At 44.9% G+C, this 51721-nt stretch overlaps 3 protein-coding genes and 2 pseudogenes across 5 annotated transcripts in view; 2 read left to right on the top strand and 3 right to left on the bottom strand.

The window, feature by feature from the left end:
• Positions 1–6433, bottom strand: part of Wbp11 (WW domain binding protein 11) — a 14182-nt gene extending 7749 nt beyond the window's left edge. Inside the window, exons 1-7 of one of the 2 annotated variants that reach the window (XM_032905515.1) lie at positions 6280–6433; positions 4452–4557; positions 3940–3971; positions 2712–2805; positions 1613–1809; positions 513–646; positions 129–328 (exon numbers count right to left, since the gene is read on the bottom strand). In XM_032905515.1, coding sequence (XP_032761406.1) covers positions 129–328; positions 513–646; positions 1613–1809; positions 2712–2805; positions 3940–3971; positions 4452–4515 — 721 coding nt within the window. In that variant the 5' untranslated portion in view covers positions 4516–4557; positions 6280–6433. Of the gene's footprint in view, positions 1–128; positions 329–512; positions 647–1612; positions 1810–2711; positions 2806–3939; positions 3972–4451; positions 4561–6279 lie in introns of both variants that reach the window. The other variant, XM_032905516.1, reaches the window with a different exon arrangement.
• Positions 6434–8696: 2263 nt separating this feature from the next.
• LOC116903150 lies at positions 8697–12269 on the bottom strand (annotated as a pseudogene).
• Positions 12270–25839: 13570 nt separating this feature from the next.
• On the top strand, positions 25840–26940 carry LOC116903732 (annotated as a pseudogene).
• A 4192-nt stretch (positions 26941–31132) lies between these two features.
• Positions 31133–45495, top strand: C6H12orf60 (chromosome 6 C12orf60 homolog). Of its 2 annotated transcripts, none has more exons than XM_032907328.1 (2): positions 31133–31170; positions 44090–45495. In XM_032907328.1, exon 2 carries the CDS (start codon positions 44114–44116, stop codon positions 44843–44845), a length of 732 nt encoding a protein of 243 aa, XP_032763219.1. In that variant the 5' UTR covers positions 31133–31170; positions 44090–44113; the 3' UTR covers positions 44846–45495. The 2 variants fall into 2 exon arrangements, with proteins under 2 accessions (XP_032763219.1, XP_032763220.1); XM_032907329.1 differs by lacking the exon at positions 31133–31170 and adding an exon at positions 31269–31291 and having other exon boundaries at positions 44090–44926.
• Positions 32548–39947, bottom strand: Smco3 (single-pass membrane protein with coiled-coil domains 3). The gene is made up of 2 exons (XM_032907330.1): positions 39792–39947; positions 32548–33580 (listed from the first exon to the last, which is right to left on the bottom strand). The coding sequence occupies exon 2, from the start codon at positions 33564–33566 to the stop codon at positions 32889–32891; it is 678 nt and encodes a 225-aa protein (XP_032763221.1). The 5' UTR covers positions 33567–33580; positions 39792–39947; the 3' UTR covers positions 32548–32888.
• Positions 45496–51721: the final 6226 nt, after the last annotated feature.

Genomic DNA, 51721 nt, shown 5'->3' with positions numbered 1-51721 from the left:
TCCTTGGGGATGCACAGCAGGCAGTGAGGTGTCCTCACGCACTTCTCCATGTGCTGAACAGGTGAAATATGGCCAACAGGGAAACAACACTGAGAAACACCAGAGGAAAATCCCCTGCCCCATCATACCAAGTTCCGGACTGTACAGCATGTCTTCATCTCGCCTCCGAGGGGGAAGATCGAGAGCAAAGCCCACTTTACGGCCATACATCTGCAGAACTTGAGGAGGAGGTGGGCCAGGTGGAGGGCCAGGCGGTTTTCTGCCAGGGGGCAAACGTGGAACACCATGTCCCAGGAGAGGAAGGATAGAAACTGCCCGAGTTGGAGGCCTGTGAAGGAAAAGGACAGTGTTAGCGACCCCTGCAGTAGTAGTCAGAACTTTGGACTCTCCTTACAAAGCATTTTCAAGGCTCTCATGTCTGGTCTAACCACAGTCACAGCACCTCGTGTTTCTGCTGTACTAGCTAGCTGTGGTACATCAGTCCACCCTGCCATTGTGGAAGGCTTCCTTACCCATATGCCGAGGTTTTCTTCAGGATAGAGGGTGGCTGGGCACCAGGAAGAGGAATGTCCTGGATCAGGATGTTGGAAGGGGCATGCGGCATATCTGGCAGAGGGATGCTCTCTACTTCCACATGCTGGGCGTTCTGAAACACAGAAACCCAGCTGCACGGCACTGCTCCAAACTCAACTCCTACAACTTAAATCTTCTCTATTTGTTTTCCAATCAACACTAAGGCCATCAAAAATGGCTGTAAGCCTCAAGCCAACACCGGTGATTTGAAAGAATATTTTTTCCTTAAGAACTCAAATACAGCTCATCCTTTCTCCTACAATCCCTATCATCAGCTGAGTCTTTTTGAATATGATTTGAAACTGCTGCAGTTTTAAAGAAATCCAACTGTTCAAAGTAGTGGCAGGACCACCCTCTTCCTCCAGCTCTGGAGAGTGACACACACCAATTAACACACAATGCATGTCCTCTAACGCTCACCTGCCTTGCCCCAATTCTCTTCTGTGGTGTTGGAAACACCCCATCTACTTTAACAACACCATCTCATTTGGGTTTCTGATTTTCTGCCACAGTAAAGAAAAATTTACAACAAACTATAAAAGCTCTCACAAGCAGACAGATGCCCGTCCTTCTCAACTCCTGACACGGTACACGGCAGTCTGTGTTAACAGGCAGTTTGCCTGTTCTGGAAGTGTATCCCCATGAACAGTAACAGTAGACGAAGCAGCACTGGTTTGAGTCTCATCCGTGTTCTTGGACATAGTCTCCACCCCTAGGCCAGGATTAAGGGTATCCACCCCAAGTCTACCTCACACTCACACTAATTTTTACCATGTGTTGTTTCTATTGTCAACAGAATATTCTAAAAAACAAATAAAAGTTCCGAGTAGTGTCTGCTTGTGGAAATACACTGATGTGACTATCTGTGATCCTGCTAAGGACACCGGGGCTGTTGTCAGCCTTCGGCTTTCTTTTACTGGCTCAGACAATCTCTGTAAGTACGAAGGACTGAGCTTGTAGACTATCAGGTGCACACTTCACTTTGGAAACCACCGTGCAGAGCGGCCTGCGGCACACTCGGGCGGGCCCCAGGAGCTACCTTGACGGCATCGAAGTACTGGCTCAGCTGCGCCCTCTTCTGCTCGTACTCCACTTCCAGCTTCCTCAGCTCTTTGTAGATGTCTGGGTTTTCTTTCTCATAGAGCCGCAGAATTCGTTCAAAGGTCTCTCGCAGCTTTTTACGCTTGTCTTTCAGTACTTTTTCATTCAACTGCGGCTGTTGCACTGGGTTAAACTCTGGGAGAAAAGCAGATTTTAGAGTTGTGAATGAAGAGCCATCCATAAACCGTCCCTCCAGACCAGATCCAGGTCCCACACTCCATTTCTGAGTCCTAAGGGCTTCCCTCCCAGCCCTGCCCATCTTATCCCCGCATCCTTCCCAGAGGCAGTTCACAGGCTACTACTCTAGCTCACCCAAGCCTCTCTGGAACTGCCAATCAAGGGCAACGTTCCCAGAATCCTGCTGAGAGGCTAAGCAAGGCCTTGTCTCCCAGCTGCCACTAACTGCACACTCCTTCCAGTTTCTACCCCAAGCAGCTCACTAGTACTGTCTGGAGAGTACAGTAGTCTTCTGGAGAGTTCTAGCTTTCTCCTGGAGGCAGCTTTATTTAGGGGTATCTCTATTAAGGAAGCCAGGAAATACCTTTCTATTTCAATTAGTTTGAATGGAACTAACCCTAAATGGAGATTTAGGATTCTTTCTTCTTTTTCTAGAAGCATAAACTGAATTAAATTCTTCCCTAAATCTTCCTACTATCTTAATGATTTAGTCAAATCTAGACATTATTACTGCATCATTCCTAGTAATAAAAATTCTTGAGTGTATACCTCTTCTTATTCTAGTAACATAAATGTTAAAGGAAAATACTGTTAAACCTAAAGATGTATAAAGTGAGCTGGCCAGACAGGACCTTGGCTATCTAATTACTGTAATTAGCTCCAACGAAACCATGGTCCCCCGTCTAGAATAAGGGATCTCAAGCTCGCCCCAGATCTCTCTCTCCATGGCAGTAGAACGACTCATGGCACCCAAGGCAGCCATGGAGGCCGTTCCACTTTTCTAGGGCTGCGCTGCCTGCCTCTGTGTACTGCAGACAATGACAGCCTGTGTTGCGTCTGGCCCTATCCTATACTCTTACCCATTTCATCCAATTTCTCCATGTCCCGGATAATCTGCTTGGGGTCTTTCATCTTCAAAACTGCAGCTCGGACCATCATGCGCTGTTTTTTGTTCTTAAAAAACAAGAGAGGAAGACGACTGAGGAAGGCTGGGCGCTCCACACATTTACTGAGGAAGAGCTGGGCGCTCCACACATTTACTGAGGAAGAGCTGGGCGCTCCACACATTCTACCTTCACTTTGCCTCAAGAGTCAAAGAAAACTTTCAAATTTCTCTTTTGTTTCTAATCACGTTTAAAACACCATAAACAGCTATGAGAATTATTTCTCAATAATGTTTAAACTTTAGTGAAAATGATGCGCTTTAAGTATTTTTTTTTCTACCCAGTTACACTGTTAGCAACTACTTCACAGAAAACCTTTAAAAAGGGGGAAGGGGCTGCATTTAATAAAATACTATGCTGGACAGGGAAAATGTGAAAGATTAAGACCAAACAATAAAACAAAAGCAAACCAACAGAGATTATAAAAGATCCTCAAAGCATCACAAATTATACCAAATGTTCAATGCGTGAGCACTCAGCCAAAACTTAATAGTTAAGTACACATACTAAGCTATCCAGCTACACAATTATTGGCATTCACTCTGTAGCTCTTTAGAAAGCAGTTACATTTTGATAAATGTAAAAATAATTACTTTCTCAAGGCAGGGTCTGACGTACCCCAGGCTAGCCTACAACTAAGGATTCTTTAGCCCTGATCTCTATATCCCAAGTGCTAGGGTTACAGGTGAACTACCACACTCAGCTTAAGAGTCATTTGCCAAAAGCCATTCTAAAAATATTATACTTATCAGTGTGTATTTGTGAGAATGGATGGGCATGTGTTTGTGTGTTCCTGTGGAGATCAGAGGGGGGTGTTGGTTCCTGAGAGACGGACATACAGATGGATGAGCCACCCAACATGGATGCCAGGCAGAGAACTCAGGTCCTCTGTAAGACAGTATGTCCTGCTAACTGCAGAGCCATCTCTCCAGACCCCAGAGCATTGTTAACTTATGAGGAAAGAGAATCAAATAGACAATGTCATACAAACCCCCTTGAATCTAATCTCCAGAGTTATATCAGTTTTTAAACATAGTCAATTTTCTGGTTTCATCAGTAGTATAGTATAAAGTGTCTTTCCTGGCACATAATTTGAAATTTTACAAATCTCAAAACAATGCACAGAATGCTTCTAAATCCATACCTTTTTCAACTCTCTTTTCCGGGCTTCTTTTCCTAAGGAGAGAGGAAAAGATGACATAACTCAAATTTCCATCGTTAACATTGCTACAAGCTAACACAATTCTCTCTTTCCTAGGTTCCCCTATGGAGTACATGGATATGTAACAGCCTTGGTGGCTTTGACCCACTAGGAAACTGTACTGCTTATAACCCTCAACCCAAAATGCCAATATTTTGTTTTTACAGAAATAACTAAACCACAAGGAGGAAAAGAGAGTCTCAAATCACACACTTAACTCATTTGTTTAAAATTTCTAACACAAAAAAACTTAATTTTATCCCACTAACCAATCAAGTTTGAGAGAAAACATATGTTAAGTAACTTACTTTCTGAACATTCTAACCATGAATTAATTTTAACTATAAGAGTTCTACATGACCTCCCACAACCCACGCTACCGATGCTGAGCTTAGGCCACAATGAAATCATCTGCCACGTTTAACTCTTCTTCATTGCACACTAAGGGCACTTACGGGCTTGGTCTGTGGGGTTCATAAACTTCCCACTCTTGGTGGAGGATGTTGATCTTCGTCCCATGTTGACAGTTTATATGGTTTACTTCTTCATTAAAAAAAAAAAAAACTGCAATAAAAAAATAAAGAACTCATCTTTTCTGTTATGTGTAAAATGTCTTTAAGAATTTACATCAATTTCTGGAAAGAAATATCGCTTTGATTCTCTAACTTATAAGAACTTCCCTTTAATTTTGAATGAAGCATCTAAGAAATATGACATTACCTTTCTTGACCACAGAAAACCCCCTATATCCCTACTAGTCTAGGCAGTGAGACTTCCATTAAATACTCGAACCGTAACACTTTCCTATGGGTTATACAGTACTGCTAACTGAAGAAAAATCAACTAGTGCTTTGCATTTACAATGCCATTGCTTGGAATACAGACTGAGCCATATGAACTATCTCAAAACAAACCCAAACCAATTTAGAAAATCTTCTAACAATGTGAAGAAAACCATGAGGATCGCCTCCCTTTATACATAAGGTGAAATGAAACACCAGTGGGGAGAATGAATCTAGCTTCAAAAACAAACACTCGCCCTCTCCTTTTTCCCATTAGATGTGTACTGTTCACTCCACATCCCAGAGGGCACAAAGCAATCTATTCAAACATATTTATCTTGATTTAATACCAAGTCAAATGATTCATGACTTGCAAGCAAAACAAATAAAAACTATATTAGAACTCCTCAAACTTAACGTTAAGATATATATTGTTTCTTACTAGCACAAATGACTCCTGATTTATATATTTTAGGGGAATTAAAGTGGTAGTCACGGTAGGAAAACATTTTAAGGTCAGGCTTTCATTAGTATCACTTCTTTCTCTTCCATTTCAAATGAATGAAACTTTCAAAATTTAACCTTGCCTATAGTAAAAAGAGAACAAATGTTTCCCGTTGAACGTGTGTGACATTTTCCTACAGGCTACCCCTCTTGTCGCTCACCTTTGAACATTAAATAAATCGGCTTTCTTTGTAGGTTGGGAAAGGGAATAAATTTAAGACTCTACAACTGTTTAATTCCCTTGGTTGAGACTTTGTAAGTTGTTTTAGTTAATGTTTCTTTCATAAAGCGTTCAACTGCCTGACTCCCTGCTATTTCCCTGATGTTTCAGAACTGACCGGAGTCGATTATTTCATTATAAATGTTTCTTTTATCAGAAAACAGACAGGTCAGGAGTTTGGGTGGAAGGCAAGAGATGGGTACTGATTACAAAGAACTACAAAAAGGCATGGATACAACCTTTCTTTTTTTGATCGTATTTTTAGTGTTTTCCTTTTTTAAAATCAGCCTCAGGCTCACCTTTTCACGCCACCCCAACTTCACACACACAACTAAAAACAAATCAGGTACCAGTCAAAGAAAACTTTTTACAAGACCACGGTCCCTTCGCCTACAAAAGTCGGGACAGACAAGGTCAAAAGACCATGGAACCCAGACAGCACAAATGCAACCCGAGTGGTCCATGCCCACTGAAGGAGGCCTCAAGCGCAACTGCCGAAACCATAGCGACGGTTGATACTGACTCGAGCGGCTACACGTCAACTCACGGCCACCGGTCGACGCACTCTGGAGGTGGATCTGACCCGGCAGGCGGGATCGCCCCAGGGCCCGTCGGACGCATCGCACGGCCAGCCCTGGAGCCCCGAAACCCCTGCTTCCCGCTACCCGGGCCCAGCGGAGGAAGAGCGCGGCCCCTGGGCCTTGTATTTCAGAGAAGGCTTAACGGGTTCCCGGGCGGGTAGCGGGAAACGGAGCACCTAGTCCGCACGTACTCACACGACTGAGAGTCTCCCGGGACGGCGAGAGCGACTAGCGAGCGGTTCCCGAGTACTTTCTCCGAAGGGGCCTTCACCTCTGGGTCTCGGTCAACCACACAGGCACCGCCATCTTGAAACCTCGCGCCCCTCCGCCAGCTTCCGTCACTTCCTGTACCCGGGACCAGCGCTCTCAACGCGTTGCCAAGTACTGGGACCATAGAGAGAATATAACTCTAGAGCCAGAGTGACTTCCACTCGCATTCAATATCCGATTGGATAACTATAGGCCAACAGACCCGCCTCATTCCGGAGCATGCTAGATTGACACTAATATAGACCAATCAGAATAAAAAGTAAGGAAGCTGCTATTTGATTGGCCGATTGATCAAGAAATTCTGACGCATTTCCGGAAGTATCTTCTCTCCAGATGCAAGGTAGTGGTTCGCTTAACGTTCTGAGGCGTCCATTGATTCTGTGTTAGTTGTTGGGTGTAAATGGATGCTGTCCTTCAGAATGGTTCATTGATAATGTGTTAGTTGTCGGGTGTAAATCGACGCTGTCCTTCATGTGTACATCCATTGAGAACAAGTTAGGAAATAACACTGGGCACGAAATCTAAAGTTCTCAGCAAACATATTTCCTCTAAGCACACAGCATATGATGAACTGAATAAATAGTGCCTGGGCGAGACTCACAAAGTGATAATCTACACGAAAATGTATATTTCAAAAAAGAAAAAGGGTACATTATTTAAGTTTTTCCAGAGGAGAGGTTGATCCATAATGCTTCAAATGGTCTTTTCATCAACCCAAATCCTTTATGATTTATCTGAATTCTTCTTTCAGGGTTTTCTAGAGCCACAGAACTTATGGATAGTCTGTATATAGTAAGGGAATTTATTATGCTGACTTACCTTCTGTAGTCCAACCCCCCAACGATGGTCAGCTATGAATGGGAGTCCAAGGATCTAGTACTTGCTCAGTCCCACGAAGCTAGTAAACTGATATACGGGCGAGCAAATGAAAGAAGGCAAAGAGGAGCTAACCCTCCTCCTTCTAATGCTATGTTTAGGTATGGCCCCATACACTTACATTAGAACAAGTCTATGTGTGCCAGGGAATTGAATGTTATGGTTTGTATATGCTCGACCCATGGCTACACCACTATTAGACAGTGTAACCCTGTTGGTGTAGGCATGACCTTGTTGGAGTAGGGGTGTAACTGTGGGTGAGTTCCTACCTCTAGCTGCCTGGAAGCCAGTCTTCTGCTAGCAGCCTTCCGATGAAGATGTAGAACTCTCAGCTCCTCCTGATCCATACCTGGCATGTTCCGTCATCATACCTGCCTGGATGCTGCCATGTTCCTTCCATGGTGATAATGGACTGGACCTATGAGCCTGTAAGCCATATGAGCCTGTAAGCCAGCTCCAATTAAATGTTTGTCTTTATAAGAGCTCCCTTGGTCACGGTGTCTGTTCACAGCAGTAAAATCCTAGCTAATACAGAAGTAGACCCTAAAAATATCTCACAAAGAACACTTAGATGAAGGGTGTAGAAAACAAATGCTGTATCTACAGAAATTATGTGAGATCAATATGCTTCCATAGTTTCTGGCTTTTTCTGATTTCAGGTGGCAAATAACATAGGTCTAATGCTTTATGGGGCAAAGGGAGCCGACTCTTTCTGCTGATAGTGAAAATGAAATTATTTCTCCCGAAAATTCCTAAACGGGGTGAGTCTTTTTTCTTACTCTAATGTATTTTATGTAGGGATCATTAGGGTTTGTTTCTTGTGTTTTATAATGTTCCACAATGTTCGACCACTGAAGTGATAGATGACCAACAAGGGGTCCAAATTAATTGCACTATAGAAACAAATTTTATTATCTCATCCTTTCCCAAATCCACCCAGACAGATTTTGTGATGAGTAGAACCTCACAGATACATTGCTTCCTTTCATTTCTGAAGAAATGTTCTTTTTGTGGTTTTGCTGCTGTTTCCAGTATACAGACAATTGAATTTAATCTGGTGGTAAAAATAACGGAAGGATGTCTATTTTACTTGAAGATCACAGGTCTGTGTCTAGTCCAATGTTATTAAGTATGACTTATTAGACATAAGTGATGTTTGAAACAGGGAATGGAAACGGCCTCTCCATTTAGCAGGAATGTTTGGCAATGAGGAAGCAATAGGCAGTGCCTTGCTTTTCTATGATGCCTTTACACCCCAGTGGTTCTGACAGCAGGATAGGAACCGGATAGAGTGTTATCCCATGATGGTCCAACACAGCTGATTTGATCAATCAGTGTCCCTAACACCCAAAACACGCCACATTGTTTATCTGTGTCCACATTGCTGGAGACATCTGGAAAATTAAAGACATTAGCATGGTGCCAGAGAGAGGCACAGGACCATCCCAGTGTATAGACACCTGGTGTTCACCTTAACTGGCGCTTCACAGCATCGGTGACCTCAGCGATATGCATGATACTTTTTCTGAGGCAGCCTTGAACTCAGTCAGATGCTTCTCGTAACTTTGGATGGCTGATTGAAGCTGCGTCCTCTCTCTGCTCCCAAGATGGCTTGAGCGCCATGTCTATCCGAGGCTGAGCCAGCTACTCCGATGCTCCGAGGATAGAATCGATGTGAAGTCAGCACAGAGGCCAACTTAATTATACCCGTTGTGACATTTAGGCCCACCAGTTTGACAGCCACTGCACTGGCTGCAGCTGTAGCTTCTCCCAGGATGACAGAGATGACCTTCTGCACGATGGCTATCTTCTCTGTTTCCCTTTCCTTAATATCCTGAAGCTTCCTATAAAGGGTTGGCTCGGTTTGTCTTTCAGTGCCTCATCAACCTTTTTGCAGCTCCTTCTGGATTTTTGTCACGGCTTGGATGATGATGTCACAGTTTCTTTTTTGATGGTTGCGTCACTTCTCATTTCAATGAAGGCCAGCCTGCAGCAGGTGGGCATTCAAGAAGGCCTGTGAGCTTGTTGGTGACCTGGAAGCAGTCAGACAAGCAGTCCAGCAACTGCTGGTGAAAGTTCACTTCCTGTCGCCTCCTTGGGTTTTGTGGGAAGAGGAAGTCACTCTGAGCCATATTTCAGCAAGTCTCTGAAAAATCAAACAGGAAATCAGCTCAGAGTACCTGCAGGACTCTAACCAGTCAGCCAGGAAAGCGGCCATAGCTAAGGATGGTCTCGGAGGTGTCAGCAGGTGAGATGTGCTGGCTCGTTTGAGACAGGATCGCCTGTAGCCCAAGTTAGGTGTGAATTTCTGGTCCCTCAGCATCTGGTTCCCATGAGCTGTGACTTCAGGGCCGCACCCTCTCCTGCTCTATGCCGGGGGCACACTCAGCAGTCCATGAATGCCAGAAAAGCATCCACAGACTCCATGACTTGGAATGCTAATCCTAAATTTTAATATAAATAAACAATTTAAAGCAGGACACACAAGACCAGGTGTGGGGGGTCACGCCTTTAATCCTAACTCTTGCGATGCAGAGGCAGGAGGATTTCTGTGAGTTTAAAGACAGCCTGGTTTACAACGAGAGTTCTGTGCCATCCAGGGTAACAACATCAACAGCAATGATAATAGTTGACAGTCAGTGCCCTTTCTCAGGTAGTGTGCTTCACTCAGGTGTAGAAAAACTACATCACCTACATAGTACCATGAAATTAACCTTAACTTTTAGAGGTACTTATCCTTTCCTTTCTTTTATCTTCCTCTTGAGACAGAGCCTCAGGAAACCCAGGTTAGCCTTTAAGCCGCTGTGTAGTTGAGCTGACCTTGCATTTCTGGTCCTTCTGCCTTTACATCTCAAGTTCTAGGACTACAGCTAATCATGCAAGAGTACTCTTGGTCTCAAACCCTGTTTAACAACCAAACACTTACATCAAACACAATTGTACCCACTAGAGCCCAGATGTAGACCAACTAGGCAAAGCACAATTGCTTCCCCAAGGCTGGAGTGAGATGGACCCTGGGAGCCAGGAGCCCCACCTACTGGGTAGCAGCAACACCAGCAGGTGGCTGCAAGGCTCCATAGATCCCAAGGAAGAGCAAAGATGCTGGAGAACAAGAGAGCAATGCCCCGAACAGAACTACTTCACTGACAGGAAGCACTGGATGTGATTTCTAACTTGTGAAAGCTCAAATAAGGCATACATAGTAGTTAATCAGAGCAGTGTTAAACTCACTCCGAGGCCCCTGGTAATGCCACAATCTCCCACCGTCCCCAGGCAGGTAGCTGTCAAAATGTAATAAAATGGAAGATACGCCCAGAAGGCCTCTTGGGATAGCATTGTGTCATTGGCCTGTGAGCTTTAAGAGGGCTGGCTAATTGCAGGGCTTCCATTCCATTGAGTGAAGCGGTCAGATTGAGATGCACAAGCAAGTTTGTTGAAATCCAAAATGGACACATCACTGCGCCTACTCTTAACCATGAAGTACACATTTAAAGGTATCAATTCAAAAGCCTACAAGTTGAGAACCTTCCCAGGTGACCGGGTGTCTCCACCTAGTGGCAGTATCAATATATAGTAACAAAAGATGTAAATTGTTTAAAATTTGAATCTGCACAAGTCAAATCTTGCATATCCAAGTTTTTTTTCCAGCTTGACATCATAGTTATCAATGTCTTAATTTGCTAATTGATTGGAAATGCCAAGAAAGAGGCATGCCACTGTGTCTTCTTTGTGTCACAGAGTCAAGGAAAGGCGCTCCATCAGATTGTGCTGAACACAAACTACAAACAAGAGTAGTTCCAAGATATTAACCGGCTACAGGTTCAGTGCTGGGCAGACAACGTCGCAATCTTATAAACCTGCTCTGATGCACAGAGCACAGGAAGAATGACTCTTTAAACAGACAGGATGGAAGAGGAAAGACTAGAACACAGGTTGGTCAAGCCAGTTACAAGCCCTGTAAGACAGAAACAGGAAGACAGACTTACAACACAGACAACAGAAAAATGATTTGTGTTAAGACTCGTGTGTGTGTGTGTGTGTGTGTGTGTGTGTGTGTGTGTGTGTGTTCTGTTACACACACAGTGCAGAGGACCGGCTGAGGTGGTAATGTTGTTACTAGTGTTCTGTCAGCTCATGCACTGCTCTCTCACTCCTCGCTGTGCACTTGTGAGTGAATACAAACAAGGCCAGAAGCTTTGCAGAAGGAAAGACTGGCTGCTGTCTAACTCTGCGCTTCACTGAATTCAAATCAAAGCCATGGTGTTCAGTTTTTGAGTTAAGTGTGAGGTAATGGTACATTTTCTGATACAAATTCCTCTAAATTTCCTCTAAAATTTTGAGCAGAGTGATCTCGTAATTCTGAGCAGAATGAGGCCTGTGAAGGCTATCCCTTAGCCCTTATCAAAGGAATCTGTTGTCCACTGGAGACATTGCTGAGGAAAACAGTGTGCTTCCCCCTCAAGGGCTGCTTAGAGGCTCAGAATGTATCAAAGTTCGAGCAACTTCATGGAGTACAGGCAAGTGCTGTACGCATCGGCTAACGTAGGAGTTGCCGTCGTTTGTTCACACACTTTGAGTCTCATCGGGACACAGAAGACACAGCTTCCTCCAGACAAGCATTACCTCACACATGGCCGTGGCTTCCATCTCCAGACTCCCTGAAAGGAATGTCTTCGTTACTTCTCTCCCTCAGTGACTTAGTCTAACCTCTCTCAACAAATTTCTTCCTCCCCTGGTGTCTACAAGAGGGAATCTCCAAAGTATGCCCCAGAGCCCCTCACACTAAGCTGGCACAGGACATGGCCGCCCACACCTGGCCTTATTCCAAAGTCACAGGCTGGTCCTTCAGGGTCCTCACGCTCCTTGAGTCTCCACAGCACTTACCTTGTTGGGGTTCCAAGTGTGCGTCCCCTCCGTTGCTTGGGAGTGTTGTTGAAGGGTGCTCATGTGGGCTCCTCTGGAAGCTTCTGGTGGAATGTGATGACCACAGGGTTTGCTGGTCTCTGCTGGGTCCCTCTGCCCATCTGGTTTAGAGCCACTCCTGCCTGGCTTAGTTTTCAGAATCCTTCTGTTTCCTTAATACAGCCTGCTGATGTCCTAAGCAGTGTTAACTTGAGTGATTATAAACCTGGTCAAAATGCCATAAAACTGCACAAATCCGGTTCAGTGTGAGCTCTGTCTGGTTGGAGCTCTGAGGTCCATCTTCTCAATCCTTCCAGATACGTTTTCTTCAGATCTGCTGCAGTTGGGCCTCATCTGCGGGTGGTTCTCTTTACGTTCTCAGGAAATACAAACCAGATACAGAAGGGTCCCCATCCAGAATGGGGGCTCTGCTCTTTGTCACTTACTGCCTTCCCAACAGGACACAGGTCCAGAGGACTCTGTGCCTGGATGTCCTCTCCCTCCCTTGCACTTCCCCTTGTTCTCCTGTGAAATCATGCTTCTTTCTCTTTTGTTGTAATTGTTACACACACACACACACACACACACACACACACACACACAATATATAGTACAGCCTGTTCACATCACAGTGTTGCTTGTATGGAGATGGTTTGTAAGCGCTGACTGGGGATTGGATAATCCAATAGTCTGCTCATCGGCCTCTTCTCCTGGAAGACTCTTTCTCCGTGGCTCAGTTCTCAGCATTCCTTTGCTGCCTGGCTATGGGTAAAGACCCTCAGTTTTCCCATTTCCATGTTTGCGTGTCTATGTAAACAATACATATTTGAATTTTTATTTTGTGTGTTTTTGTGAGTCTGGATGCACATGAGTAGGAGATGTGCTGGCGCCTGCAGAAGTCCAAAGAGGGCATTGGATCCCTTGCAGTGGAGTTCCAGACAACTGTGAACTGCTATGGAGGTGCTCGTGACTGAACAAGGTCATCTGGACGAGCATTCAGTGCTCCTAACCTCCGAGTGATCTCTCCAGCCCAGCATGTCTGTCTGTCTCCAGTGCCCAGTGGGGCTCCAGGAAGGAGGAGGGAGAAGGGAAGAAGTGAGGAAGGAAAGGGAGGAGGATGGGTGAGCAGAGGATGTCTGTGCAGGAAAGTATGGAGTACAGTGGTCCTAGAGTCAGGGGCTGCAAGAAGTACAGCTCTGAGGTGCCTCTTAGTGGCATTATCTTTATCAGCACCACCAAGGCCATGCCATGTGAATACCACCATCTTGTTTTCCTACAGAAAAACTACCTGATATGAGCCTAATTACCACTGAGGTATGAATTCCCAGCAGGCATACAGATTCATCCATCTCCTAGACTTGTCATGGAGTTGGCCCAACAGCTGTAGATCCTCCCAGGCCTTCCAGTTTAAATGCAGCTGCCTCTGGCCCGAAGTGCAGAGTTTAACTGGGAGTTACCTCGTTGTAGGACTTACTGGAATATGTGCTGCTTTGTCCTGGCATGAGCACAGCCCTGTTGTTCCAGTATGGCAGGGAGCGGTTCTAGGCACACTACCAAGCCCCAGACACCAGGCATCATAGGAATGAAGAAGAAAGAGGTAGGTTAGATGTCTAGTCTTTGTTAGGGTCCTGGCTCTCATCTCCAAGTGATTGTATATTTAGGATCATACATAATATTTGATCATGTATGTTACCAAGGAGCATGGTAAAACCCTTTTGTGGGTTATTGACCTCAGAGCTAAAATAATTTAAAAACAAACCCAGATAGAAAGTGAATTCACGACCATTTTAATGGAGTTCATGAAAAAGGGGGCAATGTGAGTGCAGACACATTGTAAATCTTGTCAGCTTCCAGAAGAAGGGATGTGGTGTTTATTGTTGTCAACTTGGCAGAATCTAGAATTGCCTGAGAGATGGGCCCCTGGACATATCTGTGGGGGATTATCCTGATTATATTGATTAGGGTGGGAAGACCCACCCACTGTGGGTGGCACCATTCCCTTGGGTGCAGATCCTGGACTTTAAGAGTGGAGTGAGTGAGCTGAGTCCCAGCAGGTATTCCTTGCCCTCTGCTTCGTGATTATGGAGACAACCTGACCAGGTGTGTGGAGCTCCTACTTCTGTAACATCTCCACACTGAACTGTGAGCTAAAATCAGCAGCAGCAGTGGGGTGGATCAACCTGAGCTAAGAATGCTACAGAGGCCAGAGCTGGAGAAGTGACGCCAGCCCTTTGGAGGAGCCCAGAAGATCATGTGTGGAGAAGCTGTAACATTGAAGTTGCCTTGGAGACACCAAGATGTTCAAGATGCCAGAGCCATGGGCTGTCTGCTGAGGAAAGCTGCTAACAGGGAGTGGAACCAGTGTAGTCAACAGAGGTGAAAAAGGAGTTGGAGATCTGAGGAGCACTTTGACGTTAGACATGGAGATGCAGAATTTGGAGTTTGTCTTGCTTTGGGAATTACAGTTAAGTGATTGGATGAGTTTCAGAAGAGACCTTGTAGTTTCTACTTTATATTGTTGAGACTGCTATAGACTATGGCAGCTTTGGAAATTGGACTAAATGTTTATTTTATTATGCTGTTTTGGTATGGCCCCCATAGACTCATATGTTTGGAGAAGCCTATGGGGGCCAGGGAGTGGAATGTCATGGTTTGTATATGCTCGGCCTGGGGAGTGGCACTGTTAGAAGGTGTGGCCCTATTGGAGTAGGTTTGGCCTTGTTGGAGTAGGTGTGTCGCTGTGTGTGGGCTTTGAGGCCCTTATCCTAGCTGCCTGGAAGTCAGTCTTCTACTAGCGGCCTTCAGATGAAGGTGTGGAACTCCCAGCTCCTCCTGCACCATGCCTGCCTGGATGCTGCCATGCTCCTGTCTTGATCATAATGGACTGAATCTCTGAACCTGTAAGCCAGCTCCAGTTAAATGTTCTTATAAGAGGTGCCTTGGTCATGGTGTCTGTTCACTGCAGTAAAACCTTAACTAAGACACCATGCTACCAGGTTAAATTAGCTTTTCCTTCCTGTTCATCTTTAGAATATTCCCTAGGAAAAAGTGGGCACTGAAAATGTGGTAGAGCTTCTCTTTCCGTGTCTGTCTCTGACCTCTCTGTCAGCCTCACTAAAGCACATGCTTATACTATTAAGTCATTAGCCGTCCTTCATATGCAAAGGCCTTCCCAGTTTCTTGCTTCTGTTTGAGCAGGTAAAGCTGCTGACCCTGACTCCACCATTCACTCACTTTTAACTCAGGTCAGATTCAATCACTGGTTCTTTCAGACTGGGCCTCAGCCTAGAGTTCACTATGTACTCCAGGCTGGCCTTGGACTTGCAGCAATCCTCCTGCCTCAGCCTCTCCTAGTGTCAAGATTACAATCATAAGACAGTATAAACAGCTCTATCCCTCCCCTCAAGACAGTCACTCTGCTTCAGGGTCAGTGGTGCACCACATGTTAAGAGAAGATATTTCGGAGCACTGAAGTCCAGGCTACGATGAAACAGGAGAGAACTGTAATGAAGGTAGAGGTCTGAGTCCTTTGGCATGCTGAGGGCCAGTTATGAGCCTTTCCACATGCTAAGTCATTTTCTTCTCACTGGAATCTCCAGTATATGTTCAGTATATGTTTCCTTTCCATGGGTAGCAACAGGCACAGAGGCCACAACACCATGGTTTGTCACTGGCAAAGGTCACAGGTAAAATTAAGCTGCCCCAAGTTTTTCTAGAACGCATGCCAAGAATGTTGATCATCTGAAACATTTTGACATAAAATCCTTCTTTGTAAATCCAGCAATAAAGAGCAGATTGTGTGTGTGTGTGTGTGTGTGTGTGTGTGTGCGTGTGTGTGTGTGTGTGTGTGTGTGTGTGTGTGTGTGTGTGTGTGTTTGGCACACATTGTTTTGCTGAAAGAAACCATTTAAGGGAGAAAAACAAACTAACATTAGTTGGTATACTTTGATCTTTTAAGAAAGATGAAAACATGTTACTGTGGTAACCAGTATAGGTCGTGTGAGGGACAACAGAACAATTACGGGGGAGACAAGGCAGTGTAGAATAATTTTTCTGTTTCATGTTTCCTCCTTTGAATCTTCTTTTGCTACCAGTTTGAGCTCTTGTCTTACTTCTGAATGGTCAGCTCCTTGGTACTTGGAACTTGGCCTGCAAGTTTGCAAGACCAACTTTGACATAAAGTAAAGGACTGAGCAAGTTATGTTTTGAAGTATACTATTTCTCACTGAGACAAAGACAGCCGGGTAACTGATTAATTCTAAATCTGATCTCTTACTCGCTTGCTCTCGCTCTTGCTCTCAGTAGGGTCTCATGTATCCCAGGCTAGCCTCAAACTCCCCCTATAAACTAAGAATGTCCTTGAAAGCCCAATTCTGTCTGTCTCTTCTTCTCCAGTGGGGCTACAGGCATGGGCCACCATGTCTGGCTGTACGTAGTCTTCTCAAGAGTCCGTGTTGAGTTATACAGAAAAATACTCACCTGGCTCATAAGAACTTTGGGGATATACAATAGAGTATGGCTTTGTCAATGGAAAGATGAGGAAAGAACAAGAAACAGTCTCGGGGGAGGATTTGAGAGTCCTGAGGGAGGCATTAGGTGTCTGCGCCAGTACCATGTCCAGGAGTTCCCTAGACTGACTTCAGTGGAGAAGTGAGCTGGAGCGGCTGTCTAGAACAATCCGGTATGGGAAGGGTGCACTGGCCCCACGTAGGAGAGCGAATGCAATGGAGACCTCTGCAGCGTCAAGCTGGTGTGGCGGTGCAGACACCTGCAGTCCCAGCATGTTGGCAGCAGAAACAGGAGGCTCAGGAGCTTGAGGAGGTAGAAAGTTTTAGAACGGCCTGAGATATAGTCTACCAAGGAAAAGCAAGTAACTGCTAGCTGCCTTCTCCTTCCGGGGTTCCCCTGTGCATCGATCTGAGACAGTTCCGGGAAGCCAGGTAGTGAGAACATTGTCAGTGAACACAAATGGCTCAAAGGGGTTTGTCAAGAAATCAAGAGCGTCCTCGGGCACCCTGGTGGAAGAAAACAGCACAGTGACCGATTAACTTTTTTCATTAATCGAGATTTGCAGGTGCTAGTTATGTCTAATCCGAGATCATACAGCCATGCAGTGCTTGGCTTAAGTGAAGTTTAGCCTCCAGCCTGGCAGATGAGGTATAAGAGAGGTGTCTCAGAACCACCAGGGGCCAGTCCCTCCACTGTCCTTCAGATTCCGTGCTCAAAGGAAGAAAGATGCCCTCCCTTCACCAAGGGCTTACCTCTCTCCTTTCTCCCTTCCAGACATCCTAATGGTTGGGCAGCTGCAAGGAGACCTGATGGTAGTCCCAGCTCTTGGCTGACATGCCTTTTTCCTTTTCAGTTTCGGAGAAACAATGTCACCTAGCATGCAGTAGTACCCACACCCCAAACCCCAGCCATTTATAAGTTGATACTTCTGGAGGCTTCACAGGTTGTAATTAACACACTTTTGGGGGTGGGGAGGAAGTGGTTCCATACTGCAGGAGAGCACACTGTACACGTTCATGCTTGACTCCAGCTCCTTTCTCTGGACACAGGATCAGACCCCCATCACAGTCTTCTTTAGGTCTTCAGATATCACAAGTCCATCTAGTCTAGTGACTGATCCGGTGACCAGGAGATACAGAATAGGCTTCATCCGTATACGCCCCTGTGGCAGAGGACTAATGTTAACGTAACACTGATTTACCATTTCCTATCTACTAAGGAACAGGGAAGTCATTTAGCATCTTAGTTTACTTCTCTCCATAAAGGCCATGTGAAGCTGGGTTACACTGTTCATTGTGTAGTTTCTCTTTCTGTTTACTTGAGAGCTGGGGGCTTGTACTTGGGGCCTCTCCTCAGCCACTCTAGCCTAGGTACTCCTCGAGTAGAAGACAAACTTAAAGAGCTTAAGCAACTTGACCAAGGACATGTAGCTAGTGAGTCATACAAACGGCTATAGCACAAACAGGGTGCATCTGGGGTCAAGCTAGCCAATCCCCACCTTGCATGTCTGCACTCCGGGACCTGTCTGCAAAGAGCTTGTCTGGCAGGCAGCACAAGGCCATTGATTTTCATAAGTATTTATGGTTTCAAATATTCACTGATAACCAACCAGACAGCCAATGTCTGATAATACATGTGGCCATCTTAGTATTAACTCAGTGCTGAGTTACGGTTGTGTTAAAGTGGTTTTGTTATAGGAGAGCAGTTTCTGTGCGCGACTCCGTTTTAGGAGAACTGATTCCAAGAATCTTTTTCCCTCTTTCTCTGTCCCACTTATTTTTTGCAGCACTGGGTGTCAGACATAGGGCCTGTGCATGCTAAGCGAGTAGTCTCCCACTGAGCAGCGTCCCCCGCTTTGCTCTGCAGTGTTTTTCTTTGAAGTCGACAAAATGGCAATTTTTATTCCCCCAGTCTCCCATTTGTGTTTTAAGTTGTTGTTTTTCTTCTCCTCTCCGCCCTTCTTTTTAAGTCAAGGTCTCATGTATCCCAGGCTAGCCTTGAATTTGACTTATAGTTGAGGGTGATGGCTAGGCACCCTGGCAACACACAATGAATCAAAATAAAAACATCCTGGGAAGATGTCAGTCTAATGAACAATGAAAGCAGAAATGAGATTATGCATTTGAACATCCCTAAGTGCTACAGCATGTGTACTGTCACAGCTGCTCCATGCAGGGATAGCCTCTGCTTCCGGGAAAGTAACGTGGGCTTCCCCAACGAGGGCTGTGGGGCTGGAAATGGGCATGGGGATAGAAGCCCTGGGTGGCTGCAGAGCAGGGTGTAGGAATCCTTCTGATTCTCCTGCTTCTGTTCTTAGGCAGGTGTATTTTAGGAATCATGGATCCTGGCTAGGTGTGTCCTTTTAATTATCAAAGTATCATTCTTTTCTTCACAGTCTACTGCAGGTTTTTATCCTCAGACAAGCACTACTGTCTTGGATCTGTGGGGTCTGTATTCAGGTCATTTGTGTTGCTGCAAGGGGAAGAGGGAAGAGATGAAAACCATTCCCAGGTCACCTTGGCCTAGTCTGTCGGTACAGAGTGAGAGGTAGGACCTCAGCATGAGGGAGCCTGGTACATGGCTATGGGTGTGGAACTGAGAAGTGTGTCTGAGGTACAAACAGCAGTGTTGATGGTGGAGTGACAGAGACTGGAAATAACTCAATGGTAGATGACGCAGCTGGCCTACAAGTGACTATGCTTGCATTCATATGTGGAGGACCATTGTCTTGCATAGGATGACACAGAACTGGCTACAGGACTATCCCCTGGCAGAGCAACTGGTTGTCAACAGCAAAGGGTGACATGACGCCTGAGGTGTTTTTATCTAAAAGGAATGTTCTTTTGTTCATCGTGAGAGCTTGAATACCTGTTTTTAAAGGTTATTCCCGAAACATCCCCAGAGCTGTTTTGAAAACATGATCAATTAGATGGCTACTTATTCCCCGTTTCTAAACTATGTGTGTGGGTTGGTATTTCATCAACTCGACAGGAGGTGGAGTGATTTGGGAAGAGGGACTCAAGTGAGAAAATGCCTCTCTCTGAAAGATTGGCTATAGGCAAAGTTGTAGTGCCTTTTCTTAATTATCCGCTGACGTGAGAGGGCCCATTGTGGGTGTCATCCATGGGCTGATGGTCCTGGGTTGTTTAAGAAAGCAGACCTACCAGGCTATGAAGGACTAAGCCAGGAAGAGTGCTCCATGGCGTCTGCATGAGCTCCTGCTTCCAGGTTTCTGCTCTGACCTCCCTGGATGATGGATTAACTCCCAGCCATAAGATGGAACAAATCCTTTCTTCTCTAAGTTGCATTTGGTCCTCATGTTTATCACAGCAATAAAAACCTAACTAAGCATTTAAAAGATTTACTTATTTTATGCTACGTGTATGAGTGTTTTGCTCATGTGTATGTCCATGCACTCATATGCATGTGGTGCCCACAGAGGACACAAAAGGCATCAGAACCAGAGCTGGAGTGTGAGTCACCATGTGAGTTCTAGGAGTCTTCTAGAAGAACAGTCCATAATCTTAATGCCTGAGCCATTTTTCCAGCCCCTTTTAAAGAAGAGGTCTTATACATCCTAGGCTTTCCTTGAACTTGCTGTATAATAGAGAGGGTGGCTCTGAGCTTCTGCTCTTCCTGCCTGCACCACCATGACTGGTTTTATGCCATGTTGAGGTTCTAGCCCAAGCCTTTGTGCTGGTCGGCATTCTCCCAGCTAAGCTACAATCCCAATCCTAAACCTCTGTCTTTTTGTTGGCGGCAGTGGTTTTTTGTTTGTTTGTTTGTTTGTTTGTTTTTCTCTAGTTTTTTAGGTAGGCTCTTACAGTATAGCTCTGGCTAGGTTTGAACTCCCTGTAAACCAGGCTGGCCTTGAACTCACAGAGATCCATTTGCCTTGCCTCTTCCTACACCCTGCTCTCCAGCCGCCCAGGGCTTCTATGCCCATGCCCATTTCCAGCCCTACAGCCCTCATTGGGGAAGCCCACGTTACTTTCCTGGAAGCAGAGGCTATCCCTGCATGGAGCAGCTGTGACAGTACACCTGCTGTAGCACTTAGGGATGTTCAAATGCATAATTTCATTTCTGCTTTCATTGTTCATTAGACTGACATCTTCCCAGGATGTTTTTATTTTGAGTCATTGTGTGTTGCCAGGGTGCCTAGCCATAGCTGAATAGGGTTAACACAGAAAATTAGTAAGTAAAAATTTTACTTTTGTACTGAGAACCTATTCAGGCAATGACCAACTTCCCTCCTGAAGAAAAAATGTTGACGGAAAAGGTTAAAAAAAAAAATGTACCCCCCAAGTCCTATCTGTTCTAATCAAGGCTGCAGGGTGTTCCAAACCTCCGCCCCAGTCCGCATTCAGGTCCACTCTGTCCCTACAGGAACGTGGGATTTCAGCATTTTTCCCTTGAAGAGCGTCGTCAACGCTCCCTACCAGGTAGAATGGGACCCTCAGCGGTGCATCCCGGGATTCCACTAATTGATTGCATTGGCAGTGTAGAAAACTCATTTAGACAGACCTAACTGAGCAAGCATTCAGAGCGCCTCCCATCACGCCCATCCCTCCAATGAGGTAGTGCGCCCATAAAGCTTAGTTTGCATATGAGACAATGCTAAGCCGAATGCTAAGGATTGGGAGTTCATAATAAATCTTAACCTAGAGACTAAGTGTCCACAGCTCTTTTTTGATGGTTTGGGGGCCCTGAAAAGGGCCTTTGTGAGTGGGGGAGGGGGCCAAGGAGAAGGCCTAGACAAACGAGCACACCGGCTCAGCCGCCGAAGCCATAGAGCGTGCGGCCCTGGCGCTTGAGCGCGTACACCACGTCCATAGCCGTGACCGTCTTGCGCTTGGCGTGCTCGGTGTAGGTGACAGCATCGCGAATCACATTTTCAAGGAAAACCTTCAGGACGCCGCGAGTCTCCTCGTAGATAAGACCCGAGATACGCTTGACGCCGCCGCGCCGAGCCAAACGCCGGATAGCGGGCTTGGTAATGCCCTGGATGTTGTCTCGGAGAACCTTGCGGTGTCGTTTGGCGCCACCTTTACCCAGACCTTTGCCGCCTTTTCCTCGTCCAGACATCTTCTTAGTTGAGCAGTAAAAGAGCAAAAAGAATCTACAGAAACCTAGCGCCAGGCAAGAGCTTATATTTCCTGGGAGCGGACCTGTTTGAAAACAGCAGGGAGTGGGCGGAGCTCTAGGCTCCACCCCCTGGTTCTTTGTGCTCTGCTGTCTATCAAGACCAGGAAAGAAAAAAGCCCTTTGTGTTCCCGCTCCAAATTTCAGGAACTCTAGCATATTTGAAAGTTTAAACAATATAAGGTAACTACCCATCCCCCTTTTTAAGCACAAATAAAAACGGCGTGTCATGCTTGCCATCTACAGTGCGCGCTGATTCGGTATTTTCTAAGCAGCATGCTTTTTCTTACACAACTTTACTGTGAAAATGAAAAGAAGCTAGCAATAGAAATCTAGCTTACTAGATCTTATACCAAAGCAGTTTTCATTTCGCGTGTGAGTCTTTTGAGGGGATGGGAGAAGTGTTTCAGTGCCTTCTTTTGTGACCACAATAAGAGAATTATTTAATTCCCACTTCAGTTTGGTTTCAACTGTTTCTGCAGTGTGTGGGTTTTTCTGCCTCTCCTGCCTCGCAAACATATTAGCATTTGCTTTTAAGCCAACTGTTTCTATAGTTACTTAGCTGAACTATTATAAGTTGTCATTTAGATCCCAGGTTCTCATTGCTTGCATGTAAGAGAGATCTGGTGAAGCACATCTGTAAGAGGCAGGATTGCCATTGGTTGGAGGCCTGCCATGTCTAGACAGACTAAACTACATTTCCTCTCCTTCCCATTCAGATCTTTCTTGTAAGGTAGCAGAAGTCAGAAGCATGACTCTGAACACATTTTTACTGCAAATCCCCAAACCGGAGAGTGGCTCTTCTGGTTTCCTCCCCAGAAGAATCCCTGAAGAACAAAACAGTTTGGGTAGTGGTTACTGGTTTTAAGAAAGGGCTGTCCTGACGTTTATTTCGTTTTTAAAGACAGCAGGGTTTAAGGGAGGGTTCGTCATATTTTCCCAGGTAATGCATGTTGAGGATTAGGTATTTTAGTAAATTGTTGTTGGTCTGTAGTCTTAAAAAGAAACCTTCCCAGTAGGAAAACTGTTTCCTAAAGTTTTGTACTTGTAAATGCTTTTAAGTTATAATATGTTACAATTTCCATTAGTTCCATAACTCAGGATCTCCTTTGTTTGTTCCCTCCCTGTCTCTTAGAGATTAGTTGAGCTCGAGGATAGCTTGAGGGGGGAAAGCCTGAATGGTTAAATTTTACCTTACGATTTAAAATCCTTTGATTTTCAGAATTCTTACCAAAATGAGGAACAAAGCTGTAGCCAGAATATTTTTCAAATTTGTGAAACCATGTCTCAAAAAGAGAGAAAAGAAAAAAAGATATAAACATGATATAAACACACACTTAAGATGGTTTACAAAAGTCATTCTAGAATCTCTTGCCCGAAGCTGCACCAGAGGTGTCTGTCTACATTGCCTTAGTATGGATAACCCACGGAATGCATAGGACTATTAACTAGTATATGAGAGTCAGCTGTAGGTGGTAAAGCCAGGACTTTGAAGAAGTTAGCCTCAGGATGAACTCCTGAGTGTGGCAATATTTTGCTCAGAACCAAAGGGGTGTATGGAGGACCCCAGCTCCTGGTCAGCCTGTCATTGTGCTGGGAATACAGATGTGCATAGAAATCCACAGGGTTGGTTGTTCTTTGTGTGTTTAATATTTTGTATCTTGGGACAGGATCCTATGAAACTCAGGCTAGGTGGGAACACTCGGTTGCTAATGACAACCTTCACTTCCTTTATACTAAAATCAGTCAGGCCCCACTACACTTGGTTCTGTGAAAGTGATTTCAATAAAATCAAATCGCAATTAGACTGAGAAGGTACATTTATGATCTTTTAATTAAATGGATACAAAAAACCCTTCATGACATTTAATCGGCATATAATATCAGTTGTGTAATTTCAGAAATATGGTAAACTGAAGTATCCGAGTGAACCAGAGGGGGGAAAACACCTTATTTTGTTTCAAATGCCAAGGCCCTATAATCTGAACGAACATAAAAGAGAACAATTTGAGGCATTCTTCTTCCAGTGTCTGAGCCTAAGAGTAATCTAAAGTCTTGATGGAGCACCAAGACCTGCAGCAGGCACGCAAGGCAGAGGGTCCTCACCTCTGGAACCCAGTGGTTCTTCTCCAGCTCATACATACGAGTAGTGTTAACTTTTGGCTTAGCAGATTCGTCTGTGCTATTCATACAGACACCATTCCTGCCTAGTCTGTGACTGTGAGACCCTGAGAAGGAAGGGACTGTCCCTGTGAGCAGTAACAGTGTCCAAGGACCAGCCTCCTGGGGTATAGGGAGGGCAGGCCAAAGAACCAGCTTTTGTCCTAGGCTGGTGGCTGCACACAACTTTAAGCCCAGCACCAGGGAGGCAGGCAGATCTCTGAGTTCAAGCCAGCCTGGTCCACATAGGGAGTTCAGGGCAGTCAGGGCTACACAAAGTCTCAAAAACAAAAACAGTCAGAAAACCCAGAAATCCTCTTTTGCAGCAGCTACCTCTCCAGGTGGGTGTGTAAAGGAGTGGGTGATGTGCCTCGTTCTAGGCAGGCAGAATTTGCCCAATGAGCTAGAGTTGAGTCGGAAGACCCGTGACACTCACAAGTACAGACTCCTTTCCCTCTTTCTCTGTACTGTCTCATTTCTAAAACTCTCAGCCCGCCTTCCTTTTCCACTGCCCAGCCACAGGCTTTTGCCTATCTTGTGCCTGCCCTCACCTGCATAAAGGCAGCAACCCACACATTTTACTTTCACTCTAGAAATTCTGAGAGGAATTTCAAACTTCTCCTGTTTCTGATCATGTTTAAACCTCCAGAAACAGCTATGAGAATTATTTCTCAATAATGTTTAAACTTTAGTGAAAATGATGTGCTTTAAGTATTTTTTTTCTACCTAGTTACACTGTTAGCAACTACTTCACAGAAAACCTTTAAAAAGCGGGGAGAGGGCTACATTTAATAAAATACTATGCTGGACAGGGAAAATTTGAAAGATTAAGACCAAACAATAAAACAAAAGCAAACCAACGGAGATTATAAAAGATCCTCAAAGCATCACAAATGATACCAAATGTTCACTGCGTGAGCACTCTGCCAAAACTTAATAGTTAAGTACACATACTAAGCTATCCAGCTACACAATTATTGGCATTCACTCTGTAGCTCTTTAGAAAGTAGTTACATTTCGATAAATGTAAAAATAATTACTTTCTCAAGGCAGGGTCTGACGTACCCCAGGTTAGCCTACAACTAAGGATTCTTTAGCCCTGCTCTCTATATCCCAAGTGCTAGGGTTACAGGTGAACTACCACACTCAGCTTAAGAGTTATTTGCCAAAAGCCATTCTAAAAATATTATACTTATCGGTGTGTATTTGTGAGAATGGATGGGCATGTGTTTGTGTGTTCCTGTGGAGATCAGAGGGGGGTGTTGGTTCCTGAGAGACGGACATACAGATGGATGAGCCACCCAACATGGATGCCGGGCAGAGAACTCAGGTTCTCTGTAAGACAGTATGTCCTGCTAACTGGGAGCCATCTCTCCAGACCCCAGAGCATTGTTAACTTATGAGGAAAGAGAATCAAATAGACAATGTCATACAAACCCCCTTGAATCTAATCTCCAGAGTTATATCAGCTTTTAAACATAGTCAATTTTCTGGTTTCATCAGTAGTACAGTATAAAGTGTCTTTCCTGGCATGTAATTTGAAATTTCACAAATCTCAAAACAATGCACAGAATGCTTCTAAATCCATACCTTTTTCAACTCTCTTTTCCGGGCTTCTTTTCCTAAGGAGAGAGGAAGAGATGACATAACTCAAATTTCCATTGTTAACATTGCTACAAGCTAACACAATTCTCTCTTCCTAGGCTATCTACAGAGCACATGGATATGTAACAGCCTTGGTGGCTTTGACCCACTAGGAAACTGTAGTACTTCTAACCCTCAACCCAAAATGCCAATGTTTTGTTTTTACAGAAATAACTGAACCACAAGGAGGAAAAGAGAGTCTCAAATCACACACCGAAAAACTCATTTGTTTAAAAATTCTAACACAAAAAGAGAAACTTAATTTTATCGTGCTAGCCAATCAAATTTGAGAGGTGAAACATATTAAGTAACTTACTTTCTGAACATTCTAACTATGAATTAATTTTAACTATAAGAATTCTACATGACCTCCCATAACCCACCGTACCAACGCTGAACTTAGGCCACAGTGAAATCATCTGCCAGGTTTAACTCTTCTTCATTGCACACTAATGGCACTTACAGGCTTGGTCTGTGGGGTTCATAAACTTCCTTCCCACTCTTGGTGGAGGATGTTGATCTTCGTCCCATGTTGACAATTTATATGATTTACTTTTTCATAAAACAAAACAAAACTAGCCCTTACTTCAGACCCTTGGCGGTTCGATGAGCAGAACCAGCTTCCCGCCGAGTCCAGCCGACACCTGGAAGCAAAAGAGCCCAGAGAGCAACATGGCAGCTCCAGCTAAGGGCGAGAACCTGTCCCTGGTGGTGCACGGACCTGGAGACATTAGCCTGGAGAACTACCCAATCACCGAGCTGGGCCCAAATCATGTGTTACTAAAGATGCATTCAGTGGGGGTTCTGTGGCTCTGTTCACTACTGGGAGCTTGACTAAAAGGGGGATTTTGTTATGAAAAAGCCAATGGTGCTTAGGCGTGAAGCTGCTATAACAGTCATAAAAGTAGGAGGGTCGATGAAACGTCTAAAACCAGGAGATCGGGTTGCCATCGAGCCTGGCGTTCCCCGAGAAATAGATGACTACTGCAAGATCTCCGACACAATCTGAGGCCATCAAACTACTTCTGTGCTACACCCCCGAATGATGGGAACCTCTGCAGCTCTAGAAGCACAGTGCTGACTTCTGCTTCAAGCTTCCTGATGGTGTCACCTTTGAAGAAGGGGCCCTGATTGAGCCTCTCTCTGTGGGGATCCATGCCTGCCGTCAGTTTCCCTGGGGAACAAGGTCCTTGTGTGTGGAGCTGGGCCGGTTGGGATAGTCACTTTGCTTGTGGCCAAAGGAGTGGGAGCTGCTCAAGTACTGGTGACTAGACTATCTGCTTCTCGGTTGACCAAGGCCAAGGAAGTTGGAGCAGACTTTATCATCCACAGAGACCCTCAGGAAATTTCATAGATTACCTCTGGAGAAAGTGGTAGAAGCCTTTGACACATCCAGAAAGGGAGTGGGGCTCAAAGTTATGATCAAGTGTGACCCCAATGACTAGAACCCGTAAGTGTGAATTGATCTATGCCCTCAGCCCACTCTCTCAGCATCTAAGGCTAAATGGCTAGAAGGGGAGACCATTAATGTAGAACTTCCTTTTGGAATGGTAAAAATAATCAACTCATAAGCCGAGAACCTTAGAGGAGTTGGCGTGCCTTAAAGACAGAAGTAGGGACACCTTGGGGGACCTTGTAGCCAGAATGAGCTGCTTATACTGAGGAAAGTCTAGTGTCTGGCAGATAGGTCCCGGGAATGTCCTTTCTCTGGTACCTTCTTTGGGTGAGGAGATGAAGCTTGCCTTTGTCCATGTTCCACTGTGGCTGCCAGGAAGTGGGGCTGACTTACGAAGAAACGGCTTCATTAACAAGGAAGTGGCCCCAGAGCTGTTCAGAGCAGTGTTTCTTAAGTGCCATTTGATTTGAGGGAAATAAGGAACCTGCCTTCTGGATCCAGACAAGGAACTGGTGGGAAGACTAAGGCAAATCCCGGATGAGGTACAGCAGCTTACGCTCCCAGGTGTGGAAAATAAGGGCACTCAGCTCTGCCCCAGCTTTGGAGAATTCTGTCCTTACATGTGCAAAGTGGAGACCCACCTTCCCAACCCCGCTCATTCTTGATCAGGAGCAGGACTGGTTGCTAGGCAACCAGGGGACTTCCACCCAAAAGATCTTAAATCCTGTCTAACTCATACAGGAGGGCTTGGGTTTCCCACTGACAGGATTAGATTCGTCTCCTCCCCAGGCTCACTCCCAGGCAATTATTATTATCAGTTCTGGCATCACAGAACTCCCCTCCTCAGCTGGGTAAGGCTGGTGATATGTTGGATGGGCATCGCAGAGCCTAATTAAAGCATAGGGCTTTTCTTTATAAAATTTGGGTCCAAATCACACCGTTTGGGATTTTAAGATAACCAAGAAGAAGTGCACAGTAACTGTGAAGTAACTTGGGCTGCAGACTGTGACCTACCTCTTCAGCTACGAGTAGTGGAAAAAGACTCTGCTAGAGATCATGGCCAAACCCTGAGCTTTCTCAAACTGCTTCGCATAATAAATTCTGTCGCTGGTGTCGGGAAACAAAAAAACTAGAATTAAAAAAAAAATTAAAGAACTCAGTTTTTCTGTATGTGTAGAATGTCTTCCTTTTAAGAATTTGTATAAATTTCTGGAAAGAAATAACCCGTTGGTTCTTAATGTTGTAAGAATTTGCTCCTTAATTTTGAATGAAGCATCCGAGAAATATGTCTTTACCTTTCTTGACCACAAAAAGAGCTAACATCTCTATTAGTCAAGGTAGTGAGAATATCATTAAATTAAAAATAACACTTTCCTATGGATTATATAGTACTGTCAACTAAAAAAAAAAAAAAAAACTAGTACTTTGCATTTACAAAGCCATTGCTTGGAATATGAAATTACCTAAAAACCAACCAAAAATAATTTAGAAAATGTTCTAACAATATGATGCGAACCGTGAGGACATCTTCTCTGTGTATCTAAGATGTGTATTAGTCATGGTTCTCTGGAGTCACAGAACCTCTAGAATGTCTCTATATATTAAGGGAACTTATTGTAATAACTTAAGGTCTGCAGTCCAACTAAGCCCACAATGGCCAGCAGTGAATGGAAAGCCCAAGAATCTATCAGTTGCTCAGCCCCAGCTGGGCTTCTGTCTAAACGAATTCTGAAGAAGTGGCTTCCAACAGATGTGCTGGCAGGTGAGTGCAAGCAGGTGACGAAGAGTGAGTCTTCCTTCTTCCAGTGTCCTCATGTAGGTCTCCAGAGGTGTGGTCCAGATTAAAGGTGTGTGCCACCTTGTCTGGATCTGGAACTTGTTTTGTCCCAGGCTGACCTTGAACTCAGAGGTCTATTTGCCTCAGTCTCTCGAGATTAAAGGCCTGTACTACCTTGCCTGGGCCTATGCCTCAAGATCTTCACGATAAGATCCTGGTCAGACATCTGTGTCTTCCAGGTTCAAGATCTGGACCACAGGTGTGCCCTCCATTCCTGGCTGTAGTTCATTCCAGTTGGAGTCAATTGACAACCAAGAATAGCCATCCCACAGTGAAATGAAACTGGAGTGGGGATAATCAATTGGATTCAAAGACCAACACATACTCTTTTCTTTTCTCCCTGCATGTGTACCAGATGGCAACAAGCAATCCATTCAAACATCTATTCTGATTTAATACCAAGTCAAAGGATTCATGACTCTCAAGCAAAACAAATAAAAAATGAAGTATTAGAGCTCCCCAGACTTAATATTTAGATATATATTGTTTCTGACTAGCACAAATGACTCCTGATTTTTATATTTTAGGGGAATTAATGTGGTAGTCACAGTAGGAAAACATTTTAAGGTCAGGCTTTCATTAGTATCACTTCTTTCTCGTCCATTTCAAATGAATGAAACTTTCAAAATTTAACCTTGCCTATAGTAAAAAGAGAACAAATGTTTCCCGTTGAATGTGTGTGACATTTTCCTACAGGCTACTCCTCTTGTCGTTCCCCTTTGAGCATTAAATAAATCTTTCTTTATAGGTTGGGAAAGGGAATAACCCGAAGTAAATTTAAGACTCAACAACTGTAATTCCCTTGGTTGAGACTTTGTAAGTTGTTTTAGTTGATGTTTCTTTCATAAAGCGTTCAACTGCCTGACTCCCTACTATTTCCCTGATGTTTCAGAACTGACCGGAGTCGATTATTTCATTATAAATGTTTCTTTATCAGAAAACAGACAGGTCAGGAGTTTGGGTGGAAGGGAAGGGTACTGATTACAGAGAACTAGAAAAAGGGATGGATACAACCACTATTTTTGATCGTATCTTTGTTTCCCTTTTTAAACCAACCCCAGGCTCAGGTTTTGACTCCCCTGGCCCCCCAACTAAAAACACTTCAGTGTCAAGTCGAGAATTTTTACAAGACTGTCTACAAGAGCGACTCTCCTAAAAGAAGTAGTTGGGAGAGACGAGGTTAAAAGACCAAGGGAACCCAGACTGAACAGATGCAACCCGACCGACTGGTCCACTAAAGGAGGCCTCAACAGCAACCGCCAAAACCATAGCAACGGTTGATACTGACAATCTCAGGAGATGGACCTAACTCGGCGGGAGTGATCGGCCGAGGACCCGTCGGACGCATCGCACCTCCACAGCCCGGGAGCCCTGAAACCCGTGGTTCCCGTGACCAGGACCCAGAGAAAGAATAGCGCGGCCCCTGGGCCTGGTGTTTCTGAGGTGGCTTAGAAGGTCCCGGGGAGGGTCCCGGGAAACGGAGCACTTAGTCCGCACGCACACACGACAGCGAGGCTCCCGGGACGGTGAGGGCGACTTGCGGGCGACTCCCGAGTACGTTCTCCGAAGGCGCCTTCACCTCTGCTTCTAAGTCAGGCACCCAGGGACCACTATCTTGAAATCCCGCGCCAAACCGCTAGCTATACATCACTTCCCATATCGGCTGACCGTGCTCTCATCGCGTTGCCAAGCACTGGGACCATAGAGGGTACAATAACATCGGGGCCAGAGTTACTTCCGCTCGCATCCAATATCCGATTGGATACCTATAGGCCAAGAGCCCGCCTCATTCCGAAGCATTGTAGATTGAAACTAATATAGTCCAATAAGAATAAAAGCTAAGGAAGCCGCTAGTTGATCGACCGATTACTCTCGGAATTCTGACGTATTTCCGGTCGCTCCTCTCTCCAGATGCTAGGTACAGGTACATATACAGTTCTGAGTCGTCCATTGAGTCTCTGTTAGTTTTTGTGTGTTATGGTTGCGGTCCTTCAGGAATACCTCCATTGAAAACGAGTTACCAAATAACACGGAGCATCGAGTCTAGAGTGCCCAGCAAACATCTCTCTCTAAACACACAGAATATGATGAACTGAACAAATAGTGCCTGGGCGAGACTCACAAAGTGATGATCTACACAAAAATGTATATTTCAAAAGAGAAACGGTACATTTGTAGATTTTCTAGAGGGGAAGTTGGAACATAATGCTCCGACTGATCTTTTCATCAACTCAAACACCTTTATGATGTCATTACACACTCTGATTTATCTGAAAGTCTTCGTCCTTCCCTTCTACATCCCCATTCCTTACCCCCTCCCACCCCTCCCCCCCCACCTTTTCCCCTTAAAGGTAAGCATTTTATGATGTCATTACACACTTTGATTTATCTGAAAGTCTTCGTCCTTCTCTTCCCTTCTACATCCCCATTCCTTAACCCCCACCCCTACCCCCACCCCTTTTCCCCTTAAAGGTAAGCATTTAAGTTGAAATCTTCATAAAGCTCAGTTGGTTATTTTGCAACTTAATCTGAACATCATTTACAGAAAAAGGTAATAAGGAAATTTTTGACATGGGGTATTTTAAAAAGTATTGAAGGTGTATATTAATGTTTAGAATACTCTGAATGTGTCCGCTAACAATGTAACATCAGTCCCATACTTAAGCCAAGTTTTTATGTGGTCAGGGGAAAAAAGTATTCAGTAAAGAGATTAGGCTGGACCCCATCTCCCCATCCTTCTGTCTCAATGTTTTCATTGATGGAATTCCAGTCAAAAAGTCATGATGCCTGGGTGTGTCATTACATTCCTGTTTTAATAATTCTTTGAGGGTCAGCAATAGCAAGATATATTAGTTCAAAACATACAAACCAAGTAATAAAATTTTAAGATGACCGAAATTGTGATATTTTGAAACTAATTTATAAAAGCAGTGATAACAAGATATTAATATATTTGGAAAAGTCATAGGGCTAGTTACAATTGTTCATTTGTTTGTAGGAGTTTTTTTTTTAAAGATATACTGAGTATTTTATTCCAATGATTATTTTTGTGCTTCAAAAACAAGAGCTATAACAAAGATGTTCTCAGCATTGTTACATAATATGACTTTCAAAGTAAACTCTAAAAATGGCTCAATGAGAACACTTAGATGAAGGGTTTAGAAAACAAATGCTGTATCTACAGAAATTAAGTTAGATCAATTGGCCTCCATAGCTTTTGACTTTTTCTGATTTCAGGTGAAAATTAACATAGGTCTGCTAATGCTTTATGGGGCAGAGGGAGCTGCCACTTCCTGGTGGTATTGAAAATGAACTTATCCCCCTGAAAAATTGAAAATACATACTTTCTTTAACCAATGAATTCTTATTGGGGAGTGAGTCTTTTTATTCACTCTAACATATTTTATGCAGGGATCACTCCGCTTTATTTATTGTTTATTAAGATATTCGAGAGTGTTTGCTTGCTGAAGTGATAGATGACAGATCAATATTAACTGCATTATAGACACAACTTTTATTATCTGATCCTTTCCCAGATGCATCCAGACACATGTTGTGTTGAGTAGAACCTCACAGGGACTTTGCTTCCTTTCATTCCTGAAGAACATGTTGTTTTTGTGGTTTTGCTGTCGTTTCAGTTTACAGACAATTGAATTTAATCTGGTGGTAAAAATAACGGAAGGATGTCTATTTTACTTGAAGACCACAGGTCTGTGTCTAGTCCAATGTTAAGAATGATTTATTAGACATAAGTGATGTTCGAAACAGGGAATGGGAACGGCCTCTCCATTTAGCAGGAATGTTTGGCAATGAGGAAGCAATAGGCAGTGCCTTGCTTTTCTATGATGCCTTTACACCCCAGTGGTTCTGACAGCAGGATAGGAACCGGATAGAGTGTTATCCCATGATGGTCCAACACAGCTGATTTGATCAATCAGTGTCCTAACACCCAAGCACGCCACATTGTTTATCTGTGTCCACATTGCTGGAGACATCTGGAAAATTAAAGACATTAGCACGGTGCCAGAGAGAGAAGCACAGGACCATCCCAGTGTAGACACCTGAGTGTTCACCTTAACTGGCGCTTCACAGCATCGGTGACCTCAGCGATAGCATGATGGTACTTTTCTGAGGCGGCCTTGAACTCAGTCAGATGCTTCTCGTAACTTTGGATGGCTGATTGAAGCTGCGTCCTCTCCACTGCTCCCAAGATGGCTTGAACGACCATGTCTATCCCGAGGCTGAGCACGGCTACTCCGATGCTCCCGAGGATAGAAGTCCCGATGTGAGTCAGCACAGAGGCCAGCTTGCTAATTATACCCGTTGTGACATTTGAGCCCACCAGTTTGACAGCCACTGCACTGGCTGCAGCTGTAGCTTCTCCCAGGATGACAGAGATGACCTTCTGCACGATGGCTATCTTCTCTGTTTCCCTTTCCTTAATATCCTGAAGCTTCCTATAAAGGGTTGGCTCGAGTTTGTCTTTCAGTGCCTCGTCAACCTTTTGCAGCTCCTTCTGGATTTTTGTCACGGCTTGGATGATGATGTCACAGTTTCTTTTGATGGTTGCGTCACTTCTCATTTCAATGAAGGCCAGCCTGCAACCCAGGTGGGCATTCAGAAGGCCTGTGAGCTTGTTGGTGACCTGGAAGCAGTCAGACAAGCAGTCCAGCAGCTGCTGGTGAAGGCGGTTCACTTCCTGTCGCCTCCTTGGGTTTTGTGGGTAGAGGAAGTCACTCTGAGCCATATTTCAGCAAGTCTCTGAAAAATCAAACAGGAAATCAGCTCAGAGTACCTGCAGGACTCTAACCAGTCAGCCAGCAAAGCGGCCATAGCTAAGGATGGTCTCGGAGGTGTCAGCAGGTGAGATGTGCTGGCTCGTTTGAGACAGGATCGCCTGTAGCCCAAGTTAGGTGTGAATTTCTGATCCCTCAGCATCTGGTTCCCATGAGCTGTGACTACAGGGCCTGCACCCTCGCCTGCTCTATGCCGGGGGCACACTCAGCCCTTCGGAGGCTAGCTCTCAAGTACCATTACTTAGTTTCCCAATTCCCTAGCCACCACTCTGTGTTTTCCCGCTTTATTTCCCAAGAATTTAAAGTTAAATCAACAGTCTCAAGATCTGGTTTACAGCAACACTGATGTAAATTCAGTGCTTATGTATTTGATGACTTAAAGAATTCCCACCAGGGCTGTCAGGAGGCCTAGTTGGGAACAGTGCAACCTCAACCTGAAAGACTGAGTTTGCTCCCTGGAACCCCCGAAGGAAGTGACTCTAGCAAGGTGTCCTCTGAGCTCTACACGCCTACCACAACATTCGGGAACTCTCACACAGCCACCTCACCCCTCCCCAATAAATACAGATATAAATATTAGTGCCATTTTATATCACTCTGGGAAATTGTTTTTAAATTCTAAGCACTATCTAAAAACAACACCCATGTAATATTAAAATCTTAAAAAAAATCCCTCAGCAGCCAGGCATGGTGGTGCATGCCTTTGATCCTGGCACTCTGGAGGCACAGGCAGGCAGATCTCAGTGAGTTCAAAGCCAGCCTGCACTGTATAGCAAGGGCCAAGCTAGCTAAAGCAACACAGTGAGAGCTTGCTTCAAAAACCAAAACAACAACAAAAAACCCTCAGAATAAGAGTATAAATTCAAGATGAAAATGTCATTTGAGGAGAATGCGGAGACCAAAGGAGTGTAGGGCATCTCTGATCCCATCCGGGACTCAACATATTAAACCATTTAGTAAGTCTATATTGCATGTGGACATATCTTTTGTTTGACCGAGGGTTTCACTGTGGTCCAGGCTCATATAAACTCAGTATGTAGCCTAGTACAGCCTCAAACTCACAGCGATTCTCCTGCCTCAGCCTCCTCAGTGCTGGTAACAGCCACCACATTCTGTCCAAAGCCATTATAGAAACAAACTAGAGTGGGTGTTAGAATGAAGGTAATGGTGGCTCGGTGGTGGTGGCGGCGGTGGTGATGGTGGTGGTGGTGGTGGTGGTGGTGGTGGTGATGGTGGTGGTGGTGGTGGTAGTGATGGTGGTAGTGGTGGAGGTGGAGGTAGTGGAGGTGGTGGTGGTGGTGGGTGGTGGTGGTGGTGGGTGGTAGTGGTGGTGGAGGTGGTGGAGTGGTGGTGGTGGTGGTGGTGGTGGAGGTGGTGGTAGAGGTGGTGGTGGAGGTGGTGGTGGTGGTGGTGGTGGTGGAGGTGGTGGGTGATGGTGGTGGTGGGAGGTGGTGGTGGAGGTGGTGGTGGGTGGATGGTGGTGGTGGAGGTGGTGGTGGTGGGGAGGTGGTGGTGGTGGAGGTGGAGGGTGGTGGTGGGGGTGGTGGTGGGAGGTGGTGGAGGTGGTGGTGGGTGGTGGAGGTGGAGGTGGAGGTGGTGGTGGGTGGGTGATGGTGGTGGTGGTGGTGGTGGTGGTGGTGGTGGTGGTGGAGGTGGTGGTGGAGGTGGTACAGGCCTTTAATCCCAGATCTGTGGAGGCAGAAGCAGGCAGATCTTTATGGGTTTGAGACCAGCCTGGTCTACAGAGCTCGTTCCAGGACAGTCATAGCTACACAGAGAAATCCTGTTTGAAAAACAAAACAGAAAAGAGAAGGCAATGGAATCTCACAAAGGCCTAGGAAAGAGCACAAGCATTCTGCAGATAACACAGCTTCCTGGGAGTGCATTTGTGGCTTGCAGTGCCTTCTATTTAGAGAGTGAACAAGAATACTTTTCTGCATTTATTTTACCAAAAAACTCAGCACAGAAAGAACTTAATGTGTATACAGTGAATATGTTTTCTGTGTGACTAGCCCTTGGACATCTCTGTTAAACTCAGCAATGGTTTTGTAATTACTGTCTTCTTATGTATATAAGAGTTTTGCCTGCATGTATGTATGTCTGTGCGTCATGTATGTGCTTAGTCCCCTCTAAGGCCAATAGAAGACATTGGATCTCCTAGAACTGGACTTACAGAGAGTCGCGAGCCTCCATGTGGGTGCCGGGAATGGAACTCAGGTCTCCCGGAAAAGCAGCCAGGGCTCTTCACCTTAGACACGCACACACACACACACACACACACACACACACACACACACACACACACACACAGAGTAATCATTTTTCTGTTGTCCATGTTGTAAGTCTGTCTTCCTGTTTCTGTCTTACAGGGCTTGTAACTGGCTTGACCAACCTGTGTTCTAGTCTTTCCTCTTCCATCCTGTCTGTTTAAAGAGTCATTCTTCCTGTGCTCTGTGCATCAGAGCAGGTTTATAAGATTGCGATGTTGTCTGCCCAGCACTGAACCTGTAGCCGGTTAGTATCTTGGAACTACTCTTGTTTGTAGTTTGTGTTCGGTGTTTAGTTTGTGGAGCGCCTTTCTTTGACTCTGTGACACAAAGAAGACACAGTGGCATGCCTCTTTCTTGGCATTTCCAATCAATTAGCAAATTAAGACATTGATAACTATGATGTCAAGCTGGAAAAAAAAAACTTGGATATGCAAGATTTGACTTGTGCAGATTCAAATGTTAAACATTTTACATCTTTTCTTACTATATATTGATACTGCCACTAGGTGGAGACACCCGGTCACCCGGGAAGGTTCTCAACTTGTAGGCTTTTGAATTGATACCTTTAAATGTGTACTTCATGGTTAAGAGTAGGCGCAGTGATGTGTCCATTTTGGATTTCAACAAACTTGCTTGTGCATCTGACCGCTCCACTCAATGGAATGGAAGCCCTGCAATTAGCCAGCCCTCTCAAAGCTCACAGGTCCTGCCAATGACACAATGCTATCCCAAGAGGCCTTCTGGGCGTATCTTACGCCCACTTTATTATATTTTGACAGCTGCCTGCCTGGGGACGGTGGGAGATTGTGGCATTACCAGGGGCCTCGGAGTGAGTTTAACACTGCTCTGATTAACTACTATGTATGCCTTATTTGAGCTTTCAAAAGTTAGAAATCACATCCAGTGCTTCCTGTCAGTGAAGTAGTTCTGTTCGGGGCATTGCTCTCTCGTTCTCCAGCACCTTTGCTCTTCCCTGGGATCTATGGAGCCTTGCAGCCGCCTGCTGGTGTTGCTGCTACCCAGTAGGTGGGGCTTCTGGCTCCTGGGGTCCATCTCACTCCAGCATTGGGGAAGCAATTGTGCTTTGCCTGCTTGGTCTACATCTGGGCTCTAGTGGGTACAATTGTGTTTGATGTGAGCATTTGGTTGTTAAACAGGGTTTGAGACCAAGAGTACTCTTGCATGATTAACTGTAGTCCTAGAACTTGAGATGTAAAGGCAGAAGGACCAGAAATGCAAGGTCAGCTCAACTACACAGTGACTTCAAGGCTAACCTGGGTTTCCTGAGGCTCTGTCTCAAGAGAAAGGAAAGGAAAGGATAAGTACCTCTAAAAGTGAAGGTTAATTTCATGGTACTATGTAGGTGGTTTATTTTTTCTGGAAAAAAAGCACACTACCTGAGAAAGGGCACTGATTGTCAGTTCCCACCACCACCACCACCAGCACCACCAGCACCACCAGCACCACCAGCACCAGCACCACCACCACCACCACCACCACCACCACCACCACCACCACCACTACTAGCACAGAACTCTTGTTGCATTCCAGGCTATCCTTAAACTCATAGAATTCCTCCTGTCTCTGCATCTCAAGGGCTGGCATTAAAGGCCTGTGCTCCCACACCTGGTTTGTGCATCCTGCTTTAAATTGTTTATTTAAATTAAAACTAAGGATTAGCATTCCAAATTACGGCTTCCTCTTGGCCTTTTATACGTTTGTCATTATGCTTCGTACTTCCCTGTTTTTCTGCTGCCCACTTCTTCTTGCTGGTCACTTTACAAATACAACGGTTCAGGGGACTTCAGAGAGCACAGCACATTTTGCCCAGAGCTACAGGAACACAGAGGAAAACTAGGATTCAGGGAGTGCAGGGAACATGTCCTAGAAAGCGACATGTGACTGGTGTGTTGGCAGATGCTCCAGTATATAATGCTGAGACATTAAACTTAGCAGCTGATAATCAATCTTACTTATAACACCATTACACCAACATATAAACCTTTAAACAGAGGAAGAAAGACAGCTGCAATCCCACTATCCTGGGTGTTTTTATTTCTAAAATTTATCTATGTGCATAAAAATCTTTTTTAAGATTTATTTATTTATTATATATGAGGACATTGTCACTGTCTTCAGACACACCAGAAGAGGGCATCAGATTCCATCACAGATGGTTGTGAGCCACCATGTGGTTACTAGGATTTGATCTCAGGACCTCTGGAAGGGCAGTCAGTGCTCTTAACCACCATCCCACAAAAATCATTACAGAGTTGTAATAACAATAAATTTGTAGCAATAATGAGATTCTTCTCATTTTAACTCATTTGCTCTCCCATACTTCTAATTTTATAAGCACTGTATTAGTTATATAAGCTATTCTAAACATGATAATTCAATAAGCCTCCAATTGTGTTACATTTGTAATGTTTATATGCAAAGCGTGTTTTTCCCTCCGATGTCTACATTCTTCCCGTGTAATGAGTGGGTAGAAGGACAATAGGGTTGGAGCTGTGACATGGACATAAAGCACATTTGTGGATCAGGTCTCTCTGTCTACCCTGTGACTTCTGGAAGCAAACTCAGGTTGTCAGGCTTGGCCCACACCTTTACTCCCTGAGCCATCTCGCTGACCCTACATTTTTATTGCCTATGACACATATTCACATTGCACTTCAAAAACTTTTCTGCTGACACCCACAGTAAATGTTTATGCCACGATGCTGGTCTCTCTCTGCTATGGTCTTGTTTACTTGGGGGAACCTAGGTTATATTTCAGACAGAGTTGTTCTTTTACAAATACAAACTGAATGCATTTTAATGTGAAATGATAAGGCCCTAGGAATTCTCTCTCAGTGAAGTGGAAGACACGGGAGAGCTGAGTCATTGAAAAATAGGATGGGCCTTGTTCTGATCATTTCTAAAGCTGGGCCGAAGCCCGGTACAGGGAAGTACATTTAATGGCTTTATACATTTTGGCTTTTCTAAGTATGTGCTCTGATACATACATGTACACACAGGTCCACACACACAGACACAGACACAAATGACACACACGCACACACAGGCACACACACACAGGCACACACACACAGGCACACACACACACACACACACACACACACACACACACACAGAGCAGAGGACCAGCTGAGGTGTTAATGTTATTACTAGTGTTCTCTCAGCTCATGTACTGCTCTCCCTCCTTGTTGTGCACTTGTGAGTGAAAGACTGGCTGCTGTCTAGTTCCACACTACACTGAATTCAAATCAAAGCCATGGTGTTCAGTTTTTGAGTTAATTGTGAGGCAATGGTACATTTTCTGATACAAATTCCTCTAAATTTCCTCTAAAATTTTGAGCAGAGTGATCTCGTAATTCTGAGCAGAATGAGGCCTGTGAAGGGTATCCCTTAGCCCTTATCAAAGGAATCTGTTGTTCACTGGAGACATTGCTGAGGAAAACAGCGTGCTTCCCCCTCAAAGGCTGCTTAGAGGCTCAGAATGTATCAAAGTTCGAGTAACTTCATGGAGTACAGGCAAGTGCTGTACGCATCGGCTAACGTAGGAGTTGCCGTCGTTTGTCCACACAGTTTGAGTCTCATCGGGACACAGAAGACACAGCTTCCTCCAGACAAGCATCACCTCACACATGGACCGTGGCTTCCATCTCCAGACTCCCTAAAAGGAATGTCTTCATTACTTCTCTCCCTCAGTGACTTAATCTAACCTCTCTCAACAAAATTTCTTCCTCCCCTGGTGTCTACAAGAGGGAATCTCCAAAGTATGCCCGAGAGCCCCTCACACTAAGCTGGCACAGTACATGGCCGCCCACACCTGGCCTTATTCCAAAGTCACAGGCTGGTCCTTCAGGGTCCTCACGCTCCTTGAGTCTCCACAGCACTTACCTTGTTGGGGTTCCAAGTGTGCGTCCCCTCCGTTGCTTGGGAGTGTTGTTGAAGGGTGCTCATGTGGGCTCCTCTGGAAGCTTCTGGTGGAATGTGATGACCACAGGGTTTGCTGGTCTCTGCTGGGTCCCTCTGCCCATCTGGTTTAGAGCCACTCCTGCCTGGCTTAGTTTTCAGAATCCTTCTGTTTCCTTAATACAGCCTGCTGATGTCCTAAGCAGTGTTAACTTGAGTGATTATAAACCTGGTCAAAATGCCATAAAACTGCACAAATCCGGTTCAGTGTGAGCTCTGTCTGGTTGGAGCTCTGAGGTCCATCTTCTCAACCCTTCCAGATACGTTTTCTTCAGATCTGCTGCAGTTGGGCCTCATCTGCCGGTGGTCCTGTTTACGTTCTCAGGAAATACAAACCAGATACAGCCAAGTGTGAACAGAAAGAAATTAGGGGAACGACACCCTTCATAATAGACCCAAATAATATAAAGTACCTCGGTGTGACTTTAACCAAGCAAGTGAAAGATCTGTACAATAAGAACTTCAAGACTCTGAAGAAAGAAATTGAAGAAGACCTCAGAAAATGGAAAGATCTCCCATGCTCATGGATGGGCAGGATTAATATAGTAAAAATGGCCATTTTACCAAAAGCGATCTACAGATTCAATGCAATCCCCATCAAAATACCAATCCAATTCTTCAAAGAGTTAGACAAAAAAATTTGCAAATTCATCTGAATAACAAAAAACCCAGGATAGCTAAAACTATCCTCAACAATAAAAGGACTTCAGGGGAATCACTATCCCTGAACTCAAGCAGTATTACAGAGCAATAGTGATAAAAACTGCATTGTATTGGTACAGAGACAGACAGATAGACCAATGGAACAGAATTGAAGACCCAGAAATGAACCCACACACCTATGGTCACTTGATTTTTGACAAAGGAGCCAAAACCATCAAATGGAAAAAAGATAGCATTTTCAGTAAATGGTGCTGGTTCAACTGGAGGTCAACATGTAGAAGAATGCAGATCGATCCATGCTTATCACCCTGTACAAAGCTTAAGTCCAAGTGGATCAAGGACCTCCACATCAAACCAGATACACTCAAACTAATAGAAGAAAAACTAGGGCAGCATCTCGAACACATGGGCACTGGAAAAAATTTCCTGAACAAAACACCAATGGCTTATGCTCTAAGATCAAGAATCGACAAATGGGATCTCATAAAACTGCAAAGCTTCTGTAAGGCAAAGGACACTGTGGTTAGGACAAAACGGCAACCAACAGATTGGGAAAAGATCTTTGCCAATCCTACAACAGATAGAGGCCTTATATCCAAAATATACAAAGAACTCAAGAAGTTAGACTGCAGGGAGACAAATAACCCTATTAAAAAATGGGGTTCAGAGCTAAACAAAGAATTCACAGCTGAGGAATGCCAAATGGCTGAGAAACACCTAAAGAAATGTTCAACATCTTTAGTCATAAGGGAAATGCAAATCAAAACAACCCTGAGATTTCACCTCACACCAGTGAGAATGGCTAAGATCAAAAACTCAGGTGACAGCAAATGCTGTCGAGGATGTGGAGAAAGAGGAACACTCCTCCATTGTTGGTGGGATTGCAGACTGGTACAACCATTCTGGAAATCAGTCTGGAGTTCCTCAGAAAATTGGACATTGAACTGCCTGAGGATCCAGCTATACCTCTTTGGGCATATACCCAAAAGATGCCCCAACATATAAAAAGACACGTGCTCCACTATGTTCATATAGCAGCCTTATTTATAATAGCCAGAAGCTGGAAAGAACCCAGATGCCCTTCAACAGAGGAATGGATACAGAAAATGTGGTACATCTACACAATGGAATATTACTCAGCTATCAAAAAACAATGACTATGAAATTAGTAGGCAAATGATTGGAACTGGAAAATATCATCCTGAGTGAGGTAACCCAATCACAGAAAAACACACATGGTATGCACTCATTGATAAGTGGCTATTAGCCCAAATGCTTGAATTACCCTAGATGCCTAGAATACATGAAACTCAAGACGGATGATCAAAATGTGAATGCTTCACTCCTTTAAAAGGGGAACAAGAATACCCTTGGCAGGGAATAGAGAGGCAAAGATTAAAACAGAGAAGGAACACCCATTCAGAGCCTGCTCCACATGTGGCCCATACATATACAGCCACCCAATTAGACAAGATGGATGAAGCAAGGAAGTGCAGGCAGACAGGAGCCGGATGTAGATCTCTCCTGAGAGACACAGCACAAGAATACAACAAATACAGAGGCGAATGCCAGCAGCAAACCACTGAACTGAGAACAGGACCCCCGTTGAAGGAATCAGACAAAGAACTGGAAGAGCTTGAAGGAGCTCGAGACCCCATATGAACAACAATGCCAACCAACCAGAGCTTCTAGGGACTAAGCCACTACCTAAAGACCATACATGGACTGACCCTGGACTCTGACCTCATAGGTAGCAATGAATATCCTAGTAAGAGCACCAGTGGAAGGGGGAAGCCCCTTGGTCCTGCTAAGACTGAACCCCAGTGAACGTGATTGTTGGGGGGGGCGGCAATGGGGAGGATGGGGAGGGGAACACCCATAAAGAAGGGGGAGGGAGGGTTAGGGGGGGATGTTGGCCGGAACCGGGAAAGGGAATAACACTCAAATGTAAATAAGAAATACTCAAGTTAATAAAAAAAAAAAAAAAAAAAAAAAAAAAAAACAGAATGGGGGCTCTGCTCTTTGTCACTTACTGCCTTCCCAACAGGACACAGGTCCAGAGGACTCTGTGCCTGGATGAACCTTTCCTCCCTTCTCTCCCTCCCTTGCACTTCCCCTTGTTCTCCTGTGAAATCATGCTTCTTTCTCGCTTGTTGTAATTGTCACACACACACACACACACACCCATAATATATAGTACAGCCTGTTCACGTCACAGTGTTGCTTGTATGGAGATGGTTTGTGCGCTGACTGGGGATTGGATAATCCAATAGTCTGCTCATCGGCCTCTTCTCCCTGGAAGACTCTCTCTCCGTGGCTCAGTTCTCAGCATTCCTTAGCTGCCTGGCTATGGGTAAAGACCCTCAGTTTTCCCATTTCCATGTTTGCGTGTCTATGTAAACAATACATATTTGAATTTTTATTTTGTGTGTTTTTGTGAGTCTGGATGCACACGAGTAGGAGATGTACTGGGGCCTGCAGAGGTCCAAAGAGGGCATTGGGTCCCTTGCAGTGGAGTTCCAGATAACTGTGAACTGCTATGGAGGTGCTCATGACTGAACAAGGTCATCTGGAAGAGCATTCAGTGCTCCTAACCTCCGAGTGATCTCTCCAGCCCAGCATGTCTGTCTGTCTCCAGTGCCCAGTGGGGCTCCAGGAAGGAGGAAGGAGAAGGGAAGAAGTGAGGAAGGAGAGGGAGGAGGATGGGTGAGCAGAGGATGTCTGTGCAGGAAAGTATGGAGTACAGTGGTCCTAGAGTCAGGGGCTGCAAGAAGGACAGCTCTGAGGCAGCCTCTTAGTGGCATTATCTTTATCTGCACCACCAAGGCCATGCCTGTTGCTTGCAGCCCGGACCAAGACCTTGGGAGCAGGCGTAAGAATGGGCAGGGTCAACAACACCGATTCTGGGAGTTGGGCAAGTGGCAAAAGCACATTTGTCTATTACAGGAGCTGGGCAAACCTTTAGACCCCTATCCCAGCATCTCATGGTTTCTCAAGTAGCCACGTATGATGCTGTCTTTTTCTCAATGGCTTGCTCCATTGCCTGGTCCATCATCAGTGATCTCTAGCTGTGCTGGTCTTTTCTAGGAGGAAATATCTGTGGCACATATGCTAGCCTTGCAGCTGGGCCTGCTTGGCTAAGTTCCTCCCACATATGCCATGCGAGTACCACCGTCTTCGTTGCCTGCATGGTTCTCTTCAGTTGTAGTGGTCAGGGAGTCACTTGTGTGCAAGCCTAACTACCACTGAGGTATGAATTCCCAGCAGGAATACAGATTCATCCATCTCCTAGGCTTGTCATGGAGTTGGCCCAACAGCTGTAGATCCTCCCAGGCCTTCCGGTTCAAATGCAACTGCCTCTGGCCCTAAGTGCAGATTTTATCTGGGAGTCACCTCCTGCCGTAAGCGTAGGATTAAAGCCCAGAGTCAGGTCTGCCTCAAGTTTGAGCAGCTCTCCCACCCTTGTCAGCACTTGGCTTGGTGTGTTTATAGAATCCTTCCAGTCTCTTCACGGTCAATTCCATGCTTAGTTTTCACTTGGATTCTGCTTTGCTTAACAGGGCTGAAATTAGTTTGTTGGAGAAATGTCTTCTGAGTCAGAAAAGGGTAAAGAGAGACTGATTCAAGCCGCCAAACTATTCTCCTGCCACATACAAGACCTGGTTTCCTTCATAAATAGGTTCATTGAGTTATTTAACCTCACCATGAAGACTCAGATCCTCCCCATGAGTCTGAATGAAGAGAGCTGCATTAAGGATTTCCTTAAACAGATGATCGAAACCTTTAAAGAGATGCAGCAGATGGCAGATGTAAAGCAGAAAGAAATGCACAAGGAGCCTTTGTGTTCCAAGGTGGTGACGGAGGTGACCTCTGCAGGGGGGAAGTGTGCCAATATTAGTCCACACCACATGGCGGAAGAAATGCTCAAAACCATCCAGACATCAGGTGCTGCCTTGGTCCCGAAAACCAGTCACATTCTTAGGAGTCTAGAAACTTCTCTCTCACTCCTGATGCAGTTCCCCATCATGGGTCTTCGATTAAGTGACTTCCATAGTGAGGAGACCAAAGAACAGCCAGATGCCACCACACCTGAGAAAAGCAGGAGTCCAGAATGTCCCAAAACCACTAAGGAGGAAGCTTTGAAGAGGCTGCAAGATATGCTGTGTCCAGAGAATGCCCACAAGCCCGTAGAAACAGCCGCGGAAGAACTGGAACAGTTTATCAAGACTATGGACATGACTTTACAGGTCCTCCAGAAATCCATAAAGACCATGGAAGGGAATAGCTGTGTCCTTACACAGGTTCAGGGCAAGTAGAGGAAACCTGTTCCTTCCTGAATGACAGTCAGCTGGAGTTCTCCATGTTTCCATGATACTGTGCTGATACTACATGCCCGGTTAGTATACTCGGATGTTAGAACCCAAGGGCAGAGTCATTGCCTGGCAAACCAGCTACCTGTAGTTTCTGCTTTGTTAAAAGAAAAAGGAACAGCCAAAGCCCCCGTGCTGTAGCAGCGACTAAGTAGAATGCCCTGCTGTAAGTGTGGAGGCAGCATTTCCCTCCGAGCCAGTCCTAAGTCAGTTGTTGCTCTTAGAGCGTAATTAAAGCCACTGATCTCTCCTCTTCACAAGTGTGCCTCAGTTGCAGCAGTGCAAAGTCCAGGTAAGTGTTGGCATTATCATATGGTAAGCTAAAAGTCGTGACTGTTCGTGCTCAGGAAACATACAAACCATGTTGTCATTCAGACTGACATAGGCTGATCGGGGAGTCTCATGGTCATCTTGTTGGGATTTCAAGGTTCCTGCATCCTGGGACAAAAAGCTGGACAGAGAAATCTGCAGTGCTGCAGAAATATAGTTTATTAAGAAAGACTGTACTTGGGGTTGGGGATTTGGCTCAGTGGTAGAGAGCTTGCCTAGCAAACGCAAGGCCCTGGGTTCGGTCCCCAGCTCCGAAAAAAAGAAAAGAAAAAAAAAAAGAAAGAAAGAAAAAAAGAAAGAAAGACTGTGCTTTCAGGAGAGGCGGTGGGCCAGAGCTGGGGGGGCGGGGAGGTGAGATGCTCAATGATGTCGTCCTGGGAGGGTTGTGACCCTTTGACGGGACAGTTGCACAGTGCCAGCTTTCTCACATATTTTTATTATGTGCCTTTGTGGCCAAGCTAGCCTACCTAAGGGAGTCAAAGTCTTCCCTTATGCTAAAAGGTTGGTTCATATGCTAATTACACAGCCCTTATATATAACTTTAATTTTTTCAAATCCCGTTTTAAGTGACGATTTTTTAAACACTTTAACCTCCCTCATAGGAAAAGAAACGGAAGAAGAGTGGACCTGTTTAGAAAGGTTCTGTGGAGTGACTTCTGTGCTGTCTGGAATCAGCTCAGTTCGCAGGTCAGCAGGCAGTGGCAGATTGATCCACTCACAAACACCTCACGGATATACCAGCAGTCCAGTTAGGAAGTTGGGATAGCAAACAGGAATCAGCAGAGGTGGCACTACCTAGCAGTGACAGCCAGGCCTCAGTCTCGGCTTGAGTCACCAGGAGGGACCCAGAGGGACACCAGGAGAAGTTCTCAGATGTGCCTCTCTCAGGGAAGCAAAGATCAGCCAAGTTGCAAGACCCATATAAGCTTTGCAGCGCTAGCTGTACCAGCAAGCCAGGCTGTCTCCATCTCTCTGTCGAGTCCTGTCTATGCCCTCCAAACATCATGTGTCCTCTACGTGCCTTGCCTCAGTACGTGTCTTCTCTCAGCCATCCACGCAGTCCCAACAAATGCAGCCCCACTAGGTAATGTAGGGTGGACCAATACACGTGTGTTGTTAGCACAGAATTCTTCATCCGGTGTCCTTTCACGCTTGTGTTAGCAGAGCATCCTGTGTCTGCGTCAGCTAAACCTTCCTTCACGAGTCTGCCTTAGTCTTGCACCTGTGTCCACTTCAGGAAAACACTCCTCTGTGTGTTTGCTCCAGCAGAACACCTTCCAACACCACTGACTTTCCACAGAACCCTTAAAGTTTCCATTTCATTTGTGTCAGGTTTTTCCTGGCCCTCTCTCAGCCCTATTCTCCTGCTTTAGTACAATTTCTATAATGTCCAGTGTCTTGACTATCATAAACTACTAGATATTCCTGATATGATTACCTAGGCCTAAGTAAAACAATGAGTGGATAGCAATATAGTTTTCCTGCTTACACGAATAAGACCAGAGCACACAGTTTGTTCCCATCTGTGTGCTCTAAGGTCTTAAGGTAAGGGGATATTAGTAGTTAAAAATGATAGGTACTTTTTTTTGTCAGGGTACACAGAGGAGGCACAGCTCCACTCTCCCATTGACAGAAGTTCAAAAAGTTCCTCTGATATTTTCGGGGACCTCCCCTCAGGCCAAAGGAGGAATCATGGCTTCAATTCAGGGAACAATTTTAGGAGTAGCCAGTATAACACAGAGTTGGGGGCTTAGGAAAGATTGAAGGTTGAGACAAAAGTTCTCAGAAGGAAAGTAAGGCATACCCAGAGCATAGGCATGGGCTTCTCCAGGAAGAACCGGAGTTGACTAAAAGAGTATTTTTAATGTATACTTTCAACGTGCGGGGAAGCTTCCAGGTGTGTTCATATGGTCTCCTCAGGAAGGAGTCACCCTGCAATCTGGGCTCTGAAAAGATTAAATGGACATAGAGCTACACCCTAACCAAGGAACTGTCTGCAGTTCACACCCTAACCAGTTACACCCTAACCAAGGAACTGTCTGCAGTTTACACCCTAACCAGTTACACCCTAACCAAGGAACTGTCTGCAGTTTACAGCTACTGGAAAGAAAAACTCAGTTTTCCCCAACCAAGTGATACTGAGTACATCAGCCACACTCCGGACAGGCCCCATGCCCAGGAATAGTTGGCCACACAAAACAGCCTCCATTTTTGTTTGTAAGTTTTGTTTCTGTGGACTTTTCGTTTTATTATTTCTGTCTTATTGGTGCTTTGTTTGTTCTTTTGATTTGCCTAAATTGATAATTTTGAGAGGGATGGGGAGGAAGAGAGAGAGAGAGAGGAGGGAGGGAGGGAGGGAAAGAGGGAGGGAGATGGGTAGGTTCTGGGAAGAGTTTTGGGGCATGGAAAAACATGATCAAAATATATAAAAAACTTAAATAAAACATAAATTAAAAAGCCGTATCTCACTGTCTTTATAACACTTCCATATAAGACGTTGGTGGATGCAAAGCCCCAGTCCTTAAGCATTTGCCGAGGAAACCAATGACTGTTGACTTTTGCCAAGTCAGGATTAGATAGGGCTGAGGATGAAGCCGAGCTAGAACACTGCCTGTCTTGTCCTGTCTAACCCCTTGGCTCATCCCCAGGACTGAGTAAAACTGGGCCCGGTGGCACACACCTGCAGGCCTAGTGCTCCTGAGGTGGAAGCAGGAGGATCAGAGGTTCAAGACCATCTTCAGCTAAGTAGGAAATTTGAGGCTGGCCTAGAGTTCAAAAACATTGTTTCAGAAATAAAACAACAGACTATTTTAAAAGGTAAATGAGTTAATTCAATCTAAATCAGCTGGAATCAGATCACCAGAGAAAGAAATCCCCAAATCCTGATTTTGTAAGCAAATTATCCAAAAACATTTTTTCCACTTTTTAAAAAAAAGATTTATTTCTGCTCATTTTAAGTTATGGGCATTTTTCCTGCACCTATGTATGTGTACCACATATATGCAGGATCCCACAGAAGCCAGAGAAGAGCATCAAATTCTCTGGAACTGGAAGTTTCCATATTGTGAGTGACCACGCGGATGCTGGGGGTTGAATCTTGGTCCTGTGCAAGAAGAGCACGTGATCTCGGCCATTCCCCAACCCACTCTGCTGCTTGAACTGAGAGAGTACACACAGAGCTTCAGATGGGCCTATCAAAGAGAACACTGTCTATGGCAGAAATAAAATAGTAAATTGATTTAGGATAAATTTATATACACAGACAATGATGGTTTGTACATGCTTAGCCCAGGGTGTGGCACAATTAGAAGGTGTGGCCCTGTTGTCGTAGGTGTGTCACTGTGGGTGTGGGCTTTAAGACCCTCATCCTAGCTGCCTGGAAGTCAGTCTTCCACTAGCGGCCTTCAGATGAAGATGTAGGACTCTCAGCTCCTCCAGCACCATGCCTGCCTGGATGCTGCCCTGCTCTCGCCTTGATGATGATAGACTGAACCTCTGAATCTGTAAGGCAGCCCCAATTAAATGTTGTCCTTTATAAGACTTGTCTTGGTCATGGTGTCTGTTCACAGTCCCAAAACTCTTAAGAGTCGTGTATCATCTCAATGACATCACGATGAGAGATACCTCACTAGATACCTTGTCTAGAAGTTTCTTTTAACAGTCCATGCAAATGTATAATCTGAGCACGGGTTTTACCTGTAGAAGATACCACAGACTAACAGAGCAAGAGAAACAGAAATTACAGTGAAATATCTAAACAGGTCTTCTATGGTTTCTCAAGTGTGGAGAATTGTGTGTGTGTGTGTGTGTGTGTGTGTGTGTGTGTGTGTGTGTGTACGTAGGCCAAAGGTTCATATCAGGTGTCTTCCTCTATTGCCCCTACCTTATTGTTTGAGAAAGGTTCTGTGTCTAACCCTGGAGCCCACAGATTGCCTACAACTCTCTTCCAGTGAACTCTAGGCATCCAAGCGAGGGAGAACAAAGCCATCATTTGAAAACTCATGTCCTGAGATGTCATGACCACATCCCAGGCACAATGTTCGCTGTTGTTGGAGGAGAGAGCAGAATTGTATGAAGCCACAGAGTGCTAATGAGTCTGCTGACACAGCTCCTGGCTTTAGAGTCCACATTTCCACTATGTTCACTGAGGGATGCTAAAAACAAAAACGGAAGCCAACAAAAACAAACAAAAAGAAACAACAAGAACTCCGATGTTGTTTGTGTGGACAGCACTCTTTAAGACTCACCTATGAAACTGTTTCACTCGGAAGCCTCATGGTGCATGGAGATGATATGCGTTACACTGACTTTCTCACTTTACTATGTGGCTTTATAATTTAAAAAAGTTTAAATAAAGTGTGTGTGTGTGTATATGTATGTATGTGTGTGTGTGTATGTATGTGTGTGTGTATGTGTGTGTATGTATGTGTGTGTATGTGTGTGTATGTGTGTGTGTGTATGTGTGTGTATGTATGTGTGTGTGTGTGTATGTGTGTGTGTATGTGTGTATGTGTGTGTATGTGTGTATTTTGTATGTGTGTGTGTGTGTGTGTATGTGTGTGTGTGTGTGTGTATGTGTGTGTATGTGTGTGTGTGTGCACATGTGTGTATGTATGGTGTGTATGTATGTGTGTGTGTGTGTGTATGTGTGTGTGTGTATGTGTGTGTGTGCATATGTGTATGTGTGTGTATGTAGGGTACATGACAAACATGTGGATGTATGTGTGTGTGTATGACAACTTTCAGAAGTATCCTGTACCATATGTGTGTTTATGGGGTATCAAGTTCAGGTCATCATGGCTTAGCAGGAAGTGTGTGGGTATGTGTTGCCATGACATGTGGAGGTCAAAGACAACTTCGAAGCCCTTTTGGGACAAGTTCAGGTCATCCCACGCCACAAAGTGTGTGTGGGCTTTAAATCCTTCAACCATCTTACTCCTTTCTCTGCCACATCTAACCATTTCCTGCCTCTGTGAGTTCTAGGACCACCCCTGCTTTGCGGTGCCTTTCTACTTGCCTCTTTCCTACTCACATGAGGCCCCATCTCACCTAAACAAACCCTTTTCTCTGCTCAAAACCTTCACTATCCTGGGTCTAGAGGAATTTCATTTTCTTCCCATTTTCAAGCGTCTATGGCTCATACTCATTTCGGCCACAGAGCACTGCCACATGCAATGTGTGATTGACTGTTTTTCTCCCCCTTCCCTCCCACTGTACATCCTACAACCTGGGTCAAATGCTGCCTCCATCCAAAGCTTCCTGGTTCCTCAGGGCATCGTTTGCTTGGATTCTCACAAACATAAGACCGGGTGTTTGTAGTGGCACAAGATTTGGCTCCATCTCACTTCCTGGTGTCCCTCTAATACTCAAACCACCTATTTTATATTTTTTCCTTTCTAAACTTGCTACGCTGTTCAAAATGCTCTTCATGAGACTTAGCCAGAGAATGAAGCCTCTGTTGAGCTTTTTTGAGACTTCCTTTGTCAATGAAATTAATAAAAAATTCTTTACTTTAGCCTCAGGTAGACTTTTCAGACAAGGGCAAAAAGCAGCCACATTTTTTGCCAAAATACCACAAAAACAATTTTTACACCATATTCTGAAATTATTCTCCTCAGAAACCTCTGTGGGTCAGCACAGTTCAAATTACTCCCAGTAACAAAGTCTTCCACATTCCTGCTAGGATGGCCCATTAAGCCCCATTTAAAGCATTCCACCCCTTTCCAAATCCCAAGTCCCAAAATCTACATTCTTCCAAAGAAAAGCATGATCAGGCCTATCACAGTAATACTCCAGTCCCTGGTATCAACTTCTGTCTTAGTTAGAGTTTTACTGTTGTGAACAGACACCATGACCAAAGCAAGTCTTATAAAAGGCAATATTTAATGAGGGCTGGCTTACAGGTTCAGAGGTTCAGTCCATTATCATCAAGTCAGGAGCATGGCAGCATCCAGGCATACATGGTACAGGAGGAGTTGAGAGTTCTACATCTCCATATGAAGGATGCTAGTGGAAGATTCACTTCCAGGGAGCTAGGGTGAGGGTCTTAAGTGACACAGCGACTACAACAAGGCCACTCCCTAGGCCGACCGTATACAAACCATCACAGTGTTCCTTTCTTTTGATATTCCTCTTGTGGCTTGTTTTTAAATTTCTTCTCAGAGCTTACAAATTTATGAGAGACCTATTCAGGTATATTCAACTTTTGAAAGTTAAAAAAAGAAAAGAACTACTGCTGTGTATGTGTGATTGTGAGCATGCCCTTGGTATACGTTTGGTGGTTAGAAGGTAACCTTTGGAAGCTGGTTTCCCCTCCCACCTTGTGTTTACAGCTAGGTCCTTCTCGATGTTTCTGTTCAGCTGGCCTCCCATGGGCTCCATAGCAGGTCTTCAGTCTCTGTTTCCCATCTCACTGTGGAAGCACTGGGACTGCAGATGTGGGTGACTCTTCCCATGAGCTCCTGAGACCAAATCTGGGTTGTTAAGTTGTGC

Source organism: Rattus rattus, chromosome 6 (genome assembly GCF_011064425.1).
Source record: "Rattus rattus isolate New Zealand chromosome 6, Rrattus_CSIRO_v1, whole genome shotgun sequence".
NCBI lineage: Eukaryota > Metazoa > Chordata > Mammalia > Rodentia > Muridae > Rattus > Rattus rattus.
Note: the sequence above shows the minus strand (reverse complement) of the source record. Positions and strands in the feature narration are given on the sequence as shown.

Excerpts from the sequence above, each read along its gene's own strand:
- C6H12orf60 (XM_032907328.1), top strand. The coding sequence starts at position 44,114 with ATGTCTTCTGAGTCAGAAAAGGGTAAAGAGAGACTGATTCAAGCCGCC.
- Smco3 (XM_032907330.1), bottom strand. The coding sequence starts at position 33,566 with ATGGCTCAGAGTGACTTCCTCTACCCACAAAACCCAAGGAGGCGACAG.